The sequence below is a fragment of the Thermobia domestica genome, chromosome 12, assembly GCF_964235325.1.
Source record: "Thermobia domestica chromosome 12, izTheDome1.hap1.1, whole genome shotgun sequence".
In the NCBI taxonomy this organism is placed as follows: Eukaryota; Metazoa; Arthropoda; class Insecta; order Zygentoma; family Lepismatidae; genus Thermobia; species Thermobia domestica.
The window spans coordinates 220,838,167-220,910,255 of record NC_137465.1 but is presented as its reverse complement, the minus strand read 5'-3'; positions in this window follow the sequence as shown (position 1 = coordinate 220,910,255).

Genomic DNA, 72,089 nt, shown 5'->3' with positions numbered 1-72,089 from the left:
TTTTCAAAAGTAATGTCTATGTTTGTCACTCTGTGTTTTTAGAAAGCAATTTTACAAAGATTATCATACGAATAATCCTTAATACAGTTGGTGATATTTCCTGGTTTGTAAATATAAAATGTTGTAGTGTTAGACATCTATGTGGAGGGCAGTAACTCAGTGGTAGACCACTGGTTTTTGTGAGATACTTTGAGGTTTTACATTGTGAGATTATTTGATAATCTTTCATACCTCTTTCACTTTCATAATCATATTTTCTTTTAATTTAGAAAAGAACCAAGAGATGCAAAGCATAATTGATTTTAAGAAATATGTTTTTTGCGATTCGTACAATATCTTAAAAATTCCAAACTATGTTATGTGTGCATATCAAAAGTCTTATAGAACGTCTCTGCCCGTCAGTCCTTTTATCTACTTTCAGGTATCAGAGCAAAATCGGTAAGAGATATCGATAAGTCTTTCTCCAAAAAATCGATTAATCGTCTTCTGAATAAGTTTAATCTCATGAGTTAACCCTGTATTCAACCTGAAAATTAACTGTTGACCGCCAAAGAACAAAAAAACAGTCATGATAGTGACCAGCGTTTGTTGTTGATTCAGCGTCTCAAGAAAAATATCTGATCTTCACTCACATTTCTCTACCAAAATTGAAAACGCCACAATTTTAGTACTACTTTCGGTTTCACTATAGATTTCATAGAGCGAGTACGATAAAACATGGTGAGAAGTAGTTTTATTCTATCAAAGAATAATGTTCCACCTCTGACATTATTTCTCTCTTGTGACCGAAAGTTGTAGAAATCTAATGCCACATCCAGTTTGAATATTAATTATCGTGTAGGAAAAGGAGAAAAATATAACAGGTAATAACTTTTTGATATGATTTCAGCATCCCAGGAATAAATTTTGTCAGTGATCTCATCCTGTTTTTCAACTGAAAATTATGGATCTACTTCGAACAGTTTAAGTATTGTACAGAAGGATGGTTGTCAACTTTAATACCTCAGATTATTCACTACACAAATGGATTGTCCGTAGAAACCGTACAATCACTCTGTTAAATTTTAGACAATACTTGCATTATGCCTAGGAATGCGTAAATGTAAAGCCTCTCTTAAAAGCATTTAAGAAACAAAGTAAATTGTTAACGGGTGAGGAATTTAGAGAGGATGAGTTTGAAAGAACAGCGAGCGCTGTACCTCTACTGTCACGTACGTCGCTTTCTGCTTTCCCTGATGTCGTAAGAAGAATGCGACTGGGCCGTGAGCAGACAGACGACACTCATAAGTAAGAGACGAACGGATTGAGGAAATCCATCCCGGTAGAACTACTTGTTCTGTCTATAGCTAGAGGCGACAATAATGGTGCATCAGTTGCATTGGAGCTTTAGAAAAACTCCGATCTTCTCTAAACCTACATCGGAGTTAACTTGGTGGCAATTAAGCTTGATAAAGACATCTCTATTACCTGCAGACAACACCTTGTCTCCCGAAGATCAGAAACGTAACACAGTACCTGTCCTGATCAGAACTACAATTCGCCACGAATCCACAGAAAAGGCTAGTTTTGTTCCATCAATTACCTAAGTATTAGGTTCACATATTTTGGAAGTCAATCGTAGTTTCTTAAGGTCAAAAAGCCACTTGTTATTACATTGGTTGTTATTTCATTTTCTTTCTCAAGACACAACGTTCATAATATTTAAATAGAATGATTTTTTCAAATGAATATAATTAAACTTGTTTTTTTCAGCGCAAGTCAAGTAGGCATCATCACTTACATGATGTTTACATTTCCCAGTTTGAGATACAAAAGAGATATCTTATTCGGAAAACTTGAAATGTTAGGTAAGACATTTTAAATAGTATATTATTGAGATAATGTTCCTTTTATATCTCTTACTAATTGTATCAATTATTTGAAATATTCCACTAATTTTTAACAATCCATTATGTTTTGCAAGCCAGGTTACAATCACAACCAATGACGTAACTACGTTTTTGGGCTCCCCGCAAGAACATACCCAGGGCTCCCCGCCTTAACATCTTTTCGTGGAATAATAGATAACATAATAAAAAAACATACTTCCCAGTATCTGTGAATAATCAGTTAAATCCATGTAACTACTAGGTCTAAATATTCATAAATGGAAACCACTTTGTCATACATATAATTTATTCAATAAGCTTTAGAATGGAAGATGGACTTAACTCTTTGCAGTCAGTGACGTCAGTCTTCATGAAGAATAGCAGGAATTAATTGAATGGTTTTCTTCTTGCTTTCCTGTCAGCAAAATTCTTTGCTAATTCCCATACACTCACTTTTTCAATTTCGTCCACATTTATTGAGAGCAGTGCTACATTACTTAATCTATTTTGGCCCATTGTGCTTCTCACAGTTTTCTATTAATTTCATTTTTGATTGATTGAGTTTAACGCCCCTTTCAGCAGTGAGAATTTCAATTCTGAGAAGAACCTCTCTGCAAAAGTGACAAATCCAGGGAGAGTCAAAAACAACAAATACGCGGTAATAAGTTCTGAAAAGCTAGATATCAATGACTTATATTCACAATTAAAACCCTTGTTAGGTCAAACACAGAATTCTGAACACTTATATCAGATTTCTGCTATTACCCAAAGCAAATTACTTTCATTGGAAACTAAGAATCAGTATTACAACTGTAAGTTTTTTGAAGTATTTGTGCTCTTCTTAGAATTTCATCATCACTGAGATTAATTATATTGTCAGGAAAGAAAAAGGAAAATTTTGAATACTATATCACGCAAAGATGTAAAACGACAATGTAACTGTGAATTTAGTATGTGAAATAGTTTAATATAGATATTAGTTGTAAAGTTTGATTCAGTATCACTGAGACTATTATCTTCACACAATTCATCAAAATAACGTTTGACCTTTTCGAATCGTTTGCATCTAAATGATGTCTGAACATTCTACTTTTCACACAGTTTAATTGCTTCTTCATTCAGATTACTCTAGTCATTCCTTTTCTCTTGTAAGTTACTTACACACTTTTCAAGAGCAAACACTCCTATTTCAAGATCACAAAGTTTTCCCTGAAGTAATTTAGATACTATGTTTACTTCCGATAATACCGCCGACATTATCACTATAAGAAATACAAATTCAAAATCATCCCAAGCAGTTAGTTTCACTTCTTTCACTTGCAATCTTACTGGTTAGAGGCTAGGGTGAAGGCACCCCTTGGAAGTGTCAACCCACCGCACTGCAGGGTTAGGCGCCATAGTAGTTACGCCCCTGATCGCAACACGTTCATTTCTCAAGTAGTAAGCATGCTTTCGTTTCTGTATATGATCTACGATAAGAATCTTGATGGGAGAATGTCAGAATTTATTGAAGTGATAACATATTTTGTAATGGATTATTTGAAATATTATTATTAGTTAATCTTGAGTTAGTTCTTTCTGAGAAAGAATAAAGATCTATGTTGTATAAATAGAGACATCACTATTTAATAAAATAATGAAACACCAGCATAAATATATATTATTACGTGCAACATTTAGAAGCAAGTAGGGTTACGCAAGAGACGAAGCTGATCATTTGTGACGATATAGAACTTTTTCACTTCCGAGGCGAAAGACCACTTACACGACCCATTTACGAAACGATAATAGCCTCAAATCTTGTCTTGTAGGTAAACTTATGATTTAGTACAAATGAGACGAAATATCACTTTCACGGTACCGTTCCGAAATGAAAAAGCCTCAGCCCTTGTCTCGTACGTAACCTTATGAGTTAATATGGCTGAGACGAAAGCTCACTTTCGCGGCACCGTTCCGGAATGATATAACCTCAACTCTTGTCCCGTAGGTAATATTATGACTTTGTAACACTGAGATGTAAGATCACTTTCACGGCACCGTTCGAAACGAGATAGTTTCATCTTCTGTCTTGTAAGTAACCTTATGATTTAGTAAAGATGAAACGAAAGCTCATTTCCATGGCACCGATCCGAAACGAGATAGCCTCACCTCTTGTTTCGTAGGTAACCTTATGAGTTAATATGGCTGAGACGAAAGCTCACTTTCATGGTACCGTTCCGGAACGATATAGCCTCATCTATTGTCTCGTAGGTAACATTATGACTTTGTAACGCTGACAGTGAGACGTAAGATCACTTTCACGGCACCGTTCCGAAACGGGATAGTTTCAACTTTTGTCTTGTAAGTAACCTTATGATTTAGTAAAGATAAGACGAAAGCTTACTTCCATGGCATTGTTCCGAGATGAGATAGCCTCATCTCTTGTTTCATAGGTAACCTAAATAATTACGTCACTATGAATTATATAATTGAAACTAAGCGTCTGATTTAATTAACATTTGTGTCTGATATAGTTACGTAAGTGGAACTTATAATGTTATAATATTAATACGTCCGTCACTCCACAGAATTACTCTTGAAGTGATGAATTCTTTTGAATTCTTGTGTCATAAATATGTAGGTGCAGTTTTTAGTAGAGACAATCCGTTAAGATCTTTATAAATAGCGGTAATTTTAACGGTGTCCGTTACTCCACATGTTAACTTTAAAGCAAAGGAAATTTTTGAATTTTTTTTTTCTCGGAATGGATAGTTATGATAATTACCTCGATGAGTTCGTAATTGGAGTCAAATGAGTAATTGAAAAGATTTTCATGAGTAAAAATGACTTCAATGGTTGCTCAGTTTTCAGTTTTCTACTTTTGAAACGGAAGTAAATATTCGTATAATGGTAGAAGTTAAACATTCTGCAAACAATTTCCTGCAGTCAACATCTACCGGTCGAAATTGAAACTTCTACACGTCGTCATTTTTACCGTGTGTAGCATTGTTTATTAGACATGGTATTTATTAGCGTGAGAAGTTTTATTGAAAAATTAAGTCGTTAGTAGTGTTTTTAGGAAGGATATGAGAGTCTAAAGCCATGTGAGATAGCGACAGATGGCCTTCTGTTGTGGATTCATAGTCCTAAGTGATTATTAGACATGCTAAGTATTAGCGTGAGAAGTCTTATTGAGCAACTAAGTCATTAGTAGTGTCTTTGGGAAGGGTATGAGAGCCCAAAGCCTATAAGATAGCGACAAATGATTTTCTGTTGTGGATTCATAGTCCTAAAAATAGGTTCGACTTCCGTTCTTATCATCCCCCTACAGCGCCGTATTTACATAATTGGGCCCCCAAGGATGATTAATACCACGAAACTCATCTCTTCTTTTGTAATATAAATAAATGAAAAGAATCACATATTAATTGCAACTAAAATAAAATAACGGTTTTTAGACATAAGCATATCTATTTAAAGTTTAACAATAATCCTTTATTAAAATTTGAAAGTAACTAAGTGGTATATATGACATCATTCGAATTCTATTGTTAATTAGTGCGAACATTAATATTTACTTATTAAAATTTCTTTATAAATCACATATACTACTGCTAGGAGTGGCATCAATGTCAGTTAATGGACTGTATCTATGAATTAGTTCCAAACAGTTCCTTCTGGATTTCTAGAACGCAAATTAATTGACTACTGTGGAAGTGAATTTTGAAGCATCCACATATTAATGTAACTAGCTGAGCCTGCGCTTTCTGTACAACACACCATTCACATATGAGCATGAATCTCATTGTCATTCCTCACAATATCTGTACATGTCCCTTTACAGACACAAGTGAAGGACGTCTTGGTAAAAATCGGCAAGAGGCACCAGAAAGGGGGGATTTTTTTCGATTATTTTTCAATACCTCACACCGTTTGCAAGATTTGAGCGTACTTCCGGTTGGAGTTTCTGATTCATATATGATTTCTGATGTTTTCTTTCTTCTTGTATGCAGTACGTAATAAGTAAATACATTATACACACAAATAATTACAATGTCAGTGATATATGGTGTTCATTGGGCAAACGCTCTAAACAATAAAAATTCATCTTAGACTGGAGAAATGGTTATACTTTGTTTTCCATTATCATTTGGCCATGAACCAAACACCGTATACAAATGTGTGATGTTGAGATTTAGAACTTGTAGGATGTGATGATTTACTTACTAAATTTTAATACTTTCAGTGTACTCCTAAAAATGTAATAAAGAAATAACGGTCGTTTTTTAAATATTAAATTAGAACGGTACCATCTACAGAAGATTTGCAATCGATCAGGGAAAAGAGCATCTTTTAGAGCTTGTGGTTTCGAGATATCATTCTCAAAAGAATTAGCCACAAACATATCAACGTCCGCAAACATATAAACTTTTCTTGACACAAACATATAAACCTAACATTTTAATATATAGAAAATACTAAACCCCTGAATCGTTCTTGGCTCATTGTGTTAAGAAGATAGCTTTTAGTTACCGAACACTTCAAAAATGATTCTTTGTCTTTGAGCATAGTCACTAGACTGTACCATTTGACTGATTTTGACCGTCAAATGGTACATGAAACATGTCATACACACATCTGGTTAACATGGAGACAAGTGAGTATGATCTATCATTAAGAATTCAGCGAGTTGCTTAACGTTTGTCATCTGCTTAATGTCTATAAAGGCAGCACTAACTGAAAGCAGCTGCGACGGAAATAATTTGGAGATAATATCGGATAATTTTTACGGAAACTTCTGTGTGTTATCTCAGATATCTGCTTCTGTAGATTCCGTAAGAAACTTTAGTTGTATCACTTTATACGTATTTACAACTTTTATACCGTGGAATCGATTATCCCGTTACCAGCACGGAGTATCTAACATTTTGATAAACGCAGTTACCTTGAACCGACTATTAGAATGAATTGGTCTTTCACCTTCACAAATCTTGTCAAAGTGCGATTTTGCTCTTCCTACCCTCGTGCTGTGGAGCCTATCCTCAATACCTCATTTTGCACTTATTCAAAGACTTCTGATATCAACTCTTCAAATCTTGTCATCACATCAGCAATTTCTCACATTGCATTCTGGATAAGTTCATATGCTGTGAATAAGTCAGTTGTCTCCTGCTGTGATGACTTGAAAGTAATATTAGGTACTTGGTAGTAATGCAGTAACTTTCAGGCCCGGCACTTCTTAATCAATTTCTGTGTCTGAAATTTCAACTCGATCCACTGAGTATTTTTTGGTTCAGGAAACTGTAATTGAAGAGTTGGATGCAAGAACCTGGTAAGTCTAATTTTAGAAATTTTTCCTGAGCTGCCTGCTGCTTGCTGTAACTTCATGATGAACACTGTATGTAAGTATCTCCTTTGCATTATAAAACTGAATATAATCATCAGATCCACATACTTCTTGCGAACAATTCAGAGTGATTTTTTCCTACTGGAATATATGAAAATCTCAAATTCGCCTAAAATGAAAATACCTGGTTCTTGCATCCAACCCTTCAATTGATAAATTCATCATTCCCGAAAGATTCTCCTTGCAATCGAATCAATAAGAAAAGCGAATAAGATTTTTCCCGAAAGGAAATAATTAGTACTTAGGACTATTTAATTGAGTAGCAATAATATTTTTTAAAAACTTTTGCGGGTCCCCAAAGCCAAATTCTTCGCCATCAAGGGCCATTTTGCATCTGGCGTAAAAATAGAGAGGATTGTAGTGTCCATAACAATTAATTAAGATTACAGAATAAATTCTTCAATTTCTTGGGTATATTCTGTGATTCAGTTCTCAAAGCAGAGATTATTGTAAGACCTTGGCTGGCCCTATCTAGTTACAACAATGTCCCTATATTTAAACTGGAAACAATAGAAATGCATTACTTCCGATTTCAATCATGGATCATCATTTAATGACATATGGTTTTATATGAAGTGAGCGTATTCAAATTTCACATCCTTTCCTTATTCCTCTGTTGAAAGCAGAAGTAATTTGTGTAACAATTTTCGGTTTCGACATTAAAGACTTATAGAGTAAAACCGATAAGGATTAGCGAAATAGGTGAACACCTGTTTTTCGGAGCGAATTCAGGATTTCAAGGATATTTATCCTTATTCTCTTATTTGTCTATAAATTTGAAGTGTTAAATGTATCACTACATTTTAATACTATATTTCCATAATATTCAAATACAATGTAATTTAATATGGTAAATGAAAGTACCATTTTCCGTATAAGCTGGTAGACAATATAAACAAATTCTCTCCTTTCTACCTCTTGGAAAAGGGTAAAGCAATGCACTAATCTTGACAGGAATGGGAATGTGTTAAAGATAAATTAAATTTCATGTAAATTTAAGTTTTTCCATCGTTCGCGTGCATCTGATATTTAAAAAGCACTGCTGTTTCTATTAGCCACTATCAAACCCCAATTACCATTTGGAATTTTTTGTCTTTAAAGAGGTATTGATCATTACTTACATACTAAAGGTTTGACTTCAGGCATATTTTTAAATTAAATTTCTAGACATGAGAACATATTTATTATAAAGTCAATTTTCATGTGTCTTTTATTTAAAGAGTTGGACGGTATTGTGAATCAAAACAAGTATTTTCAATTCTAAATCTCTTTACTTTTCTTTCTTTCTTTCTTTTTTACTATAAGGACATCCGAACAAGACTTGCGTTTTTTTCTGATCATTTTTAAGTTCCTCCGTTATCATGATAGTGTTCTGATGATTTTTTCATACAAAATCTGTTTGTTTTTTTGGATTGCATATTAATGTAAAATTATTGTATGAATAAAATAACAATGCATTAAATTTTCTACCCTATCTATTGTGGCAATTCCATTATTTCACAACTCCGACTACCAAGAAGACCACAATTGTTCATTTATATTTACTATTATATTAAAAAAATTACTTACCTCACTAAATGTAGATAACTGTATTAAAGTTTCAAAACATGTAGAGGCATTATGGCAGGGATGCAAATAAGCAACAAAATTTTACTAGTCTAAGAAAAAAAGTTACTAGCCCACATCCCACAATGGAAGTCATTTACTTACCTACGGTATGATATTTACTTTCCGGGCGAGTGGTTATTTGCAACCCTGTATTATGGCAATAACAGTAAATTCTTTAGATATATTTACATACATTATATACTACCGCGTGCTGGTGCAAGGCGAATGCCAAATTTCATATTTATCAGAGTATATGCATGAGTATGGTGGTCAGATATAATTTGATTTCCTACCAGCGTTTCTGAAATGAACATTAATTTCTCAGTTTTTTGAAACTTATTTTGCAGTTTCTTTCGGGAGCATTGGCAATCTGTTCTTCGGAGGGAGTCTTATATCAATTGTAGAGTTTTTATACTTCTTCAGTTTGCACATTGCATGCCGGCTAATGAAATCCTTTTGGAAAAAGTGTAAACTGAGAAGGCAGTTAGAAGAGAATCTGATCCGCAGAAACATGGTCGACATCTTTTCTTCAAGGCTTCAGCAATGGAAAGATGACTTCAGCAGATTTAGAAGAGCTGCTGGTGGAAGTTCTTGGACAGCGTGGATTCAGTATCGGAATTTTATTCCCTCGAGTAATAGACATTTTGTCATTATTCATTCTCGAAATTGTAATGAAGAGAGGCTGTAAGTACTGTTTCAATAAATTTTGATATTATAATTTTTATCTATTTTTTTGTTGAGAAAGCTAATTAATAAAATGTGTGTTTGTGAATTCAGTGTGTTTTCAAGGTGAAGAAAACACAAAGAATAATATCAGTAGATAGCAATGGTGAACTTGTGTGATAACACATATTTCATATTGTATTCCTACAACGAAAGAATCACGCATATAACCAATTTATTTGTGTATAGGTAACAGACGTTATAGCACTAACTCGGTTATATGAACCGCTGAACAGAATCAACAGATTATACAAGTTACCGCTAATAGATGCGAAAGGCAAATCCATAAGAAAAATCAAGTACACAAGCTACATAATAATTTGGTTAAAACCGCCAAATGATACATTAAGATCTTGATTGCTTGCTCAAACTGTTAGTCATAGCAGTCTCTGATCAGCGATACCACAGATCCATGTATATACATCTACGGAAAACTGTATGGGGCATAAGGTATCCTTGTACTACATACGAACTGCCTATTTCTCGCTAAGGTGTTACACCATGCCTCAGAGGGATGTCTGACATCTAACAATCTTCCGTTTTTTACACATGTATTCGTATGTTACTTACGGCAGCTACATCTTATTTAAGTCCATCTGTATGTGAGATCCTGGCCTTCTACATACATTTCTTTGTTTGATACGTAAAGTATGTATAGATGGAATATTGTACGGAAAGTACCGTAAGACGGGGATACTTTGCACATCAGGGGTTACTTTGCACAAAATATGAAAAGAGTGTGACAGCTCTCTGTCGGTAAAATCGTGAACAGCAAAGGGGAAGTTTCAACTGCCACCGTAAGATAGAGCATTTAACTATACTTTGGCTATAATTTTGGTGGTTAGCGTCAGTTCTGATTACTGTGAGGGTTTATTGTTGTGGAGGTATGGAAAACAGTCACTATAAGGCCGACAAAATTTGAAAAATATCACCTACAAGAATTTCCGTCAAAGTTAAGTCAGTTTCGTAGAATACTACTGTGTATAACGGAACTTTGAAACAATAGTTGAAATTGAAATGTGAAACGTTTTGAAGTCATAAAAAAACTGGAAGAAAACATTTTCAGCCTGTAATCGGGGTTTCTTTGCACAGGTCCAGAATACCTCTTAAGTAGAAATTATTAGTACTGGTACCTCCTGCATTCTAAATTTAGGTAAATTTCCTATTTAGGTATGGAACCTCCTGCATTCTAAATTTAGGTAAATTTCCTATTTAGGTATGGAACCTCCTGCATTCTAAATTTAGGTAAATTTCCTATTTAGGTATGGAACCTCCTGCATTCTAAATTTAGGTAAATTTCCTATTTAGGTGTGGAACCTCCTGCATTCTAAATTTAGGTAAATCATATTTAGATAAATGCAGGAATGAATTTCTTGTTGCAAAATAAATTATGAACTGTAGCGGATCCAGAAGAGTAGTTTGAGAGGGGCTTCACTCACAAAGGCTTCGATTTTTTTATAGAAATAACTAGACCTTCTTTCGGGGGGAGGGAGGTTACACGTTATACTCATAGGAATGACTAGCATTAGATTTTTTTGGAAAAGAAATCATGCAATTTGGGTGGACTTCAGCCTGAAAGTCCGAAATCCCGTAAATCTTCCACTAATTACGGTTGGGTTTATATTCTTGAACATAAGGAATAACCAAGGCAAATCAGTTCACGAGGATTTTCTTTTCTGTTCCCGAGTTGGCATTTGTGTGGGACATATTGTAAACTATTAGAATGTGGTTCCTGTGCTGGTACCAGAGAACACATAATTTTCTTCACAAATATTGGTAATTCATACTAAGTATCGATACCAGTACCACTATTCTAATATCAATATTTGTAAACTGTATGCAGATTTGGGGTAGAAAGTAAAACGTATAAATACTGAAAGAAAAACATTGCACAGAAACTTTATATTCGTGTGTTAACATACTTTTTTTTGTATGTTGTGCAAAGTAACCCCAACGATGCGGTTACTTTCAAACCCCCAAAGTTTATATTTCAATAACTATGGTCATACTGAATGTCTACTAATGAACTTGCAAGAATGATTTCCACCGTATCTAGCTATTAAATGTTTAAAATTCAGTGATCTAAGTCATTATGTTTGTAAGTTATATGCGATTTTCTTTAAAATTCCTTAAATCGCGTGCAAGGTAACCCCGGTTTTCAGTTATACGTTTGCTGCAGGATATTTCCTAGAGTCAGGGCCGGCGAGAGGAGAGGGAAAGAGGGGCCAGAGTCCTGGGGCCCAGGGCCCCAAAGGGTGCCCGGCGGCCGAGAATAAAAATTACTAAATGTTGGTCGAGTTCGCTTCCAATCAATTCGCTCTTTGTGTAACAATTTTTGTGTACTGTGGTCTTGTAAAGAAATGACAGATGACCAGATCTAAGAACAAGCAGCTGCACTAGTCCAGCGATACCCAAAAGATTTAGGATGAACGGCATAGCCTAAAATTGATATATTCGGCCAATTTTGGTGAGGAAACGCCTTCACCATGGGATCTCCTAAATAACATCAAAACTTTGAATCTAGAAACTTTATTTCCAAATCTGACAGTGGCCCTTCGTATATTCGCCACAATTTCTGCTACCGTTGCTAGTGCAGAGCGCTCTTTTTCTCTGTTAAATAGAGTAAAAAATGTTTTACGCTCTACAATGTGTCAAGACAGATTATCAAGCTTAGGCTTATTGGCAGTGGAGACAGAATTTGTCAAGTGTACCAAACTGGATGCTATCATTGGTGAATTCGCTCTGAAACAGGCCAGAAAGGGAATTTTGTTGTAACTATACGTAGAAAAGGATACATCGTAACTGTAACAGTTGTCTAGTAGTAATACATATAATAAATTTCTCCTACAGACAATTACTATTAATACCACATTATTATTCACACTATAGTTAATTTGAGCAATATTTCATTGAAATAACTAAATTAGACCTAATGCCTCATGTCTCTAGTTAAGGAAAACTAACTGCATAGCTTACTTCTATATAATTATTTATAGCAACAATTTGTGCAAAGATTTCATAGTACAGGGTAGGTTGGCTAGTTGAGAACATTTACTTTCTCAACTTTTATTAACTATTTAATACTTTCTTTTTGTATTTCCTTCACAAATTAGTTTGTTTAGAGCATTTGATTGAGCATTAGGGGAGAACTTTTGCTATTACAAATAGATAAGTTACTTTTTTCTATATTTTGATACCATTGTATTTAAATATATAATTTTTTAATTCATTTTAGGTTTGAAGCCTTCAAAAATTTTAGAACCAACAAGTGTAGGGTCTAAACAAAATCATAAATAGTGAATTAATGAGTTTCTTTTTTTAAGCGAACAGTGAACATAGGTTAGGTTCAGAGTTCTTATTATTCACTTATTTGGAGATATAGCAATACTGTTTAACATGTAAATTAAACGCATTAATGGTCTAAGAAAGAGTTTAAAATGTCTTAATGTTCATTTTAGTTTATTTCCATCCAAAGTGGTAAGTACGTAAAAAGTCATAAGGAAACATGTAAGAGGCCCCGGATTGCTCAGCCCTGGGGCCCGCGACCACTCTCGCCGGCTCTGCCTAGAGTCGTAAGTTAAGTCCAAAAGGTACAAGATTTAAGCATGTAACCTACGGTTTTACATAGTCACATACGTTTTTTTCCTCTCGTACACTGACAGTTGGTGTCTACAGTCAGTTGATTATATATGTAATCAGTGGCGTGTTATGACAGCTTTTGATGTAGTATGTAATCCGTATTACCTGTGACCAAGTCATATTTGTTTTGAAATATTTAATGCGATACTTTGTGCAGTACATTATTACTGTGTCTTTTTGTGGTAATTTTCAACTTTATTTGTGCTTTTTGATCAATGCACAATAACTTACTGAAATAAAATTGAGTTAAAACAGGGGGTTATAAGAACAACGTACAAAGATGGCTAAACATAATTTAAAAATTGCTTGTTTGCTGAAACCTCAAGTCATAGTTATTTCTTATTATTTTGCTTTGGTGATATAATTATCTACTAAGATAACTGACCAGAAAATGTGTATTGCGCTACAATACAAAGTGTTACGCTTGGTTCAAGCTAGTGAAGAATTTTTTTTTTTTCATTGTTGCTTTCCTAGATGCTTCATTTATATTTTTGAGGGATGATGGACGAGAAAAAATAAGACGCTCATTAAAAGAATAAAAAAAAATATAGTAATAGAACTCGAGGCCGTAATGGATTTACACGTATAAGAACCTCTACAACTTAAAATAATTTATGGACTCTGTGATCCTTCCCGATGCACGCACACTCACTTTCACGCCATATCGTTCAACGTAACAGAACTAAAATTTTCATGTTTTCTTTTAGAATTCTATATATAGGGATGCGCACGAGACAAGATTTGAGACTGTCTCGTCGAAAATGTGCTGTCGACTCGGAAAATATATATTTTTCTATTAGAAGAGCTGTGTCTCGACTTGAATTTTGTCAGGAAAATTCTGTCTCGACTCGACTCGAGCGCATCGTTATCTATATATCTGAAAATAAGGGTAGTTTACTGGAGTTGGAGATTATGAATTTGTCGAAAATGTCAAACGATTTTGTAAGACTTGAATTTTTGCTGGTGACGCGATTTTAATAATTCTTCTCGGGCTATGAGCCAGGTAAAAATATTGATATTTAACGTTTCGAATGCAGGCATCGCATTCATTTTCAGCGATTGTAATGAACAGATTGCAGACGTGAGCATGTATAGCTATACAGCAACTGCTTTGGGGCAGAGCTTCCAATGGGTGCTTGTGATTTGCTAATGCTGGCTTCTGGTTGGCAGAAAGATGCTGGATTTTGATTGGCTTTTGTTATGGCTATGAAAAATGGCGTTGTTGAATGTCTATGTTCCTGAAAAGGACCGACCAGATAGGACTGAGTTGAAACCCATTGTCTCTATTGAGACTGTTCCCTTCCCGTGAAATAGCTATGGCTTCTTTTACTCTTCTGTCCCAAAAATTGCTGCACTTGGCTACTATGGTGATATTTGTAAAATCAATTTTATGTCCAAGCTCTAGGTTATGCTCTGCTAGTCCTGACTTTTCGGGTTGCTGAAGTCTTATGTAACTATGTGTTCTTTTCATCGTTGTTGTATTGTAGTCCAAATTTGTAATTGTTTTATAAATCAATATTTTATTAACTAACGGAATAATATAAGGGTAACATGTTCTTTTAAAACATTAAAAAAAGAGATTGTGGATAAAGTTTGTAAGTCAGTTTCTTCAAGAAACCTACAATAAGCCATAAGTTATTATTTTTTTTTTTTTTGAAGAAAATGTGCAAGGGCTGACTTTGCATTTACTTTCTAATTTTCCCAAACGGGTTGAGGAGATTTTATTATATTTCATAAATAAATGATTCAGTACTGATTATGGCATTACAAGATTTAATTAAACAAATGACAGCTATAAGGCTTAGTGCTGGCGTCTGTGCCTTTAAATAATTTTAAATGACTGACAATACTAAAGGAAACATTCTCTCTGAAAATGTTCAGTGGGAAACAGCTGGAGTAGTAAGAATACCATTCATTGCGTCTGATTTTTTTCTTCTATCAAGCGGCTAAAATTTATTCTTAGGTTTTCGTTTAGAATTGCATACACAAGACACAAGAATACATATGAAGAGTTTGCAAACTAAGCTTATTATTTACAAGTCTTAAATTATATTTTTTTCCTTCAAAGCAATGATCACATCTAATTGTCCTTGTTAAATACTAATTTAAGATAAATATTTTTACAACTTTAACTTCGTAGTATTTATTATTCAATATTCTTTTTGTAACAGACTACACAGTTCTAGAGCACACACTCACCACCGACATCAACGAATGCCGTTATTTCTAGAAGCTATGTTTAAGTCTTTGAAAGAGTATTTGGAGAATTGCTCCATGGATGGTGTGAAATATATTGGAACGTCTTCAAGCTACTTGATCAAGTTAGTTTATACATTTTCTTTTCTTTTCTTTCTATAAGCAAACTTATTAAACAGATAACAATGTACGATTTAAACATTATTATTTATTTGGCCCACGTCATCTTTGAAATATACAAACAAATCCCAAGAAATCCTACGGAACCACGCGTCAGAGATTCGCCCTCGATCATGAAGCCACCATAACTTATAATGAGTCACGTTGACGGCCAGGATATAATCCATTTTCATAACATTTGTCACAACTATATACAGCAAATAGACATTAAAAAATACGTACACAGCAATTAGTGACCTCTGTCAAACGGAATTTCACAATCAGCTGGGAGAAGGCTATTCTGTGTACTGGTAACACTGGCGGATCAAAGGAGAGCGGAGGGAGCGACCGCCCCCCAAAGGTCTGTTTTTTACTTCCAGCATTGGGAAATACAAATATGGTCTTTTCCCGACCGATTAATTCTGTGTGACAAACAACTGTAGAAACGAGGGTAAAACTGAACTAGAAAGCAATATTTTGAAATTGTGTCCTAGAAAAAGGATATGGAAATGGAATTTGGGCCAAGAAACTTCAAGTTCCTTTACCTTGAATAAAGAGAATCTTCCGCGTTCCTCACCGGAAAGCTCTCTGAATCTGAGACTTTTCGTTTGGTTGATTGATTGCGTTTGGGGTTCGAACACGGAAATATTAGGAAGGGACTAGCTAATCATTCTGACTTTTAATGACATTTCATGTTTTCTTGGGCAATAACAGAAGCTGTTATATAAAAGGCGAAGTCCTCAGTGAATAACTGATCTTCTCAAAGACCAAACTGCTCAAGCTAGAAACTTGGAATTCGGACAGTAGATAAGGTTTGTGACATAGGAATCACTAGGGAAGGATTTCGTGGGAATTCGAAGAAAGGAAGGGGGTGGTCATCTCTCCGAATCCCCTAAGGATGGAGACTTGAAATTTGGTATTTGGATTTCTCATTTTAAATAATTTGACACGCGTTCCAAAGTTTTTTTTGTACTTTAGTAAAATGGAAAAAAAAGATGGAAAGAAAAGGAGACGAGGATTGAAATTATTATAATATGTTATCAATATCTAAGAATGTTTGAAGGTTAGAAACATGAAATTTGCTGTATGTACTTCTCACTCTAAATAATTCAATACGTATTTCAGCGTTTTTGACATTTTACCTAAAACAAAAAAAGGGATGGAAATAATAATAATAATAATAATAATAATAATAATAATAATAATAATAATAATATTAATAATAATAATAATAATAATAATAATAATAATAATAATAATAATAATAATTATTATTATTATTATCATTATCATTATTATTATTATATGCCCATGTCTCGGGATCCCTTACGGCTAGAGACATGAAAGTTGGTGGTTTAATGTTTCATTTAAAATAATTAAACATGTATTTCAGCGTTATTTGCCACTTAAAGTAGAAGAGACAGAAAAGAAGTAGGGGTGGTTCAGTAAAATGCCTTTCGAAGTGTATGAACTTCATGACAGAGTTTTAGCTCAATCTAATTCTATATTAAAGAGACAGAAGGAAGAACGTGAAATATTGTGTCTTCAGCACGTAGGAGCATTAGCTATATTGTGCGAGGCCATATGACGAGCAAATTGGGGGTCTCTTGGCCACAAAGGCGAAGGCTAGTATAATATAATTTTATTGTTGTTGTCAGCATAGCTATAATTGTACTCTGTTTCTAACAACTGCATTTAAGAAATTACCTAATAGAGCCTATCTCCAACCCCCTATTCCTAGTCTCGTCTAATGCATTTTTAACTTTACATATTCAATAATTATACAGCTAAAGGGGTGTATTCGGACAAAATACCCTATATAGAGCATCAGCCGAAGGAACATTTCCAACACTAAAAAGGTGTAAGACATGGGTACAGTCCCGAGTGGGTGCAGATCGACTTAGCGACCTGGCACTACCATACGCACTGAGACAAACGTAGATCACGATCGTGTCATCGACAGATTTACCAGGAACAAGAAAGGACGTAGATTTGAGTTTGTCTTGTAACTTTCACAGAGATGGACTGCAAGGTGGCTAAGGTCGTTGTGTTGTTTCTACCCGTCGTGGCTTTTGACTGTAATAATTTTCAACTCCTGAGTATTCCTCAAACGTAACGAGTCTGAGTCTAAAATTGAACTCCTTGGACGTATCTGAATCGCAAAGAAAATCAAGAAAGATGAACGAACTCGAAAAAGTTTTTGAAATTGTTTATTAAAAATCTTTAACTTAAACAAAAAGGCACAACTACAATCGAAAAAATGTGTAACGGTATGTAGGCTATATTATATTTTAATAAATAGTTATAAATATGATATTTGTTTGTGTAATGTCCCATGCTTGTGACAGAACGGCTAAAGAAGACGTGGACCTACTGATTATAATGGAATCCGAACCACTTTTTTCGTTCAACTATACTCCCACCGTGAATTGAACCCGGGATCACGCAGAGCATTCACTTCTGGTGCAGGGGGTCCCGGGTTGAAACCCTGCTCCCGCCAAGTTAACTTTGTGGTGGACAAACACCGTGTGCGTGGGTTTCTCGGGGTTCTCCCGTTTTCTCCCACATTCTTCATTCCACCATTTCATTCATTTCTCATCATCACCGTCTCCTTTAGCGTAGACGGCATAATAGTGGAACGTAAAACTTAAATATTTCATTTTCATTTCCGTGATCACGCGCACCAAAAGCAAGCGTGTTAGCCATTAGACCAAACGGGTTCCATATTATATCTGAAATGAAAAAAAAACAAGTTATAGAATACGTACTTTATTTTCCATTGGTAATTTCGTTTAAAGGTGAGATTTGTTTAAAATGAAATTTTAATTTTTTCATTTTTTTAAATACCTGATATTGTCAAATATCTCCAGTCGATACGTGAAAGGAAATATAGTTTCTATGAAAATATAGAATGAACAGAAACATCACTTTGGTTTTACATTTCTGATCTTCTTTCGTTCATTTGTTGTAGGCATTGCTAAACTTTCATTTTTTTTACTAGTTATACATTATAATGGATTATATTGTGATTTTATATAATTTTAATTCATATTTTAATTCATGTAAAATTTATAAACATTTCGTGGTAGATCCGACAAAATTTCTGTTGAGTTTTGGGTAAGAGAAAGTTTAGTATTGATAGTTTTTTTTATTACATTATTTGCAATATTTTACTGAATAAATTGTGCATTCTACCTTCGTAGTGATTTATATGGTTAAGGAGAACTGCAAAATATTATATTTATATTGGATTTATATTCACAATTTAGTTATTTATGCTACTGCTTTAGTTTAACTTCAAACCGTCGCTCTGGGTTACTATTAGTAGTACAGTACAAGGTTTAAATGCAGTATTATGTATTAGAAAGTGTACCCATTTCACCCTCCTGTACTTAATCTGTGCCATTGAATGTGCAGTCCAGTTCGTTTAAGGCAAAACCATAACATTATTTCGGGGGAAAGATACGAAATTCATGTTCGGGCAATCACTACCACGGGGAACAATCACGGATCCATTAAACATCCTTGGGGTTCAGTTTGAATATTATATTTTTTCTTTTCAATTTTAATTTACTGAATTATATCTGATACAAACAGAAATGAAAGCAATATGTAAAAATTGCTCCCCTATATTTTGACTTTCTCGAACATTCTGTGCCATATACTTTTAAACATCACTTTATAATTAATTTTTGTCTTATTTTTTAAGCTACCAAGAAATGTACATAGAAATATCATAATGCCTTTTGTTATTTGTTGACATATTGTATTATTTTTCATGCATGTATACTTTGGTTATCTATTTTTGCGTAGACCGAGTCTGTCGTTTTTTTTTTTCAACTGCTGCCTCGCAATTGTTATTCAAAATATAAATGATTAGGGCAAATTGTACACTCTTTCGTTAAAATGAGTGTTATCGTCAATACAGTATTTTCTTTTGTGCAAGTACTGTGGAAGACAGCATATCTGATATATTGCGGTGACTAGTGAATCATAACACCGCCACACCTCCAAAACGGAGGTGCGTATTTAATTTAGATCTAGACAAATAATATACTTTCATTTTTTAAAAAAAGCTTACAAATTCGGGTCCCGAAATGGAATCTGGAAATCAGGTTTACCCCTTCCCCACCTCCAGTCCTGTATTCACATGCGTCCGATTCTTGCAAAGTAAAATTCTGGTCCCCTTGAGGCTACGCTCATCTTCCAGGAAGCGAACCGACTTCCCCCCCCCCAAACGATCCTTCTGGATCCGCTAGTGGCTGTTAACAGCGGAGAAGAGTGGGGCAGACGTAACTGTATGGGTTACTAACGCCAAGGACATTCTACCGACTACAAGAGCTGGGTTAAATGAAATACGGTTGTTGCTTTCGTTTTTCCTTTGCAATTAAACTATCGCTTACAATGTCAATCTTTGTGTATGGTTTATATTTTGTGTATGTGGTACGAATGCATTTTCTGTCCTAATGCCATCTTTATAGGTCTCTTGTCCGCACCAACTTCACTGTAATACAACTCACGTATAATGCTACTGTATGATGTGAGGTCCACCCCAATAATTATTGTTGGATGCAGACAACGAATATTACTCCCCGGTTTCAGCAGAAATCCTACGGTTTGTATGTAATTGTTGTCTACAGCCAGTCAGGACTAAACTTTTCCTTAGTGTGATTTGCAACACTGGAGTATTTGACTTAATGACACACAACCTTTCCTACTAGCCACAATTCCTATTATAATCTTTCATTATTACTTATTGAACACCTATTGCTCAACTTAACATGTCCAAGTGTGCCTTCGAGATGAGCAAAATTAGATAACCTGCTGGTATTAGCTTAAGTTTTATTTCTCTCGGGACATTATAGAGACCTCACCGACAACCACCTGAGGATGAATTGAATAATCAAAATACCCTCAACAGGGCGAAGACTCTTTCTCTTTTACCAAGTAGCCAAAAGCTGGGGTCTAGTATCGTTGCTTACAGAAAATTCGTCCAGTATCTAGGGTAGTAGCTAACATTTTTTCGAACAGGGTAATAGGATATGTGCATTTCAGGATCGGCCGAAGTAGATATTCCAAATGTTTCTACTGGTAGCGGAAATTTGTCCACGGACATATCCAGTTTCGCCGCAGCAGCATTAAAAGAATGCCACTTTCCTAAGCAGCGTTAAGATGGGTTACAACACCACTATATACCACATTCCACAATTTGACCACAATCAGGGAAATTCCAACCCAATTCTTGACCTTCCCTTAATCAGGAATAGGTGCGAGTCCTAACCCTTCTTACCTCACTACAGAATCACCACGTACATTACTGGACCCAATAACAAATGGAACTCACCGATTTGATGTGCGTAACGATCTTTTAAAAATAATGATAAAAAAGTTTATATTTCTATCTGTGAGTTTCATTTCTAGTAATAGCGCCAATGACAGTTGTCTCGAACTAAAATGCTTTGTTCTTGATATTGTCATAAGCTAACACCGCTTAGGCGTTGCATACAAAAATGGGAACATACAAAAAAGTGAGTAAAGAAATAGAGAATACTTATATTGGGAATGAAACGTCAGTATATTTGGATTTATTGAATTTATTTATTTAATAGTTTATTTATTTATTTATTAGTATGTTGCAATCCAATTTGAGTTGATTTTGAGTTTAACGTCCCTTTCAGCAGTAAGGCTGTATGAGACGGGGCCTACTGATTAACGTGGAATCCAAACTACATGTGCTTACGCTAAAATTGAACCCGGGTCTCTCACGCCAAAGGCGCGTACGCTAACCGCTTAGACACGAGGGAGCTCTTGCAATCCAATTTGTATGTCCGTTAGACTAAAGGAGATCATGAGAAATGAATGACAATGAAACGAATGGAGAAAGTAGAGCGCATAACACCATATTCCGAATTGGATTTGAACCTGCGATAAACAGATCTTCCTATGGCTTAGAACTTAGGCCGTTTGACCCCAAACGGTCATTCCAAACACAGAAATCCATCAGAACAATATTGAAACTTTACTGGTTTCACATGGGTTATATTCAACTAACATTTAAGACTATGCATGTGATTAATAGAAGGAATCTAAAAATCTTTGAGATGAGCATATGTATGATTTTAAATCGAGATATTTCTCTCGGGGCATTTTCTAATTTATGCTTCACATCTTGTATGCGAAGTTTTGATTCATGTAAGAACGTAACTATGCGGGTGAAAAATTGCTTCAACACTCATTCAGTGACTAAAACTGCTATTAAACGATGGCAAGTCCATGCGTAGTTTAAACACCTAACTGTTTTTATTTAACTTTAGTGTTTCAAGCATAACTTGGAATAATCATTTGTTATTACCTGTAAGTAATTTACCCATTAGGAAGCTACAATTTTTTGACGTTCGTACAAGATATATTCCTTGTAACAAATAGTACTAATTTTAAAGTGACACAAAAGGCTACTGCTCATAATATTTCAAACGGCACAACACGTAGTCATTAAGTGACTTATGCATCTGTAGATAAAAAATAACTAAATGTTGCCGTTCTAAGTGTTTATACAGTATAAATTCAAGGGTTAAGAAAAAAAAATAAAGTGTGACATTATTATTATTAACGCACAACAGAAACAAAACACATAAATACCTTCAAGATTTCCATTATTGTTATATTTCTCCAACTAAGAAGTAAATTATTATTTTTTAATTTTTGTTTTACACTTCCACAAACATACGATATAAAGAAGAAACTACATTTTGCGATTGGCTAATTTGACTATATCAGCTACATTCGGTTTTATAAGTTTGCTTGATTACAAACTCATCGAATAAGACTCATGCTCAAAGGCAAAGCTTACTTATGTTTTTCAAGGAAAATTTGGACCTCGATGAATGAAAAGAGAAACATAGATACAGTGTTATTTTCCTCTCAAAATAGTACATTTCCAGTTTCGTACACTCGAAGAATGCACAGGATTGATTGTGTTTGCTTGTGTGTACATTAATTGACTTGTTACGGTTGTGATTCATATAAGCAGGGAAGACCCTGTCACACTCTGAAACATTTCAGCAAATTGTGTGTTAGGTGTTTTGTTGAGAAGGGAATTTGACTAGCAGCGTGAAATCACGCGAAGCTGAATCGTGGAAGAATGAAGTGCTACGTTTAGCAGCGTCAGATAATATGGAAACCATAGCATAAAAATACACAAATATGAACGTGTTTCAAAGCAACACCGACAACGTCCGGGAGGTAATTCCTGACACCCAGATACGACAAAAAGTATAAACCAACTTGGGTGCACAAATGCTTGCTTTCCAAGTTATAGACTGCCGAAAACATGAAAAAATGGACTTTAAAAGTCATAGCTTTCGTACTATGGGACCTACCATAGTCGGGTTAAGACTTCACTTCGAAACTAGCATGTGCTCTACCGAAATATATAAGTTTCACAATTCTGTGGTATTGCCGCAACAATTTTTATATAGGTAGTTGGTGAGTACTTCAAATTATATGCCCATAGCAAACTCACCCTATAAGAATTGTTACGTGAGTATCTGAGCATTCTGAAAAATGTATTTTTGGATAGCGTACATATTAGTTCCTAAGTGAAGTCTTGACCTCACTATAGTAGGTCCATAGTTTTGGAGCTATGGACCTTTAAAGCTAATTTTTTTCATGTCTTCGGCAGCCTATAACTCCGAAAGGAAGAATTTTTGCACGCAGGTTGGTCTATATATATATATATGTTTTATCTTGGTGTTAAGAATCATCTGTCAAACGTTGTCCATGTTGTTTTGAAGCACCCTGTACGTATATGTAACATAAAACGGTATCAATCTACTTACATCTACCTAGCTTTCACATTAGAAACAAGTTTCATTCAAGTTTGAGAAAACAGTTTTGAAAGCCGTTAGATTGTAAAATCTGACACAGAAATGACAACACACAATTCGAATTTGCGATCAAGATGAGAGAAAGTGAAAATTAATCTATTTGAAGTCAAACATTCAATCATAATAATTTTAATCCTGAAATAATTAAGGCAAAAAATTTTATTTGAAAATTCAAAGTTATGAAGAAATTATTGTAAATTATTAATTACGTTCTCATATAAGCTTTAAGTAATTATTTACTTTCAGAATACAACGGTGAACTTTTTTGGTAACTTTTCAGAATGTTTTGGAATGCTGTCTGGATTCTTTTTGCCTCTCTGGGTGTGGTCGCTACATTATTTCTTTTTGATGTTTATTACTACGGAGCTGTATCGTACACAATAGAAGAGAACGATCCATCGTGGAACACAACTTTACCTGCTATTTACATCTGTGGACTAGAGAAGAAATTTCGGAGTTTGTAAGTATTTCAAGATATCTTCATAATTTGGTTGTCTTAAGAAATGTGATGTCCTTAAGAACTCAGCGCGTACTTAGATAATTCAAATGGTAGAATAGTATTTAGTTGGGGCAATATCCTCTTAAACGCAACCTTGGATAAACGAAAGTTGCTCATACGTAGTCACAAGCTCCGTACAAGTTTATGAAGCAAGCTGAGGTGCCCATTCACTTAGGGTGTTGCTGAATAGAGTCATGTTAAAATGAAAAATGATGGAAACACAACTGCGAACTCATTCCGGACATATAGCTGAAAAAGCCATCAAATAGGAGTTAATTTCATCTAGTAGTAATGAATGAATGTACTATACGCCGTTAGTTTGTGAAATTTTTACCTGTGAAATAACATTGAAAAATGAGAACATTAAAAATATGAGGAAAGCGTTCCCTTGGAAAAGTATCCATGAATTTAAAGACAAGTTAGGTATAGCCATACTTGAGTGACTCAGACAGATAGGTAAGAATATAAAAACGGACCCATGGATGAAACATGAGTTTACACTGGCCAACAAGCATGGTCGTTTGATTGTAGTTTCTGATTGTATGGAATAACTAGAAATGTTTTCTGCATCGGATTGTCACATCTGATGAAAAATGGATCTGTTAGATCAATCATGAACACTCAGGATCTAGAACGATTTCCAAATAAACTGTCTACTCACAGAAATCATTGTTGAGATCGCGTTCTATACGGAGATGGTCCATTATCTCTTCCTTCTTTCAGTCGAATCCATTACTACACACCATACAGTGCTCTACTCCATTAACGTATCGCAAACATCCAGTAATGGACAAAATACTGAACGATGCTATGAAAAAAATCTTTAATTTAAGGACTCACGGCCATGCCCTTTAGGATAAAGGAGGCAAATAATGAAAATGAATGAATGTGATTTTCTTTTATGCTGCCCTACTAAGAAGCAAACCTGGAACTACGTGCATCATAAGAACACGTGGTACCACTGAATTAACGGGAGGGCTGAGTGTCCTTATTTTGCAAGAAAATACACATCTACATAGGTGCAGACTTTTCGTGAGTAGCAGTATAAAACCTTTCCTCACTAATCTTATTCCCTTCATTCCTTCCCCAGTGACTACCAGTTGTTCTAATATCTCAAGTACTTCTTAAGAGAGAACAAATTCCTGAATGACTGGGCAGTGCAACGCGCAGTTGAAGACTTTTACGCAGTATGAAATTTTGCCTATCTACATATCAAAAAATAAAAAAAAATGCCACCCGGAAACACTTGATCATGTGTCACTGTGGCGACGTAAAATAGCGATTGTGTCTAGAGATATATGATCGTTTAAATAATCATATTTCAATTACCAATCATGATATTGTGATGTTTCAATACATCATTTGAAAGATCTTTAATTGGGCTACAAAAAAAGCTCGGTAAGATTTTAACACGAAAGTTTAAGAAGTTATAGCATCGACAAGTTGAAAGTGAGTGATTTACGAATGAACATTTCAGATAAATCTAGACGATTTTAAAGACATTCTTTCAGTATTTGGGCAACTTGAATTTATACGGATAATGAAACCATGCTGAACATGAAATCGAATGTTTCCAAGTCGAAGTTTACTCACGAAATCCAAGATGGCTGCTATAATGGAAACAGCATAAATTTGTTCTTGAAAATAGCTACAAGTACTGCCGTGCGATATATCATTTCGTGGATTCGCGAGGTAAAGTAATTAATTGTTTACCTCTAAGTTGCAATTCCACTACAAAATGTTACTCAAACTATCATAAAAGCAAAGATGATAGCCAAATTCGATGAGAAGTGAAAAGTGATTGTGAGATATTGTTCCTCATATTTTCCTTATCAAGAGTCTTATTGTAGTTGCTTAAATTCAGATTCTGATACCAGAAAGTTCTAAGACGCTCAAACTACCTCCGAAAAAGTGACAATTTATAAAAAATGCAATCAAAAGCATTAATAGCATAGCATTCTTCCTCGAATAAGCCGAATTCATCATATATATTATACAGGGTGTTTAATAAGTAATGGTCATAAATTAAACCGTAGATAGCACACGCCAAAACTAACAAAAAAGTCTTAGTAAACATGTGTCCGCAAACGCTTCATAACGGAGATAGGGGCTGTCGAAAGTGTGGGAAAATTAAGTTTAGAGACGAATATCTCAAAAAGTATGAATCGGACAGAGGGCGGTCCAATGAATGACTATCGAAGTCAGACCTGCGCTATGCAGAAATGCATGGTTGATAACTCTGCAATGCGCGCGCAAGGGATTCCCCAAAGAAACAGAGGGATTCCCGGAAAATTGTTCAAGGAAAGGCGGCTTGAGATGAACATCGAGGGCGAGTCTATCCACCAGTAATTCATAAGTCGTGGTACCAGGTTGAAAGCTCGAAAAGATACAAAATGGCGGACAATGTTTACGTGCCGTGTGTGGTTGCATAACCAGTAGGAAATGAGAGAGGCAATCGAACTACTTCAGAGCACATTCGTAAGACGAATGCGCATGTCCGCCATTTTGTATCTTTTCAAGCTTTCAACCTGGTACCACAACTTATGAATTACTGGTGGATAGAGTCGCCCTCGATGTTCATCTCGAGCCCCTTTTCCTTGGACAATTTTCCGGGAATCCCTCCGTTTCTTTGGGGATTCCCTTGCGCGCGCATTGCAGGGTTATCAACTGTGCATTTCTGCATAAGGCAGGTCTGACTTCAATAGTCATTCATTGGATCGCCCTCTGTCGGATTCATACATTTTGAGATATTCGCCTCTAAACTTCACTTTCCCACACTTTCGACAGCCCCTATATCCGTTACGAAGCGTTTGCAGACACATGTTTACTAAGACTTTTTTGTTAGTTTTGGCGTGTACTATCTTCGGTTTAATTTATGACCATTACTTATTAAACACCCTGTATATAATTCTCTTCTGACTCCGTTTCTTTTCACAGGAACTGACTTATCCGAGTTCAAGTCACCAACATCTTTCTCTAAATTGCAGAGAAAATATTGTAATATGTTGAAATGCTTTTGAAAGGCAAATTAAGCTTCAAAAATTGTAATGGAATTTCGTTTTGTCAGAGAAACGGTTTAGGAGTTATTGTCTCAGGAACTTGACAGTGAGTGAAAAATAACAAACTTACGTACCTTCTATGATTGTGTTCTAACTTCTATATTGAGTCACCATGCTACCATGAAGTACAATTCAAGTAGGATTTTAGGCATTGGCAAAGATTGCCCCTCTCTTTGCATTTGCATCTTATTCTTTCTTCTACCTTTCCATAGTGGTCTCGGTGTTAACTAGATAGGTTGAAAAATTAACTGGAAGATGGAGACGAATTAATGGATCAGATATTAGTGAGGAATGTTCTTATGTCAGATGTAAGGGGTTATACCAGAACCATTTTGCTTGATAGGTACTATCTTGCTACCAGCGACGAAAAGTGACCTTCAAATTTTAATTCAAAGACGGAAATTAAGCTGTTCTCTAAACAGCTGTACGAAAAACAGAACGAGTCTTCTTAAGGAGAAGAAACATGAACGAAATCCAGGACTATTGTTAGTATTTTACGGAAAATATAATAAATATGACGTGATCAGTGCACATGGGAAACAAATCCAATTTTTATACATTTTGGACATTTTTCGTCTTTAATATCTCAATCTAAATCTCATTAAAGGATTCATGTCCTGATATTGTAAGTAATTCTTATAATGTAATCTAACAGATTTTTCCGTTTTAAGGTTTATTAATCAAATTCTCATAGATAGGAAACGAAATGACACAGGTGGTTGCCAAAAGATCGGGGATTAATCTGACCATCGACTTTCAGTGATACAAGCACGTCGCGCACATATTACAGTTGCAGTCATAGCTCTCCCAGTGTGGAAGAGAAATGAAGGTATTCAAACAGCTTGTTCGCGTGTGCTTATTATATGTCTTTATGGTGAGTCTGTCAGCTGCCACATCCAGTCGCCGCATTTGGGAAGAATGGCATTAAAGTCATTGGCTCAAGAAATTCCGTTCGGGAGATGTTAGCGTTTTGGATGAACCTTGCAGTCGACGAACAAGTTGGATGACTAGGTCTGAAAGCAGTCGTCCAAAATGTCAGTGATCTAACGTGTGATGCAGAAATTTTCCATGTTTCAGCTGAAACTGTTAGACTGTACCTGCATGGAATATGGAAGCACCAGGTGGGTACCAGACACATTGTGTAGAGCCAACAACGAACAAATAATGACAGTCTGTTTGTCCTTGCTCACTCGGCACCTGAACAGACTCTAAATCTTTGATGGATTGCTTATTAAGGAAAAAATGTGAGTCATCTATGTCCTCCCAAGCGTAGAGACATTGGCTGTCGCACGAGACATTGTTTCTTACACTTCGAGACCATCTCTGCGCGCACGAAAGGCTATTCTGTCCCTATCACAGGTGTCTAAACTCGTGAGCTCGGCACTCACGCTCAACCGGGCTCGGGCTCAATAATTGAGCGCGAGCCCGAGTGAACCCTAGCCCCAATGAAATAAGTGAGCGCGAGTCCGAGTGAGCGCGAACCCTCTTGAGATTAGTGAGCGCGAGCCCGTGAGCGCGAACCCAATCGAGAGAAGTGAGTGCGAGCCCGAGTGAGCGCGAGCCCAGTTGGGAGAAGTGATCGCGAACTCAAGTGAGCGCGAGCTCAGATAAGATTAGTGAGTGTGAGCGCGAGCCCAGTTGGGAGAAGTGATGGCGAGCGTTAGTGATCGCATGTCCAGTTGATAGAGGTGAGATTGAGCCCGAGTGGGTGCGAGCCCAGTCGAGAGAGATGAGCGCGAGCGCGAGTGAGCGCGAGCCCAGTTGAGACAAGTGAGCGGGAGCCTGAGCGAGGCCATTTGAAAATGGCCATCTCTGGTCCGTATAGGGGAATTGTCAGCGATTTATGCATTACGATCACCTTCTCCATGGTCACACTATCACTACTGACCTCTACTCTCAACAGTTGCATAGGGTGCACCGTGTATTGTGACAGAAGGTGCCGGCATTAGTGAATCGCGAGGATGTGCTGTTTTTGAACAACATTGGTAAGCCACATGTGGCAAATAAGTCCCGGGAGACCCTTCAGCCAACTTGACTAAGAGATAGTGTGCCATGCATTACGTTCATCGTACCTTGTGCCAAAATATTAACAGATGTTTCACCTCCATGGGAGATCCTTCGCAAATGAGACATGCGGATCTTACTCACAGACTCCTTTGAATCCACGACCGGCGAATTTATAAGCAGGATGTTTTCCAGCTGATGGAACGTTGACAAAAACGCTGGATTCTGATTCAGATTAGTGCGAAATCTAAAGGTATGTACCGTGCACTGTATTGCTCTTTTTCTATCACTGCTCTAGAACGGCAAGGACTTTTGTTTGGTTGCCTTGTAATATAAAATAACAATGTTCACGTTTTGATGTACTGAAAAGTATTATACAAATTTTGATTAATTCTTACACATTAATATTTGTCTAATTATAATATTCTACAACAAGTAAACATATTGCGTTACAATGGATGCATCAGATCAAACTGACAAAAAGTTATATACTAGAAATTAAATTTCATCCATAGCTTTTTAGAAAATCGGAAAAGAGGAACTTCGATGTCGCTGAAAACATAGAGGGTTTTTAAAACAACATCGACAGTGTTTAGGAGGCGATTCCTGACGCCAAGATAAGTCAAACACTGGACCAACCTGGGTGCACAAATGCTTCCTTTCGGAGTTATAGGCTGCCGAAAACATGAAAAAAATGAAAAAGATCCATTGCTCCAAAATATGAGACATGCCGTAGTTGAGTCAAAACTTCAGTTAGGAGCTAATGTGTGCGCTATTTAAATATCCATGTTTCAGAATCCTGCGGTATTTCAGCAACAATTTTTATAGAGGTAGTTGGTGAATATTTCAAATTATATGCCTGTAGCCAAACTCACTCTATAAAAACTGTCGCTTGAGTACCACAGAATTCTGAATCTTGTATTTTCTATAGCGCACATAGTAGTTCCTAAGTGAAGTCTTGACCCGACTACGATAGGACCCATAATATTGGAGCTATGAACCTGTTTCGTGTTTTCGGCAGCCTGTAACTCCGAAATGACGGATTTCTGCACCCGGGTTGGTGTATACTTTTTGTTTTATTTTGGTTTCAGGAATCACCTCCCAAACGTTGTCGGTGTTGTTTTGAAACACCCTATATGTTTGTTTGCAGTAATACTCTCTGTAAAGAAAAAATTGCGACACTTGCTCGGATATAGTTTTCACAACATACATTATCCAATATGAGTTTTTACATGAAGTGCTGGTAATATTACAATGCATATTCTTAATGAGCAGTTCATTCTTATTAATTGCACCGCAGTTTCAAGTTTTTTATATGTATATATTAGTATCTATGTGTGTTTTCAACAAAAACGGCTGTGGGAAGAATTTTACATAAAAGTATGAAAGATCAACAATAATAGCACAAAACAAAAAATATAATTTCTTAAGAGTAAGATATATTGTGTATGAACATTCAGAGGTACAATACATCAAACTAGATTTCATATGTAAACCATGGGATTTAGGAAGTACAGGGAAACGTCGAGACCTTTTGATGACAAGGCTATTGCAAAATGCAACTTTGATTTCATGGAATCACTCCTGGATTATCTCTTCCGTCAGTTCCATTCTATGCGATATAGTTGTGTATTGAGTCTTCTGGTCATATTGACCCAAACTTGACAACTGGATTTATGTCAGGTGAGTTTGGAGGCCACATAAGTCTTTGAATAGTCATATTCTTGCATCACGTATTAACGATTTTCGCTCGGTGGCATGAAGCATTAACGTCCTTGAAAAAGAAGTAGTCCACATTTTCTTCAGGAAAGTTATCTTTAGCTGTTGTAAGAACTTTACATACGAGAATTTGAAGACTTTTTTGTGCATCAAATGACTCTTCACATATATCCATTTTTCCGACGTCTTTGGCGGTGAAATAGGCCATAATATCACTCAGTAACTGAATATTTGCATCTCTTAAACAAAATGCGTGTCAAGTTCCTCGCTCATTCGTACCCACAACTTCACACCATTATGGTTTTTCCCTACTCTAAACTTTTTTCAACGGAGGAAACAACATGCTTCCAGTTGTCATAAGTCCAAGTAGCATATCGGCTCACAAACCTATGTGTTGAAGTCTTCTGTGTTTTTAACAGTTTCGACTTTCCAGGCGGTTTTTTCTTCGTAATATCCTTTTCATAGAGTTAGGACAATAGAGTCGTACGAGTAACTGCAGTTCCAAGATCACCTCAAATTATAGAAACGATTTTCGAGGAAGTCATTCATTAATTCTGCAGTGTTATTTATTTTATTTGGCGATCTGCTCTAGGTGATGCTTTCTTTTTTCTATCACACTTTTGACGAAGGGATGATTTCTTATACTATTTTTGCTTGTGAATTATTCTTTCTGCCGTCGAATGGTCAATTTTGAGTATTCCAGCCATCTCCTTTAGAGAGGTAACTTAGCTGTGCAAAGCAAGAATTATCTCTTGTTCACGTGACGGCAAGTCACATTGCTTACCCATCATACATGTTTACAGTCCACAGGTAGCGACAATTTCATACAAAAACAACGCTGCACAACAATATTGCAATTTGACACAATTCAAATAATGACAAAGCAGAGAACAATCACAAAATGCTAATTACCTGGGCCTACACATCACAAATTCAATGAAGAATTCTCACTCCAATAACTTACGAGACGCTCTTAGGTGCCATCTGGAGAGAATATTACTGATACATAATAATTTGTAAGCGCCGTTGTGCACATAGGTGTCACAGATAATGCAAATGAACTATCACACTCATAATTTCCTTCTATTCCTCTTCTAGCCGGCTGCAACTATGGTTTTCTGTGTAAGTTACCTTGGGAATTGAAGTGTCGCTATTTTTTCTTTACAGAGTATATTTGATAGTTTTACTTTGATGAAACACATTTTATTTACTTACGTACTGTGCGTATTAGAATATACATTGTTATTTTACTGACAAGCTTGTAAAGTTAATTTTAGCAAGAAAAGTTCTCAATATTCTATAATTATTAAGAGCAACATTTGAAATTGAAGTAAATATTGCCAAATAGAGCGAGTAATGACGATATATTTTAATCTGTTTCAGACCTTGTGAAGATATTATGTTGGAATGTTCTCTAAACAACGTACCATTTAACTGCTGTTATTATATGGGATACGTCAACATGGATGTGGATAATTGCTACGCTTTTAATTCCAAACTCTCACGGTAAAAATGTGTTGTTTAATGTTTGGTTCTTTTAGAGTAGTGTTACTGTGCTGTAGAAAGGCGATATATATATAGGGTCTCTGAGAAGTCTTTTGTCTCAAAAATAATTCGACTCGTCCGATTTTTTTAAAAAAAAAATCCTTCACTTTAGATTGAAAAGATCATATTTGGAAATAGTTTCCCTCTTACATTTTGTTGAACTCTAATTATAACAGAGTTACCCTATGTCAGGGGACTTTTGAGTCACTATCTATCTCTCTCTCTCTCTCTCTCTCTCTCTCTCTCTCTCTCTCTCTCTCTATATATATATATATATATATATATATATATATATATATATGTATATATATTGGGTTGGCAACTAAGTTCCCGCCGTTTTTAGTGTGAAGCACCCATGCTCCACACTTCTGAACTTTGCCCATCGAGTGAAGATGCTTCTGTACAGTAGTGTATGAGCAATCCATTGTCTCTGCCAGTTCCCTTGTTGTTTGACGCAGATTTTTATGCAAAACGTGCTTTAATCGCTCTTCATCGAACTCAATTGGACGGCCGGAACGAGGTGCGTCTTTGAGGTCAAATTTCCTTTTTCGAACTTTACATACCAATCGCGGGCGGTTCTTTCAGCTATAGCACCCACTCCATACACAGCATAAATGTTGCGAGCAGCTTCTGCGGCCTTAGAACCTTAATTAAAGGCAAAAAGAAGGAGGTGTCGAAAATGATCGTTCTTCTCAATTTGATATTCCATGTTAATGATCTGTAAATAACAAGAAAATGTATCTTCGTAACAAAACATATATTTAGGTAGAACAATATATTCTCTTTCGAATGATGTACAACTTCGTGCCAAAAGTATATAATGTCATACAGATATTTCCAAATTAAAAAACGGCGGGAACTTAGTTGCCAACCCAATATATATATATATATATATATATATATATATATATATATATATATATGTGTGTGTGTGTGTGTGTGTGTGTGCGCGCGCGTGTGTGACTGTGAGTATGTACAATGGTATGTAGAATGTAAGCGCCGTTTGCAATTCTTTGAAGAAACTGCGTCGCTGTTGCAACAACGCGCATGTCTATTTAGTGTTTGGACGAATTTGCAAGGCAGAGACTTCAGTATGACAAGAGTGCCAACGCTTCCTGGGTTGCAAAAACACCAGATGATTGACGCCAAATGTTAGTTATTCATAAGAATTTTTATACACTAAATGTATCACCAACTAACATTCCTTGTCGACCTTTTAAAGTATATGGTAAGCAGATCATTTGTATGTCATGGAGATAGGGTGAGGAAGTTTGTAGCAATGATTGTAATAAATAATGTCTACAAACTTTGCCTAGGAAACACTTCCTCTTCACCCAAACAGGGCAGACTTCGACGTGTATGGTTTTAATTTATTTTTCTACTTTAAAGGTTTCTTTGCTGGACAGAACTTTGGGGTTGCCGGTTGTATCAAATAAGCTATTAACTATTACACACCAAGACTATTATTATCGGATACAGCATCATTCTTCAATATGGGGGTTACAAAATATGGGGTATCGCTTTGAGAAGCATATGTACAAGGATGGAACACAGTGTACAATAATATAATTAGTTTCTGGATTATCCCTGTAGTTACGGGATTCTACAACCCATTATTAAGTAGCAAGTTTAACTTGAAATATTTCTATTTATAGGAACAGAATATGTCAGTCCGTGATTAACTGTAATTCCTAATAGTAAACCAGTCAAGCTGATAAATGTCTTTACCTGAAGTGCCTGTCTGATGCCAAGAGATGTAGCAGGAATTCAAGTATATATCTTTCAGTTTAACGTTCCATAATTATGCCTTTTAGGTTAAGGGAGATAGATGATTAAAGCAAGTGGATGTTTGTGGAATATGAATGTGTAGGAAACAGGAGTACCACGAGAAAACTTACGAACACGATGTCACCCATCACAATCTTACTTGGTCGGGAATCGAGCCAGAGACACCACTCATCAAAGGTAAGCGCTTTACCATTGAGCCACCGTGCCCGCTGAGGGATGCAAGCAATTTTCAGGTATATAACTGTAAAACTATTGTGACGTTTCAATTGTAACTTAAAAACTATATTGTAAAACTCTGTCTCATATAGGTTTAGGTAGAGCGTTAATAAAAAGAGCGTCCGGAATCGATTCCCTATCGACTTTTATTATAAAAAATTCACTATAAACAATATTTTACAAAATACTAAAAAGATGATTTTCTCTAATTTTGTAAGGTTAGATATGGGTAGTTTTTGACCGTGTAGTCGCAGACAGGATCGCCACAAAGCCCCGTAGTAGGCTAAGCAGTGTGATGTCAGGGATCTCAATGCTCCATGGCAAGCCGAGGGTTAGTTAGGTGACCACAGAGCTCCGCAGGAGTCTAAGCGGCTGAGGTAGGATTCCCAATCAGAGTCCCGAAGCAGGCTAAGCTGGGAGAAAGGATAGGCCAAGAGTCCCGTACCAGAGTAGATGCCTGGGGTTTGGTTACTTCTAATGTTCCGTTACAAACAGTAGGAGGGATACCAGAAAACTGGTACAGGTACGCTGTCAGCCATCAAATTTATAGGGGTCGTTGGAATGCTATGGCGCTACTGCTCCGTTGTCGTCGTCTTCTTCGTGGGAGGAGCCATAAGTCCATCGTCTGCAGGTGATAGTGGATCCATCTGGTTTGTAGAATCCTCTTGCAAAACCATGTGGTGGTGTTTGTAAACATAAGCGTGAAGTTGTTTGTATACAACGCCACGTGGGACATTACAATATATTTTCAATGTTATTATTTAATAATAAAATAAAGCGTACAGCGAGTTAAAAACCTGAATGAAAGAACTGTAGTATTCATAACACGTAAGCTGTGAACAACCTTTCATAATATGGAAACCATATCACGTCTTATGAAACCTTAGAATTTGTAGAATACATACTGATAAACATATAGGTGGAGACACACACGATGTGCGTTTAACGTTTTATTCTGACTAATCTGAACCCCAATCAATTGGAGCGATTTCTTTTTAATAAAAAGAGACACACACGCTATGCTTCAGCAAAATCGGAACATCTTTATGAAACTTATCGTTGAATATTCACTCTAGTCATTCTTGATCAACTCGGATGATAATTACAAACAGTTAAATTTTTATTCTTGAATCCACATTGAGCACTGTAGATGATATTGATTCGGGGAGAAATTTTCCCTTGGCTACCCTTCAATTCATAACTGCTTAGTATTGTAAGGTAAACATATTGATGTTAATGTACTGTTTTCTTTTTCCTTACGAAACGAAATGGTGTTAATGTACTATTTTTATGTGAAAACATGGGAATAAAATAACTAAGTTACCAAAGGAGTAAGTTAGTATCAGTTTTGTAACCCTATCTTATTTCTTATAGGAAACCAATGCCAGCAGTACACTTTAATATAAACAATGAAATAGTGTTTGAAATAAGAACAATCAAATTTGGAGATAATATACAGGTAAACACAAGTTTTACGCACATCTTTTAACTCAATTGATATCTTTTTTAAGATAATTCTTACATATCACAGAATGCTGTATAACGATGAAGTTGGTACGAATTTGTTTGTAGGTTTGTTACCAAACTAATTTATAGTGGAGAATTCTGTAAGATTTAGAACGAAATTAAGCACCTAAAGTTTTTTTAATTCACTAGACGTATGCAACAAGGACTCATAGTATATGAAAAATAACATGATTTGAAAAGAGATTTTTTAAAAAAAAAAAAATTGGACAAAAAGTATATTGGATAATTTAACATGCACAGATTTTGCAGCCATAGAAAACCATGTAATCATCTCTAGAAAATTAGATTGTTCGGCTTACATCGGAGAAAATGACCAATATCGCTGCCTTGAGATGAATGATTGCTAGAATGATGCATCTACTGCATTTGAAGTTTAAGTGTGTAGATATCACGCATGAGAGTCATGAAATATCTCTTATTACTGGGAAGGGTATGTAATATGTAGCATGGTTATACATTCTACGTGTGCATAGCAGAAAATATCAGGAGAATGGGTTTATAGTCGAGGGATTAGTGGGAAAGCTACTGTGGCCTGTTAAACAAATCACAAGGCTATGGTGATACAATCTCTCAAGAAATGAATCAGGAAGTGAAACGTAAGGCCAGTTACACCAACAATACTTTAAGATACCCATTAGTTGATGTATTAGTAAAATCCACAGAACCATCGTGGCAAGGGCCACCGATTCAATTCAATACTTTCAAGTGTTAATACAGCAAACTCAGAAGTGTCCATAAAACTGCTCTCGTGCCAAAGTGCAGAGCTAAAAAGTAGCAGCAGGAAGCAATAGAAGTACTTGGTAGGGACTAATTGGCAGACGGTTGTCACATTGGATACTTTCGTACATTCGTCTCAATGCTGAGGGTCATAGTCGGGCAGCGACATACTGTGACACGATGATAATGGCTGCTTCAAGTTTGTTTGCCAATTCCAGAAAAGTTCCCTTCGTTCGTTTATGGTTATTCCGATTCGCTTATAAGGGGAAGTTGATGATTGCAAGAATATCTATGTGTCTTTATGATGAATTGAAACGGACATTAGTAATTCGTAGTTATTACTTTTCTAATTGACCGACGTATACTTCAAACCTTAATATCAGCATGTATCCTCGTCAGTGACTTCTGAAACACGGTGGGTTGATTTTCTTAAGGCGGCCAAAATTCACATATACCTTCTTCATGATAGTCAGTTCCTCCATCAGATTTTATTATACATCTTGAAATAACGAGCCTTGCCATGACAATTTGTACTTAGCAGTGCGCCACTATAGTATGTGATATTGCTTGCAAATCACATTGCTTGACAGCCTTTGCACTAGTTCATTTGAATGTTGTGAGGTCCTCATGTCTGATCTTACTTTAGCAAGCTAAATGTACATAAGTCCGTTATACGGTAGTCTGGAAACATGCAAACACCCAACGGATAGTTGGCACAGAGATGACAGACAGATTTGTTTGAATATTCATTTGTAGATATCATTGTAGGCTACGGAACTTTAATGGGTGAGACTAGATAGTTTGTCCACGTGTATCCACATCTTTTGGGTACCACACAGTTGGATGGTAAGGGTGTCATGACTTCCTGTTCAAAATAGTCTACATTTATTTGGGGCTTGGATCGGACACGGTAAAATAACAGTTGCCCACGGACAAAGAACGTATCACTTCCGTGATATTCTTTCAAGAGATCTATAGTTATTCCTAGATGAACTAGGAGTGGCTGCCATTTATCAGTTCGGTACCGGAAAGAGTCCTTCGGGTTACGGGTGTCAACGAAGTATACAGAAGCTTTATCAAGTGCAACAAGTCATTGCCAATTGCTACCTGTGGCGTGGGATACTTTTCTTGCAACTATTGTGCATTCGTTAATTTTTTTTCTGACCATGTCTAGATATATCTTGTAATGCTTATTGAGTCCAAGTCTTGCTTAAAGGAACAATGAACTGTGCTCTATGATACACTAAGCATTATGGCAAGTGACGTTGACAGGGATTTCATAGCGGACAGTTGAACGAATATTTCAATCATCAAGACCTCTTCTAGAGAAACGTGCTAGTTGTCGTGTAGATTTCTTACCTTCATCTTCATAACTAGGGTCAATGACTTTACAGCAATGGGTGACTCTTGCCACTGTACATGTGCAGATATTGACATTTCTGCATCTCTTTCAACATAAGGTAATTTGCATTGTAAAATGCATGTGTACCTTCATTTGAAATAATGTTCCTTTAATCCAAATCTCAAGTTCTTACCAACTTTTTCCACATGCTATACTCTTATCTTACTACGATTGTAGACAACAGCGAACTACACTGTTTTCTCAGATGTTGTGTCTGTGAGCCACTGATAGATCTTGGCCGTTTAAAGTGAATTAACTGAGTGTAGTATATGGCACATATTGTCCCATTAATGAATATTTTTGAAAGTTGTATTGATGAATAATACATATTCGCTTTGTTTGATAAACACATAACTACGGAAGATACAAATTCATTTAGTGTGTAATGCTTAATTTGTAATTGAACTGAATTGAATTAGATTTCTTAATTTCCTTTAATTATAATAAGTTGACCTATATTCACTTCTAGAACTAGTTATTTCTTTAGTTTTTTTTTATTTGTTTAAGTAATACCGTTTTCTTTCTCAGACTCTTATTACTTCTGCCTGGGAGATACCATTACAAACAGACGATGTAAGTGATGTGCGCTACCATTTCGACGAAATGAATATTCTGTACCTTGTACAGGCAGAAAGTGTAACTAAGGAAGTGAGGACTATTCCCATTGACTCAAGAAGATGCAGATTCCCTGAAGAAAATGAAGGCATCTGGGCATTCGATTATTATAGTTACGGAGCTTGTGCAGCACAGTGCAAACTTGAGAAAAAACTCAAGATATGCAACTGTACGGACAAACAAATAGGATTTGCAAAAGGTAGGTGTTTAAATATTCATTCAAGAGATCAATTTTAATTTATATTGCGAGACAGTGAGAAGGAAATAAATTACTCAATCTTCGAAACAATGGCTTGGATACAAATCAGCAAACTGTTCTTATGAACAGGTAAAAAGTCAGTAATTGTTTCGTGCAAATCTCTGAAATAACTGCGTGAATCGATGTTTGCGCAAAAATGAAAATAGCTAACTAAATAGAGATCTATGTTGCTTAAGCATATTAACCGAACAGACGTAATCCTAGCGAAACATTTTAAAACGTTTTCACTACTTTACGTTAACTCAAAAGTTTGTCAGACGAAATTGTGACTTTATATAGATATAGTATTAGTGTTACGAAGTCGAAATCGTGTAACTGGAAAGCGTAAAACTTTGAAACAAAACTTGTTCATCATAAGCTGATTTTATATCTTTCCAGTAATCATTTTGCGAAGAACATAAACTTCCAGACAAAAAAATAGTCACCCCCCTTGGTACTTACGTTAATACCGTGTAGCGCCGCCCCCGGCCTGGATAACCGCCTGGATGCGGTCGGGAAGGGAGTCCACAAGGATATGAAAGGCCATCACATGCAGTTGAACCCACTCAGGGATGATAAGATCGCGCAATTCCACCAAACGTCGGGGATGCTGATGTCGACGTTTTACCCACTGTTCCAACTGGTCCAACAGATGCCTAATTGAGTTGAGGTCAGGGGATTTTGCGGGCCATTCGAGGTGTGGTAGGGTATCTGAGTGTTCCTCAAACCAGTCACATATGGGTCCAGCTCTGTGAACCCTGCTGTTGTCGTCTTGAAAAATGTGGGTGTCTATAGCAAAGTCATCGTGAAGAAAGTGACTGAAGGGTAACAGCTGCTCGTCCAGGATGTTAAAATAAACGTACTGGTTCATGTTCGTGGACACCTCAATGAGTGGGCCAAGCCCATAGTACGAGAAACACCCCCAGAACATGACAGACCCACCCCGGCCTGCACCTCACCTTCCACAAACTGCAAGTGAAATGCTTCATGTGGCTGTCGGTGGACACGACGTGGGCGTCATTCGAATACAGGCAAAATCGTGATTCATCAGACCATATGACATGGTGCCATTCTGCTGCTGTCCATGTTTGATTATTATTGGCCCACTGCAGACGAGCAACTTTATGTGCGTGTGTGAGTAGTGGCCTTTTGTGAGGTACCCGACTCCATATGTTCATTGCATGCATTTCCCGTCGCAATGTTCTCTCGCTGAAAGGTTGCACTGGGCCTGCATTTACGGACTGTAGTAATTCCTGGCGGCTTTGGAAGCGATTTCGATTCACAAGCCTGGAAAGCAGTCTTCGGGCCCGATCTGTGAGGATTTTTTTCCGGACACAGTTCTGGCGTTGTGTTTCATGGCCACGTGTGTTACACCACTGCTTGTAGACACGTTGAACAGTCCGCCGCGAAACACCAACAAATCGGGCAACTTCCATCACTGTTTGGCCATGGGCACGGCCAAACACAATTGCTCCTTTTTGCACTCCGTCACGTCCGCGCTCTTCCCCATCTTGCCGCACACACACCGCTTTGATCGGTTTTGTGTCACTCCACAGTAATGCCCTCTGATCGCCTTGAGGCAGTGTATGCACGTTTAGCCATGTGATTCGACAAATACTCCATTTGTACCTGTCTGCCGACGCAGCCTTGCTCTCGCGCGGGGGTGACTATTTTTTTCCGAAGTGCTTACCACTGTCTTACACAGGAATGCATGATTTCTAACAATTAACACAGGAATCGGAAAGTGATGTCTACAATAGGAATAATCAAACGTGCGACAGCAGGTTGTACCGTTGATTAGCATGACATAATTCTCCTGCTACATTTATTCGTCAATATGGAACAGCTTACTTTCTGCGTGACATTTTAACTGTCATGACGCTAACCTGTGAAGAGAAGACAAACCAAATTCAGTTATCGAATATCTTTGAAATCAACATTAACGACCGGGATAGTATATTAGGTGGCAATTTTATTGCTCTCTTCTTTTTCATTGTGTCTGATTAACTATCCCTATTCTGTTTTAGCAGTAATCTTTATTAGCTTTACTACATTATTTACTTTAGATTTTAACGCGCAAAGACATATATGGTCGATGAATGGAATCTGAACAACCACATGTGAGATACAAACCAATAGTAGATCTCAATTCTTATACTTGTTTTGGTGGAATTACTTCCATTGTCCTTTTATTTTCAAGCTTAGATAATCTGAAAAAATGATCTACATTGACTCAGTTTTGCAACTAGGTTGGAACTTTCAAAAGAGTGCGGAAGTTTTTGCTGTGATCGGAATACTTATATGAAGCTTACATATATTTAACTTATTTACTACGTCAGGACCGGAGGTATTTCATAGCGCTTTCCAAAGAAATCTTTCCTATGCTTGTGGGGTACATCTGGTTTATACAAATAGAGAAATTTTCCTTATCTCCAACTTTCGTATAAATTGTTTGGCATATCATAGAACAATTGAGCAAACTTCGAAGAATGTTTGGCAAGTAATATGAACTAAATTGTCTTTACTCTAATCTATATTCAGAGCTTCAGTGCTATAGTGGAATTTAAGATCAATCGGACTTCGTAACATTTATATCATATTTATGGACTGGAATCGTCAAACACTGATTAGGTACGTAATCTATTTGATACATTTTCCCTCAGAAGTTTATTCAATTTTTTTATTTAAAAAAATCCTCAATTTCGTTGAAGAATCCCTTACGCAGCATCTAATCATACAGTGCTTGTCCAACACTTTCTATGTCAATTTATCATTTTCTGTTTTTGCTCTTGGACAGAATTCAATTCATGCACCATTTTATTTCGTAATTTTGATCCATCTCATTCTTTTTGAGAATCTGTTTATTTTCTTATAAAGGTATCATATGCTCGTGTTAAACAATATACCATCAATTTAAGATACAACATGGATCAATAAGTATTCACAGACCTTTATATAATTTATATTACTCAAGGGATTGTATGACATACAGAACTTAAATTCTGCAGCAAATGTCCCTTCGATTCCATTTCAACTGTAAAGGACATTGATGAGCTTATTTATGTTAGCTTTTCGCTATATGTATTGTGCCAATATATGTCGTTTATTTTCGAAAATGAACATATTACGTTTAAAACATTTCCTTTTTTTTCCTTTTTAAAATACAGCTTTTATAAAAATTGAGAAAGAATACCATGTAACGAAACAATTTCAAGGAACATTTATATACACATATTATCCTGATAGAAATAACTCAAATTCTGAAGCAAATACAAATTTTGCTTAAGTCACTATCTTGCAAAATGATTACACAATATCATTTTCTGACTATTTTGTACTTATAAAAAAGGAAGGAATCTTTGAGTTTTACGTCCCACGATTATGCCGGTTACGCTAAAACCCCGAGGAAACCCACGCACACGGTGTTGTCCACCACAAAGTTCACTTGGCGGGGCTGGGATCGAACCCGGGACCCCAAGCACCAGAGGTGAATGCTCTACCACTGAGCCACCGCGGCCCCTATCTTGAGAAGAGTTAGGTACCATATTTAGAATGTCTAAATTAAGGTTCGGCTTGGTAGTCACTCAAGTTAGATTCGATAGGTATGAGGATATTCATATGAATTCTGTATATTTGATTGACACCACAAAAATTAACATATATTCTCATGACTATAGAATTTACACCTTTCACATACTAGAAAATGTTCTCTTTGGTATTCAAAGTTATAACACGATACTTAATTCACACATGCATATGCACTTACACACATACACACACACATGTGCACTTGCACACACACACACACACACACAAACTTTATTTTAACACACTGCTTATGGAAAACTTGCATTTACTTGACCATATTGATATTATGTCTTCTAGATGCTTCTCATTCACAAGTATTTGGTCTAGGAATTAATTCGTGCGGGTGGACAAGAGATGGCGCAACGAACGGAGCGTCCCACAGTTCCGTGTATCCACACATGTGTTGCAAACCCCTGTCATCGCGTATCGTTCGTAGTATAGGGCAGTGGATTAAAGCGTCAACAACACCAGTTTGTAGTTAAGTGAACATGGCGCAATTTGTGCCTGATAAAGTGTTTTTGCGGGGTGTCCTGCTGCATTACTTTAACATGCAGAAAAATGCGACTGAAAGTCATCATATTTTGGTGGAAGTGTATGGTGACCATGCTGTAGCTGAGCGAACGTGTCAGAAGTGGTTTGCACGGTTTAGAAGTGGTGATTTCGGCTTGGCAGACCAAGAGCGAGCTGGACAGCCAAAAAAATTTCAAGACGAAGAATTGACAGCTTTGCTCGAGCAGGATTCGTGTCAAACGCAGGAACAACTTGCAGCAGCATTAGGCGTTGATCAAACAACAGTCTCCAAACGCTTGAAAGCCATGGGAATGATTCAAAAGATGTCACATTGGGTTCCACATGAATTGAAAGACAGAGACGTTGAAAGACGAAAAACCATTTGCGAATTGCTGCTTCAACGACAGAGCAGAAAGGGGTTTCTGCATCGAATTATTACGGGTGATGAGAAGTGGATCCATTACGAGAACCCTAAACGAAAAAAGGCCTGGGTGAAACCAGGTGAACCAGGTCCATCACAACCAAATCGAGATATTCACTGTGCAAAGGTTATGCTGTGCATATGGTGGGATATCAAAGGTGTGGTGTACTATGAGCTGCTGCAACCGGGTGAAACTATGAATGGAGAACGTTATCGACGACAATTAATGCGTTTGAAGCAAGCTCTGGCCAGAACACGACCAGAATGGGAGAACAGACATGATAAACTTATTGTTCAACATGATAACGCTCGCCTACATGTCGCAAAACCGGTCAAAACCTATTTAGAAAATGTCGGATGGGAAGTTTTACCCCACTCGCCGTATTCACCAGACGTTGCTCCTTCGGACTACTACTTGTTCGATTGCATGAACAACGATTTGATTGGACAGCGGTTTACTTCTTCAGAAGATATCGAAACATGGGTCTCTGACTGGATCGCTTCCAAGGATGAGGACTTCTTTCGCCACGGAATCCGTACATTGCCTGACAGATGGGCGAAAGTGGTGGCTAGCGATGGACAATATTTTTCTTAAGGTATTTATGTATTTTGTGTTTGTACTACAGCTTCAATGTGTGCGTACCAACCGCACGAATTAATTCCTAGACCAAATACCTTTTTCAATTAAGTACTTAATGCATACTTTGAGTAAAATTTATACATCTTGCCTTGTTGTATTATAACTTTGGATTTAGAAAATTATCCAAAGTGAATTGTTCTGCTATTCTCCAACGCACAAACTTAAGAATTTGTATTATTTGTTGAAGGATATATAATTTGAATCACAGGGCTATATATTTCTTTTAATTTTTATTACACATCATATCTTTTTAGTTACTCATATATAAACTACCCACGGAGGATCTAGTATACTTAAGTGTGATTTATTTTTTAGTTATTTTTGGTTACATTTAGTTTTTTATTCATATAATGGAATTAGTATGGTCATTTATAGGCTGCAGTCCTCCAAATATATCGTACGGGCTGTACTATAGTTGAGAGTACAAATTTACCCTAAGTGTTAGTGTTCTAAATATAGAGAATAGGAAATTATATAATTAAGCTTCATGGAATTCAATTTCCTGATCTGTCTTAAGATCTATTGTCTTCAAGTGTTCTGTTCTTTTATTTATAATCCCAGATTTTCGAAATTACTTAACACTCTTATTGTAAATTACTGAGGTTATTTTGTAATGGCATTAAGTTGAATCAATTCTTTTCAACTTCACCTAATATGAATATGATTATTTCATTTTAATGTTTCCTTCACATGTTCGGATACCAAGATCAGTAAGCTCATTAGCATTAAATTTACTATAAGAGCACTATAATACACTAATCAATTTATCTGATATCATAGAGAAATGTCTATTTAACATTATATAATATGATTGCCGATGATTATTATGAAAACTAATATGGTCGGTAACTCACATCCGTAATAACACTAGAATTGATATTAAAGTGATGTAAGACACTATGAAATGATAAGTTGGATAAAGTACCATGCTTTTGGTTTTCTCACCGTACATCATATATTCATGTTATACAATTGATGAAAGTCAGGGGGTATGAAGTTCGGATCTCATTAGAAGTACAGATATTTCCTGGAATATCATAAGCCAAAGATTATAATTCTGATCCAGGAAACACAGTATTCTAGTTCTTAACCTTAAGTTTTCTGGATTCATCAATGCTATTAAAATCACAATCACTATTTATGCTACATTTACCATCAACGTTTTACCATCCAAGTGCTAGGTTTGGTTGCCGAAATACTTGTTGTTTCTGCTAAGTAACCCTTGAAAAGAAATACAATAGGATACGCGTACGTTTTAGGACACTAGACCTAAACTCATCTACCAGTTGTACTTGCTGGTAGAGAGAATTCACTTAAGAAACAGAGCTATACCAACATTTCCAGTGTCAGTACCGGAGGATTTGAAAGGAAGCTCCCTTGTATAACTTAATTACAAATTTCGTTAATTTAGGAAAATGTTCATATAATAACTTAGTAACAACGTACCGAATCAGATACAATCAAACGAACATCAAAGTGGACCTAAAAATTATGACTTCTCCCAATAAAAAATCCTAGAATTTTTGTTTTCGAAGAATATACACATGCAGTACGCAGAATCGGTACAAATAAAATGAGAACAATCAAAATTACGTTTCGGCCCTAAGGATATAGTTTTTCCTAATACATCGTAACAGTTAAAAGGTTATCACCGAAAAGATTACCACCGAAAAGCAATTTTAATCTTGTAAATTATGAGTATTTGCCATAAGATATGGAATATGCTGGTTTAAGATTCTACTGCTGACCTATATATATATATATATATATATATATATATATATATATATATATATATGACGTAATCCCAAAAATATTAAGTCCTTTTATTCGTGTAATGGTGTTAGTGCCTCAGATCTCGAACTATATCAGTCCTAGCGGGACAGTCTCAACGTCATTTGGCAGCTTACATTAACGAAAAATAAAACGTGTTTTCATTGTCGGAATCTGCCTTAAAATATTGAGCCTCAAAGACGTCTGAAATGTTCTCAAAACTGCGATACATTTTGCAATTTTATTTCGATAAAAGCGCAAATGCTGGACAAGTAAGTGAAGAAATGTCTACTGTTTATGAACAAGATGCGTTATCAAAATCAATAGCCAAAGGTATGGTTGAGTTGCTTTCGTTCTGAAAATATCGATATCCAATTCGCGTCTCGCAGAGGACAACCAATTGTGGGAAAAGTTGATGATATTCTTGCAAATGTCGAGAAAGCTCTTCATATGACCAGTCATAACATCGCGAATAACCTGAATATGCGTTATGAAACAATGTGAAGAAACCTGGATATAAAAACAAGCTCGACGTTCGGGTGCCATATCACCTAAATCAAAACCACTTACTTGATCTAATTCCTGTACTCAAATCTTTACTCAAACGTAACGGCTGATAGCAGTTGGTAAGGAGTGATGAACAATAAATAACCTATGATGATAATGTGCAAAGAAGATCGTGGTCGAAGCACTATTTTGCTGGTGGTGAAGGCAAGTAAGATTATGTATGCTATGCATTTGAAAGGGATTGGATGGGCATCGAGCACCAAAAGTTGCTGTTGCTGATCAGAAAGATAGACTCGGACCTGCACTGTTAACCGTTAGCAAAGGTGAACCCAGCAATTTAAAAGAAAGACCGAAACCGGTCAATGAACTGGGTGTTGTGTACCACACTAACAAAGCTAGATCGCATCCATATTTAACGACCCATGACAAATTGAGAACAGATGCCTGAGGGGTTTTAATTCATTCATCGTATAACTCGAATCTCGTAGATCAGACTATCATTTGTTTCGGTCTCTGTAGAACTTACTGGATTATTTTCAGTTTGTTTCAAAAGAGGCCTGTAAAAAACATGTGACCCCATGTTTTGAACAGAAACGACAGATGTTCTGCAGCCGGTATTATGATGTCGGAAAAGTGGCAGAAAACCATCAAGCGGAATGATACATGTAAGATTATATAAGATTATATAACATTATTTTAAAATCCCTATACATAATTTCTCAATTGTGACCTCCAAATGCTCAAAAATGTTTAGACAGCCTGATGTAAGATACGTAAAATCTATGGAAGCAGATGCTTTGTATAAGCAGTGAATAGTCAATTTGCCATTTTCTCTCTACATGTAGTTTTACTGCATGCCATTATTAATTTTGACTCCTCGTTTTAATAATAGTTTTGTAAATCTAATACGATTGCCTTGATAGAGTGTATTTTTATTAGTAGTAACAATAATATTTATTTTACTTACAGAGAATCAAAAGTTGTGCGACAAAGAAGGAGAGAAGTGTCTGAGAAGAATTGAAGGTATGTAACATATCACTATTGCTAGACTTGCTTACCGTTTCCGAACATAGGGAAGCTATTTCTATTGCATGTTATTGCTTTATGTTGGTCTGCTTTTCATCTCTTTTTGATAACTCAATACATAAATGTTATTTGATTGTCTATCATTCTTTATGATGTTCGATTTTTACTAATATCTTTATGTTATGCTTGTTTGGAGGTACGGACGTTATTACTGTTGTCTGTCATTTCTGTATTGTTCTGTTTACGTTCTTTGTTCGTTTGGAATTTGTTTTCGTACCTTTCTTTTCTAAGGTTTAAAAATACAAAATACTATATTATCTGTCATTTCTTTATATTACACTAGCTGAAATATCCATTCTTCACATGAGTCAGTGAAAATATCTATGTAAACAAACTAATCAACGAAAGAAAAATATATCCTGTCATTTTCTACTACTCTTACATATCCCGGCAAACGCGCCTTGAGGCCCCTTGGTTCAAATTTTGAGAAGAAACGCCTCTGGCCCCAAGTCGATGGGGGCTGTATTTGGAAGTCAATGCCTATTGGAGTATCACCATTCGTCTCACTGGTCGCGGAAAGTATGGATTTGATACTTATATAGGTCATTTTGGATTATTTTAAACATGTCTCTTTATGCATCACCCCCGGTGACCCCGGCTAGCAGCCAAATGGGGTGAATTTGGAAGTTAATGCGATCGGAGTTTCATCATTGATCTCAGCGACCATGAAAACTTCGAATTCGACACTAATATCGGTCATTTCTTACTACTTTTACATGTCGCGGTAAATGCATCCCATGATACGCCTCCTGGTTCGAATTTAAAACAAAAATTTCGTTTTGGTTTGGGGCCTGGACCAAGGTACCCGTAACCAAAATTTGGCAACTCCATGTTCACTCGTCTGGTCCCGAGGCCGCACACAAACACACTCAGACAGACACACAAACAAACTCTTTATTTTATTTATATTAGATTTTCCTACTTTTCTTTACGTTATTCCGTTTCAAGCTGTGGCTGTTATTACTATCGCTAGTTTTCTTTTATGTTATTATGTTTTCTTCCTTTATGTTATTCTTGTTGAAGAGAAGTGGAATACTGTTTTGTTACCTCCATTTCTTTATCTTACCTCTATTCCAGAGTGTGCAACTTGGAAGAGTGGGTGGGCCAATCACAGAGCACTAATTGGCGTCGCGGACCACACTGTTGGTATATAATTTTTACTACAATTTAACAGTATCGCATTCAATGATGGAACATGTTCATTGTAATTTACATGGCAATAACGCGAAATAACTGTTACAATGGCAACCAACATATTTACTCACTAAAGGGAAACAGAATAGTGTGTTTATTTATAACAATTTTAGTGGGAAACTTGTTCACTCATGTTCTGAATCAGTCTCTGTGTTCAGGGGTACACTAGATGTTCCAACATGAAGGTGGTTTTCAAGATGGACATCTGTTATCATTGACTTCTTGAACTTGACCCGTTTCATGTGCGAGAAGAGTTGCTAGCATTGGTATGTGCTGCCAAATAATATCATGGTCCTCATGTTGAAAAGAGCTAAGTTTGGGTACTTGTTGGATAGAAAGTATTTCTTATAAGAATCTTGCAAACAGATGTCCTGAAATACGTCTTTCAAAGCAACATGCTCCTGAAATTCAATTATATCCATTTGCAAATTGTCAGGAGTACTACTAACGTTAATGCTTAATAGTGATGAGAGAGTATGGAATTTCAGTTCCTTCTTACTAGAGGCTCTAAATCGGACATTAAATTCTTCAAACAAATCTGCCAATGAGTTTGCGTAGAAAGGAAAGTTACACAATGATTTATCACAGTACAACAGATTTGGAAACTGGGAAGCACATTCATTCCTCATTTGATTTTCCAACAGTTTTAGCTTCCTTTGAAAGGATTTGACATGGCCTGTCACGAGACAAGTGACAGGTAATATCCATAAGGAATGCAAGGTTACACAACAACTTTCCATTGCTTAACTGGGACATAGGTTTTCTTTTCATGTCAAGAAAAGTGCTACCTCTTTTATCAGGTTATAGAAATGGTGCAGCATCTTTCTCTTGTTCAGCCAACGTACTTCAGGATAGTAGATCAGATCTTTATTCTCCGTTTCCAGTTAAATTGGTAGTGATTGAGGTCTTTCGACTTTTAGTTCACACAAGAAACCACTGTATTCATAACATGGGCAAATTTCAACGTTTTGACACACAGATTCTCCTGGTGTAAAATACAATGGAAAAAACGCAAGTTACTGATATCAATTTTTCTTTCAACTAATTCTTCCTGTGGTTTTGTTACAGCTCCTATAGTGATCTAACACTGTCCCACACAAAAGTAGGTCGTTAAGAGTGTGCAAACATACATATGCAGGCGAGAACAAAAGAATCTAACTGCCGTGGCCATGAACCATTATCTTTCTAGTGAGCCGAGCTCGAGGATGGTACTCAGGACTTTGTCTCTACATCTAGCAATCCTTATACCGAGGGATTTTTTTCGAACTCACACGGTTGTCAAGTGCTTGTTTTCAGGGCGTTGCCATGTTTTCACTGTGTGATTGATGAAACATTTGTAGTGATATATTTTGTTAAAAAAAATTGTAGTAATGATCATTTTCAATAATTGACCAGAGGGCCACAAGACAGGATTAGGCGGGCCAAGTATGGCCCGCGGGCCGGCCGTTGCACATGCCTGCTCTATTCTAAGAATTGAGGATTTGTAAGCATTGTGTTGCCTTCATAGAAATTTGGTTTATTAACTTATGAATTGAGTTCAAATCCTAGTATTATTCGTTAAGAGGGCCCATCACGGCAAAATTAAAGTACTACTAATTTTGCAGTAATTGTGTGATATCTTCAAAAAGATAAAAAAGATAATCGAAAAGTGGAACTAGAGCGCGCTAGACAATATTATTTTACATAAGATACGTTATCACGACTCATTTATCTGTTTTCGGATTCCGCCATTTAGAAAATCGGCATTTATTTTCGCGTTTCTAAATGGCTGCAAACTGAGAGCTACTTGGTAGCTCGTGATAACGGTACCCCATGAAAATAATATTGTGTAGCATGCTGTTATTCCACATTTGAATTATCTTTTATCTATGTGAATATATCACATAATTGCTGTACAATTAGGGGTATTCTAATTTCGCAGTGATTAGGCCTTTTAAAAGTAAGGAGATTGAGATGAAGATAACGAATTAAGTGGTGGAATGAAGCGTGAGAACACTGAGAAAACCCACTGACACGGTGTTTGTCGACCACAAAGTGCACTTGACACTGTCTGGGATCGAACCAGTTACTCAAAGAACCATAAATGTGATCTCTATCACTGGACCCCGCATACCCTTATAAAGTTCGTTTCTTATGTATTATGCAAAGTGGAAAGAAAAGAGAAAAACTTCATACTAAGAAGGCATTCGTTATGAAGTTTCCCACCTTTCCAATTCCCGTCTCTATTTAGTCCGAAAATTAACTTCGGAATTCCATTTTCATATATTTTTAATCTGCGTTTCTCCCTCAATGTAAGTGATCATGTTCTTCAAATATACAGCACAAAAAACATAATTACTCGTATCTTTCTATACTGGACATTTTGAGTTTTAAATTCATTGACCGAATTCGCGAATACAAAAGAGTTTGAATTCAATAATAATACGAATTTTCTGCTTTCAGTCGGCCTTTAATTTTTTCATGGATATTCGTTTGGTTTGTTAGTGTTCATCCTAGTTACTTGAAAGTAACTACTTTGGCTAAGATGTTATTTGGTATTTTAACGTATCCATAATTTGCAGTACCACAATATTCTGATTTTGTTTATTTCATTTTCTCTGCATTTACTTCTAAGTACATGTCCCTGCAGGCGTTTAATAAACATCTCTATTTCTTTCAATTATCCTCATATCATTCTCTATCACAGCCTTTCCCAAACTTTTTCACACTGCGACCCTCTTTGTAAACTACAATACATGTGAAGGACCTCTTATAATATATATTTCTTACCCATGTTAGTATATATATATATGGGTGTGAGTGTTTATTTTTTGCAGTGGTATAATCGTATTGGAGTGGTATGATGCCTACTTACAATCGGGTGGTCCTGAGTTTCAAATCTGCGGCAGGACACCTTGCCTAACATGTCGTAAGTATATAAATAAACCCAGTACGTAAACAAAAATAAACCACAATAACCCATCCATCAGGTATCAAACGAAGAAACTTTTAAGCACAGATTCACCTCAGCCTCCGCTTAAAATGTTGGATTTCTCAGCAATTTGTACACCTTTGTCAGATTGACTTGGGTACCCCCTGAGAACGTCTTTCGAACCCCAGGTTGGGAAAGGCTACTCTATCAGATTTTCAGCATAAGCCATACCTGGTAAACGCTGCCCAGCTCTAAGTCTTGGTTGCTATCTTTGATTTTCCTTATAACGTATTTTAGAACAAAATTGAATAATACAGCTCGTTCGTGGCTAAGCAATTAAAGTACGCGCCTTTGGCGTGGGGTCGATTCGCGGCGGGAGCTCATCAGGTTCGAGTTCTACGTTAATTAGTAGGTTCCGTCTCATATATCCGTGCTGCTGAAAGGGACGCTAATCTAAAAAAAAAGGAATAATAATAGCGATAACGAATCTCCTTGTTTTAGACCATTCCCGAAGTGAGGGCTCATCGGCATTCGAGCTTTACTTTCGAATTCATTTTGAACAGATCATAATTAATCTGACCAGTTTCTTGTTATACTAAATTGTACAGTGTTTATCTCCTAAGCAAGGAAAACATGTTCGACGTTTCTGTAAGCAATAAATCATTTATATTCCGGGTTATATTTGCATTTCTTTTCGAATATTTGATCAACTGTCAATGTTTGGTCGATAGTTGATCGATTTCTCTTTAATCTGCACTACTACTACTACTACCACCACCACCCCCACTAATAATAATAATAATAATAATTTTGCTCTGTTTGTAGAAAAGCTAAAAAGGATCAACCCAAAAGATGGAGAAGGAATCACATGTGACTGCTTTCGTACATGTTCAGAAGAAACTATTTCATCCATCGCCACATATCTGCACAGGTTAGTAATTAAAATAAAAACTGAAAATTGAAGCGCTGATATAAATACTTAGACGAGATTAAGGCTAACCTTTGTAGCCTTTCGTTGGTTGATGTTCATCACCACTTTCATCTTCAGCCCAATTTCCGTAGTTTTATATATAGTAGAAATATTGATTAATTAGGCATTATTTTGTTTTGTGTTCTTTCCTATTGATAAATAAAGAATGAAAGTAGTCTTAGTTTTGAAGAATAGCAAATTTCGTTCACTATTCAACTAACCTATTTGAAGCTCGACTAAAGAACTTGTCCGAGAAATACATAATGTTTGGCCTCAACTTGATCATAAAAACGTCCCACTTTGGGTACAAAACCTCGCGGCCAGAACCTCGCGGCGACAACCTCGCGGACCAAAACCTCGCCTGGCCAAAACCTCGCCTCCCAAAACCTCGCGGCCCAAAATCTCGCCAGGCCGAAACCTCGCCTGGCCAAAACCTCGCCGCCCAAAACCTCGCGGGACAAAATCTCGCCGGGCCAAAACCCCGCCTGGCCAAAACCTCGCCTCCCAAAACGTCGCGGGCCAAAATCTCGCGGGGCCAAAACCTCGCCTGGCCAAAACCTCGCCACCCAAAATCTCGCCGGGCCAAAACCTCGCGCCCCAAAATATCGCCATACCCAAAATCTCGCCTGACCAAAATGTAAATGTTTCAACAGATCATAAGGATGACGGTATAAAAGACGCTGTTTCAGAAGAAGTATCACGAGTATTTGACCAAGTCCCGCGATACCATATGAAAATTCTATTTCTGTATTAGAGGATTTCAATGTGAAGGTAGGGCGACAGGATGTTTTTAAACTGGTTATAGGGAAAGAAAGTCTGCATAAGGAAAGTAATGACAACTAACGAGGTTAGTTTCGTGAACTTTGGAACATCCAAAAACTTAAAATTTTAACAAAAATCTAATAATATTTATGAAAATATGAAACAATATATGAGTTTTTACGACGTCCCTTGATTATGTCCTATAGGTTAAAGGAGACGTAGATGACCAGGATGAAGGAAATGATCGAATAAAGAAAGTGGGAGGAAACGGGAATAACCCGAGAAAGCCCACGCACACGATGTTTTGTATATTATTATTATTATTATTATTATTATTATTATTATTATTATTATTATTATTATTATTATTATTATTATTATTTGTAATGTGGAATTGCATATTAGGAAACACATTGGGTAAATTTTAAAGAAAAGTTTCATTCGCGGCGAGGTTTTGGCACGGCGAGATTTTGGGCGGCGAGGTTTTGGCCCGGCGAGATTTTGTCCCGCGAGGTTTTGGGCGGCGAGGTTTTGGCCACGCGAGGTTTTGGGCGGCGAGGTTTTGGCCACGCGAGGTTTTGGCCCGGCGAGATTTTGTCCCGCGAGGTTTTGGGCGGCGAGGTTTTGGCCACGCGAGGTTTTGGCTCGGCGAGATTTTGTCCCGCGAGGTTTTGGGCGGCGAGGTTTTGGCCCGGCGAGATTTTGTCCCGCGAGGTTTTGGCCGGCGAGATTTTGGGCGGCGATGTTTCGGCCGCGAGATTTTGTCCGTATACCCTTTGAATGATGCAAAGGATCACGAACTTCGTGACCCATGGCTTGAAAGATCAATCTTAAAATTTAGCACCGCCAACGGAGAGTCTTAAGAGTCTTCATCCCGGCGAAATTAAAATACCGCTAATTTTACAGTAATTATGTGATATCTTCAAATAGATAAAAGATAATCGAAATGTGGAACAAGAGCACCCTAGACAATATTATTTTACATGAGAAACCGTTATCACGTTTCACTTATCTGCTTTCGATTTCGAGTCATTTTGAAAATCGGCATTTACTTTCGCATTTCTAAACAGCTGAAAACGTAAAGCCATTAGGTGACTTGTGATAACGGTACCTCACGCAAAATAATATTGTCTAGGGCGCTCTTGTTCCATATTTTAATTATCTTTTATCTATTTGAAGATATCACATAATTACTGTAAAATTAGCGGTATTTTAATTTCGCCGGGATGAAGACTCTTAAGGAAAGACACAACAGTAAAATTTAGAGTCCATGGTTACATACTAAGGGGAAAAGCTTACATAATATACTAATTGTTGGATACAGCTTTCTGACAATGTTGGCAAATTGGGATACAAGTAGCGGATTGGGTGATTTTAAAAATGCCTTGCTCCTAAAATATTCAATTGCGCGATACGCTATTTTTTATGCTACTTTTAATTATCTGCAGGATATAACTATTAAGAATAAGCGACCTTTTAAATTTTCGTAATTCACAAACCAATACGACTTTATATATAATGTAACAAAGGTCTTGCTTGTTGAATATTCTAGTCACAATGATCAAAGATTTTACTCAAACTAACATATTCGATGCTTGTTCAGTTGTTGTGTTAGTGTCTTTAATCTTAAAATCTGATAGTGGTAGAGTTTTTTCTTGCGCTTATGTGTTGTTGCAGTATCGCGGATCGGAAAAGAGCTTCCATATTTAATTGTTTGCTATATCATCCAGATTAATACAAAGAGTAGGTGGGGCAAATATAATAAAAAAACCTCCAAAAGTCATGGCTCGCAGATAAAAGAATTTAGCAAATAAATTGAAGTAATGAGGGATATCAGTGAAACAGTGTACTGTAAATTTTGTAAAGTGTATGCCAGAGACTACAAGACTAACTTAATGAAGGATATATTGTCTTGGTAATCAGAATAGTCGTTCCTTTTACACTATTACAGTCTGCTCAGTTCACTGTACACTGAGGTTCTACTCTTCTCATGTAGTACGGAATTCGCTCTAACAGAACACCGCCTATAGCTCGAAGCTGCGGTCGCCACCTGACTGCTTCCGACCCAAATATCTGACGTATCTTTTCACTCAATTTATAGGGACTTATATGTGTATTATATATATATAATTAGTAAAAGTATGTAAGTTGGAAAACAATTAAGTATTATGTGTGAGTTACACATAGTTCAAATCCGGTAATTTTGGAACACATCCTCGTTACTTTTTAATCCTCAAATCTGGCAACACTAGTTACCGAATTATCTGTAGAAAATTGTCTTTCCTTAGCTTGTATATATATAGAACTATGTAACTTCCCTCAAATGTCACTTCTGAGTCCACGTTCTGAAAATGGCATAAAATATACAACAAACACAAACTAGAGTGTGACGGAATAGTGTTCAGTAGTTGAGCGCATACAACTTCCGAAGGTTCCTGATTCATTTCCAGGTAACGTGAGTATTTAGCATAGAAAACGTTCCGATGCGCTTTTATCAGGTTTATTTCGTCTCCAATTCCACCAATTCCTTTCATTGATCATCCGTGTCCCTTATCCTACAAGACAAAAATGTGAAAAGTAAAAGTGGAAGATGTTATATTACTTTTCCAAACGGAGGTGCTCTACTGTTAAATTTAAGTATTTTACGCTTTTCCTGGATTCGATTTCCTGTGGGGGTACTTATGTCAGATACAAACCAAAGAAGAGTTTTAAATCTCACTTTAGTTGTACGTCGAGTCTGATTTAGGCATTGTGTCAAAGGAAACATTGAACGCAAATCGTAGTTATCTCACGAGGCCAGATCTATACTCTGAATCGACTTTCACGGATGAAAGTCAACGAACAATAATCTTCCGGCTACCGTTGCATACACTTGTAGTTCTAGCAATTTTATTAGTAGAGCAACCCACATTATGCTTTATTTTTTGTTTAATTATTCTTTATTTTTTTTCCAAATTATGCTTTATTATTAATTTCAATTACTGTTTTACATTAATCGTATATAATGTGTAATAATTACTATACATTCAATATTCTAAATATTTTGATCTCTTTATTAATATTTTATGCAACCAGTTTCTTTCATGTTTAATGAACATTCTACTTAAGGCACTGTAAAGAGATATGCTTTACTCGAGTCAGTTTTTTTTTATCACTAGTGTGTGCGCCTTAGAGGTGCATACATTCAGAAAGGGAAAGTAAAAGATGCTACCAAAAAGTACACAAGATGCTCAAGTTCAAGAGGTACCCAAAACAATATAGTGTGGAGTTCTAGTGTATTATTCATTGTTGGCGGAAGTTTTCTTCTCCTTTTTTCTTTTCTCCACATCAAAGGATTTCACCGAAAAGTTTACAGAAACAAAAATAAGCTTTTCATTGTTGCATTTTTGTTCTCAATGCTTTTGTATTGTAAATATTGGTTTTAAAAGTATTAATACAGTATGTTAAACTTGTAGTTAAAGAGATTTTTTAAGGAATTGTGCTATATATTTTAAATTATGCTCTATGCTTTATTTTCTAAAATTATGATTTATTTTCTAAAATTATGCTTTATTATGCTTTTAAAATTAGTTTGTTCTGGACCCTTAAACAACCACAATCATGTTCAAGGTACCAAACATGAACCCTGTGTAAATTGCTGTTATGCTTTCTGTGCTTTTGGGTTGCTCTAGTTATTAGTATTTACCGAAAGATAATGTCTAAACTTAAGACACAAATTAATTGGTACATCTTAAGCTGAATAAGACTATATGAATAAATATAAAAAAATATTTATGGTTTCCGAGAAAATGCAGGAAAATGAAATTATTGTAAATATAAAAATTGATTCTATACAATCTGTGCTGCCCATGAAGTAAAACTGATATTGGAAAACATAAAAAAATGAGTTTATTATGTAGATTATTATATTCACTTATTTGTTGATTTTTAGACAAATCTTATTTTCTAATTGTATACTATAAACTTTGACAGTGCTGTTATACTGTTCTGTTTGATTTCAGAGCTGAAAAGTTTGATTATTTCAAGGAGAAGCTTTCATTTCGACTGAGTAAACACAGAACACAATTGACAGTGATTCGAGGAATTTTAGACATTGCTGGTAAGTAAGCAATATGAAGAAGTCTTTCATATCGACTCTTATAATGTAGTGATTTTACCCATTCTCATTATCTAATGGTCCTACAGTTTGCTTGCCATAGAAAAGGCGAAATCTTCGAATATCAGTATAACGTCCTGTAATGAAATTTCTTTAAAAGCTTTCTTTGGTTCACCGTACTTATTTGCACCGCTTACTGCACAAAGCAAACATGTCCACAATTCATAATTTTACAGGGTAGACAAAAAATTGAATAAAACTATCTTTATGATGTTTCCACCTTAACATGCACTCTTCCTTTAATGATAGACGTACACATGATTAAAATACACATGAAAAATTTGTGTATCACGTAAGGGAATAAAGAATGACACTTGTGTTTTTGACATGTTTCCTTTCTGCAGTGAACGCATTGTCCAAACGAATTGTGGATTGAATTGATTAAAGAAAACGATCACAAAATTGATAAATATTCTTTATTGGAATAAAACATAGCTGTTAAACATTTCGGAATAATATGTTAGTTGTGAAAATACAAATTAATCAGCTATCTTTGTCATCAGAAAGTGTTTCGGTTGTGATAGGCCTGGATGCTATTGAACTCCAAAATAGCATCCTTTCTTGAGGTATGTAGACCAACGTTGTTTTATGTCTTTCATTTCCTTGTTCTTTGTGTGCAGGACAGATTGTTTAAAAGAGTTCCTCACCTTAAAAGTATCCACTATCAAGCCACCAATATTCATGTTACACTGAACACTATATGGAGTTAGAGACGAGAAGTACATCTCACGGTATTTTGAAATGCTGAAAGTTGTTTCTAAGTGTTTAGCGACCTTTTGTCATAAACGTCATCAATCAAACACGTTATTTAGTAAAATTCAGGCCTCTAGGAATTCTAGTCAATGAAATCGGTCGATTTCATTTGAACACTGGAAAACTTGTTGGAGATTGTCGAGGAAGTTTTTATGAGCTCAACAACGTCATCCACTGCGTAGTTTTCCTCCTTCCTCAGATTCTTCCGTGTTATCCTGAAATTCCCATCATTAGGCATGATGGAGTGAAATCTAACGGGAAAAGTACAAAGTCTCATTTACTGACAACTGGTCATGGACAAGTTTCATTGCTGCAGTAAACGAAAAATTGAAGGTGTCGCGGTGCCCATTGTTATTGAGCGGATATGTGTCATTTCGATGCTAAACGATGTATTGATCTATTACAAACCATTATCGTCACAAAAAAGGAAACGTGTAAATGTTGGACTTTGGATGTGTCTGCTTTCTGCAGTAGAGGTTCATTTAACGGTCCTGCCACTTATATTAATACTTGAGTTGCCTGACTTCTGAAATAAAAACTAATAGCACTTTCCCCATTTGCTACTAAAATATTCCTGGATTGTCTATATTTATTTCCAATAACCTCATTGCAATATATAAAAGCATATAAGAGATGTGTTATAAACAGAAATTGTATACGTATAATATAACTTAGAAAAATAAAGTAGGTTTAGTGACAATTTTTGTCATTTGATGTTGCTTCCATTAGAGCAATTTTACTTAAAAAAATGTTGTTAGTTCTACACATTGAAGTATATAAACATACTTCATAGACACTGCGATCATATCATTACAATTATGCCCATAATTTATATAAATTTAAAGCTGTATTTTACTTTAATATCACTGAAACTAATCTTAGTATCTATCAACATAAATTGCATCGTTTCTAAATATGTCTTCGCATTTAGCATTGAAATTGAATATCAAGAAATGTAAGAGGGTATTATTTTGTATTTTTTGAAGTTTATAAAGAAAGAATATTTCTTAAAACTTGGTGAATACCTTTCCTTGTGTAATGTAATTTACTCTAGCTTCCCGAACTACGATTTTTCTCGCATAATATGCTGTTGCGATGTTCTTTACAAATTTAATTATTTCTCTAATAAAAATTGCTAAACATGATATCCAACTTTTTGCCAACCTTTCTTGATTTTTCGCTCAGACAGTTAGTCATACTGATACCTATATGTTGACAAAATTTTAATAATGGCTTAATTCAAAATTTCCTATTTAGCAGCATGTATTCCGTTTTGTCCAGATGACGGAGAGTGTTTTAATTTAATTAATAGTTCTTAATTATTTAACCTGTAAAATGTACATATCATAAACCAGCAAAGGGCGATAAGATGCGCCAATTTAATTGCATAGGTGAACATCTATTTTCTATTTTCAGACTATTTGTATTCAGAATAAAAGCCAGATATGTGCCAACCCTACTTAATACAAATGCATCGCTACCAAACAAAAAGTCAAAAATATCGTAATTCCGCTCATTTTTCGGGAATAAAGATTCTTTAAAATGAAGTTTGAGTTCACTCGCCCCTTGAATGGTGCTACAACGTATAATAATCCACTATATTCCTAGCTATGCAGAACGCATAACATTGTAAGAGCTATCAATTTTTTAAATGAAAATACCGTTTATCGTTTTTATATGTAGGAGATTGTAGAAACAAGTTTGCCATTGACTATATATAAAATTGAGCACCATAAAGAATTGTGAGTAAAATTTGATTGCCTTTACTTGCGAATAAAATTGTGATAAATTTTTCTTGCTGTTGTTTTCTGGTATATATGTTAACACTTCATACATATTACACCGAAAGATTTTAAGGGTATAGGGAAGAACACAGAGTCCAAACAATGTATATGTTCCAGTGATGCGAATATATATAATCTCAATACTGTCAATATTATATATATATATCTCAATATATATAATCTCAATAATATAATCTCAAACATGATCTATTAAATATATATGAGGAATTTCTCGTAAAAATCACTTATTAAATCTATTGCACTATCCAAATCTTATCGAACGAACAAGTGTGTATTTTACTTAATTTATTTCTGTTATTGCTGTCAAGTAACTAATTGAGTAATATATTGAACTACTGTTTTCCTGTAAGATGCTAGTTTTCATTAACGTTCTATTTTGTTCTGGATTCTGTTTAACGATATTGCTACATTTGAGAAGCCTGCATAGAAATAATCTTGTATTGGCACTAAATCTGTGCAACATATACAAGTACAAATTTAAAAAATATACATGATAGAACTTATGACCTTGAGTAAGGCAATAGTTATTACTTTTTTCTAATTTTTGACAAAACTTAAGCCTTTATGTATCAGACCGTATTTCAACGTCGCATTTACTTGTCGTAGCAGACACTTCGTACTAGAAGTAGATCTGTTTCTGCATATGTGATTTGCTAATTTATGTTGCTCTAAGAATACAATATTATAGAACAAAACAAAGACTTTCCGTAAATGCCAATGGTTCTGTTCTTCGTTTTCTCTTTGAAATATTCGCTTACTTTTAAGATAAAAGGGCAATTTTAAGGAATTTTACTTTCTTACTCAAGTAGTTTTACACTAAAGGTTTATTAATCTTGGCATAAATGCCCGCAAGGAATTGACTAAGTACATTTTTGTTAGTTGGCTTATGCGTGATTAGCATATTAGACAATAACTGTGTCTATTATTCAAAATAGAGTTTGTTACATTTCAATTAAAATAAATTTCAAATGTTAACAACAATTCTTGTTTTGCCACAACCAAATCAAACCTAAAATTAGATGCAACACACATCAATCATTCAGATATAACATATTCTTTAAAAATACCCTTTGGGTATTGGAAAAAAATATGGGATGCCTAAGAAAGTATTTTAGCATTGTTGCTCGAGTAACTCATTGATACTCTTGAACATAATAGCGTCTTAATAAGTACGTGATCTACCAAAGTGGGAAGTAATAATAGACGAAAAAAGAGTTTATTATAATTATGTTCAGTATTTGTTTGATTTTTAGACAAATCCTATTTTGTAGTTGTATACGGTCGAAGTTGAATAAATAGCCATGTTTGTAGAAGATTTTGATGGGAAGTGTAATGAAATTAAAGTACATATTCTATAAGAAGGATTGGATAAAGTATTGGAAAATTAGTATTATTTATTACATATATTACATTATTAATTTGCTTACATAGTATATAAGGTAGAGGCTTAGGAGTGTATATATATACTCCTAAGCATCTACCTTGTCTCTCAATTGCAAAGGAATTACATATTGATAATACGTAAATAAACATATTATGATGATGGTCTTAAATCTATTCAAGCAGTGCACTTGGTAAGCCTTACATAAACAAATTATCAATGTGCTTGGTAAGGGGTATTCATAGAAAGAAAGTTGAAAATATATTGGCCCAGCGTAATAAACTTTGTAAAATTAAAATCTCGTTGGCTGACCAATAGTTTCCCGTAATTTATCCAACAGTTTTGACTTGTACACCCAATCGCAATTTCAATGTTTTGTGAGACTTTTTGACAATTGAGCTGATCGACAAAATCTCAACAAAGCATCGACCTACGACGTTGGTCCAATGTTGGCAATTAGCTATTAATGTAAGTGTCAACTTATATCAGTATTATTTATGAGATATACTCTATTTTATTAAAATCATGAGAATTTTTAGCATATTACAATATAATATGTATTGTATTTACAGTTTCTGTTGGAGGTGTGTGTGGTTTGTTCCTGGGAGCTAGTTTAATGAGCATCGTAGAGGTAGTATATTATTTACTATTCAGACCCATCTTTATATATGTGAAGAAGAAAAACATTCACTGAAGTGAATAGTATACCAGAAGCTAACACATTTGGGATGTTTTCTCGAGTGTCTAAACTAAACTTGCCGTGTTGTTTGATTGAAATCTGAAGAATGAATCAAGCGATTATTTGAGACAATAAATAAATATCTTTCTGTGCTAGTTTCTTTTGGTGGTACGATTGGAGACTAATGCACTTTCATCAAGAATAATTGTGTACAATCGTGAAACTGAAGCAGTCTTGGAATTCAATGTCGAGATGGGAATTCTCATTCAGTTTGTAATCGTGAGGATGATCCTTATCATTTCAGTATGATGATAAGGGCGAGTAAGAGTGAGATATTCACTATTATTTCAAGGTTAGAATGCACAATGGCGATACAGTGAACGTTGTTTGAGGATAAAGTTTGATAACAGTAAGATATCTTTTGTAAGTGCTATCCTTAATTCTAATTGTTAGTTTGTCTTTATTCTCAGCTTTTCGTTTCTTGACTTTTGGATGATGGTAGAAGGAAACTAACTGTGTTACCATTAAACTAATGACATAGTAACCTTATCTAGTTTTATATAAAATAACACTAAAAACACTACTCAGGGCTGGGATCGGAAATCTATTTTCAAACAAAATCCGTTCTAAGTTCGGAACTGAAAGCAATTTTATCAACAAATTGGTTTTGGTTTTATTCGAAAAGAAATTTCGAAAAAGTTCATCAGTTCCGTTATTTGAATACATATTGAAGTGAACGCCAAACTTCAGCGAAACCAAGAATATGTGTTTTATAAAAAAAAAACAGTCTTTTGTTTCTATAGATAATTATGGCAGGTTTATCATTTTATACTTTCTTCTCATCGTTTGTAGTTTCTAACAATCTTGAGCTAACGATGTTTGCAAACCTTGATGAGACAACCGTAAACCAAAATGGAACCTATACTACTTAAAATCGGGGTTATAGTAAGAAGCCCACTAAAGGTTTGGGATAACTTTGACAATGTGATTGAAATGAAATACATAATTCTGATAATAATGAATAGTAGCAATTAGGATGTAAAACGGAAGGATATTAAGGAATTTGAAGCAATTAATTTCGAACAGTTTTATCCATATTGATGAATTTCGCTATTGCTTTCTCTTTCTCATAGGCGATGTTGAGCGTTGTCCTATAAGCTCAGTAGACTCGCAGATCGGGATCTTTCTTAGATTCCCATTGGTGGAGACAATCGCCAATCGACCATGGCATCGAAAGACGGAAACGTTGCAGTATGATTGAGAAGTGTCCAACGAAGTGGCTAAGATGGATCAACGAAGAATAACCATCCAATGACTGACCACGATTGGGCTTTCTCAATTGTTTTTCATTCGATTGCCCCTCTGACGTCATGAGTGAGCACATGGTGGTGACACACACAAGATCACATGAATGTGGTCAATTACCCAAAGTGACACTGACAAAGTCCGTATTTCCTCATGCAGTTGATTCAACACAAAGCAGCCAAGCTTCCTACTGAGCTGCCAACGATGGCAGTATGACATATTCCGAAAAGCAGGAAATGAGACTCACAAGAGTCAAAGTACTCACTTTCCAAAGCCAATACTTCCTCATTATGTTGATGGCCAACAAATAAATGAAGGTTGCGGACAATGTCTTGAAGTAGCATGAATTTGAGGGGTCAATAAGATCAAATTCATTGAGAAAGCAAGTAGTATAATGAAAAGCAAACTTAAAGCGTCGCATGTGAGACCGTGATGAAGCTAGAAGTAAAGGTACTAGACGTTGCTGTCACTGTTTGTTACAAAAGCTCTTGCACATCCAAGGATTTTCTTGTTGAAAGCAAACAATAAGTTATTATTTTCTTGAAGTAAAATGTCGATATCAGCTGGCGGCGTCAAGCGAATGGTTGGTGTTAATAAACATCAGGCGATGAACTCTTAACTTCGAAGGCTATTTGGCTCTGAATAGATAGATGAGTGATTTTCAACATGAATATAGATTATTGGTCGTTGCTCACATCCCATAACAAAACGATAATTTATTTGTAACTTTAGTTTGTGAAAAAGGATATATTCAGATGTATTTTGTATTTCTTGAAATACTCTGAATTAAAATGTTTATCTAGATTACGGGATAGTAATCGAAAACAATCCTGATAGAATCTGCTTATAGCCAGAGCTACTAATTAATGACAGACAATAGTTGTGTTAAGTATTAGTAGAAAGTAATTCTGTGGCAGATCACTTTACAATTCTGAATTTTTTTGTAAATATTTGTATATATGCTTGAGTGTTATAATGGTTAAAGTTCCTAAATACTAATACTACTACTATCGATAATATTTGGTCTAGGAATTAATTCGTGCGGGTGGACAAGAGATGGCGCAACGAACGGAGCGTCCCACAGTTCCGTGTATCCACACATGTGTTGCAAACCCCTGTCATCGCGTATCGTTCGTAGTATAGGGCAGTGGATTAAAGCGTCAACAACACCAGTTTGTAGTTAAGTGAACATGTCGCAATTTGTGCCTGATAAAGTGTTTTTGCGGGGTGTCCTGCTGCATTACTTTAACATGCAGAAAAGTGCGACTGAAAGTCATCGTATTTTGGTGGAAGTGTATGGTGACCATGCTCTAGCTGAGCGAACGTGTCAGAAGTGGTTTGCACGGTTTAGAAGTGGTGATTTCGGCTTGGCAGACCAAGAGCGAGCTGGACAGCCAAAAAAATTTCAAGACGAAGAATTGACAGCTTTGCTCGAGCAGGATTCGTGTCAAACGCAGGGACAACTTGCAGCAGCATTAGGCGTTGATCAAACAACAGTCTCCAAACGCTTGAAAGCCATGGGAATGATTCAAAAGATGTCACATTGGGTTCCACATGAATTGAAAGACAGAGACGTTGAAAGACGAAAAACCATTTGCGAATTGCTGCTTCAACGACAGAGCAGAAAGGGGTTTCTGCATCGAATTATTACGAGTGATGAGAAGTGGATCCATTACGAGAACCCTAAACGAAAAAAGGCCTGGGTGAAACCAGGTGAACCAGGTCCATCACAACCAAAACGAGATATTCACTGTGCAAAGGTTATGCTGTGCATATGGTGGGATATGAAAGGTGCGGTGTACTATGAGCTGCTGCAACCGGGTGAAACTATGAATGGAGAACGTTATCGACGACAATTAATGCGTTTGAAGCAAGCTCTGGCCAGAACACGACCAGAATGGGAGAACAGACATGATAAACTTATTGTTCAACATGATAACGCTCGCCCACATGTCGCAAAACCGGTCAAAACCTATTTAGAAAATGTCGGATGGGAAGTTTTACCCCACCCGCCGTATTCACCGGACGTTGCTCCTTCGGACTACTACTTGTTCGATTGCATGAACAACGATTTGATTGGACATTGGTTTACTTCTTCAGAAGATATCGAAACATGGGTCTCTGACTGGATCGCTTCCAAGGATGAGGACTTCTTTCGCCACGGAATCCGTACATTGCCTGACAGATGGGCGAAAGTGGTGGCTAGCGATGGACAATATTTTTCTTAAGGTATTTATGTATTTTGTGTTTGTACTACAGCTTCAATGTGTGCGTACCAACCGCACGAATTAATTCCTAGACCAAATAATAATAATAATAATAATAATAATAATAATAATAATAATAATAATAATAATATGTAATTCTATAATGAATCGACGATTCTAGGAAAGACCTGAGTCACACATTCCTAAAATTTTATTTGTGAACTTTTCTGTTCTCTTAGTATTATACACAACTTTGCGTGTACATAGATAGAATAGGAAGTAGCAGCAGCATTATTTACTCTCCTCTCAGTCGTCTACGTCTCAGAACTAAAAGAGTGCCATTGCTCATAAGTATGTGTGATATTCAATCAAAATCAAGAGTGGCGTACGGTAGAAGAGGAAAAGGAAAACGCCATAACATTGTGTTTAGGAAAGGAGAACAACGTGCGTATATCAAAATTGAAGTGACAGATACGCGCAATTAACAACGTTTTCAGAGAGTTCGTGGCGACCTTTTTGCTACAATGAAGAAACCACTTCATGTGGGTTTCTACGACAGAAGAGAATTCATCATTCGTGTCATATGGCGGTCCCTGCTGGACATCGATAAAGATTGACACGCTGACGGTGTAGGACAAGAGGTGGGAATAGTTATTACTTTCTATCCAGTATTATATAAAGGCGGCTATAGAAAGTATTATAACCTTATGAGATTCTGGTCCGGGACTAAGTAAGACGACGATGGTGATTATACCTGAACGATGCCATCAAGAATGTGCGTGTAAACAAGAGAAACTCGAGAATATCCAGCTACATGGTGTTTCTCCATCGCAAAGTTCACTCGGCACAAGGCGAGGTCAAATCAGGATCGGATCTTCGTGTACCAGAAGTAAGCACTCTACCACTGAACTACAGCGACCCCGCGTTACAGTAGTGTAAACACAATATTGAAGTATTTTATCACACATTAAAGTCTTGGTTGAAAGTAGTTTTGTTTTAATACCCCAAAGTAACACAAATTGGACTCAGGTCATTTCCGACTCGTCGATTGAAATATAATTTATTTTGAAGAATTATAATACAAAGAAAAATATCTTGATTGTTCTTTAATGTTCTTAATGTTCTTTAATGATTGTTCTTAATTTTAGCAAATATATTGTATGACATAAGAAGAGTGAAGGGTTTGATTTTTAAATAAAATTATATTTTAAATACTGATTGCTCAATTTTAATATCACTGTATACAAAGTTTGCATTTTTGTGTCCATGTGCAGCTATTGTAAAGGACAAATCCGACTATTAAAGTAGGGTTGAACCCTATCGGAGGATTTAATCCAGTGTTCCAATGTTGTTACTGATTGCACACCACCAAACGAGATCAACTATTACACTACAGGTTGTCTCTACCAATCTACCTGGCGTGCAAGATAGCCAGTTGCCTCTGCAACACCTGATTGGTTATTTGTGTTAGAACATGGCATTCCGTTCATGAGCAAGACTATATGAGACATTGGCCTACATACAGCTTAATGTCAGTACGGAACCACATAAGCGTCCGCTGGAAATCGATGCCAGGCCTCTTGGCCTACACGATTTAATGCTGAAGTAAAATCATGCTCTCTTTTTGGAACATTATATATATATATATATATATATATATATATATATATATATATATATATATATATATATATATATAGATATAGATATATATATATATCTGCTCTTTAAATAGTGCAGGAATTTTGCGAAAGAAATCATACAAACAAGGAACTGTGTTCAGTTATAGTACTTGACCTGGTTATCAACATACTAAAAGTCCCCCAAGATTGACCTTGAGCTTCGTCTGCCATATTGGAAAATGGCCACCGATTTTCAGTTTTCGGCCGATAACTCCTGAATGAGCAGAGATAGCGTAAACTATAAACAGTGACGATATGTGGAGAATGTAAAAACACACATACTAATATATAATATATCTCTATATCTTTATTCGTTCAGGAGATACGAAGTTCTAAGTTATAAGAACTTTGTTATTTTGTGCATGGTTTCTCTGGCAGAATTCGATCATTATATATTGCATACTTACTCAAATTGTGCATTGAAATGATGTCAGTACTCTTAAACTGAAACGGAAGAACAAAGTAACCCCCTTGGCATCAATGAATGAAGGAATAAAAATCAAAGACAATAATGTAGTTATTAATAGCCATAGAATTATTTATGTCATAAAAGAAACTGGTCATTTGAAAGATTATTTGCAATATGACTTTTTCCTAAAACCACCTTCATTATTTAATGATATCTCAATGAGAAAGATTATCAAGTAATCTGTAGATTCAGCTTTTAAATGTGAAGAAAGCAACTTTAAAGTATCAGCCAATACTGTTTATATTTTAGATGGAGGCCACATTCTGCATTCTATTGTGTAGTCAAAACTAGCGATATACGGTAATGTTCTTGACTTCTATATGTCGTACATAGTATCCCATTATAGTGAAAATTGCATCGTTGTCTTTTAATGATATCCTGAAGAGCTAACGACTAAAGGAATCGAGGAACAGAGAACAGTCCGTAAACGTCTTCAACAATTCACTTTCAAGAAAAATCAGTTACGACCTACACTCAAGCTGAATTTTTGTGTAATCGCAAGTTACCTTAACCCTTTATCGACTGTCGGGACTTGTAAGTCCCGGTGTTTCAAGGTTACGTTTCGTATTACGTAATAGCCCTTGTGTTGCCAGCAACCTGTCGGGACTAACAAGTCTTTCTTCAAACACTTCAAGGAACGCTCACAAGATGGTACAAGCTGTTTATGAGCGTTGCTGTGTATGTGTGACAAATACAATTTCGCGCGTTTGAAGCATGCTGTTTATTTGTGAGTCGTAGTCGAGTGTGTTCTGATTTAGTCTAGTTTTTGTGTAGTATTTGGAGCTTCAGACGTTCGTGGATTTTTTTGTTACTTCATCAGGTATAGTATAAATAATACAAATATAAATTTTAACAGTTTTTGTATTATTGCGCCCATTATGGGGTAAAATTACAGGTGGATCCAGAAGTCCCGTCAGGCTTGTAGGCAGAGGCGGCATCAGGATTTACCTTTTCGGGCTATAAGTGGTGTGCTCTATTTACAGTGAAATTTGTTTTCGGTAATATCTAAATAAGAAAAATGTTTTGTAAATATGTAATATTCCTCATTTCGTTGCCTCGGATACTCCAGGACGGGTATCCAAGCGTTTGTATCACGTGGTGTCGTGTTGCCTTTAGTGTTTTTTTCAATGTTGGAAAATATTACAATGTGCGGAAATTGCGTAACTATGTTTTTCGGTTCCTTTGTAGCAATAATGTCTAGAATACTCGACGATAAGGAAATAGAAGATATTCTTCTAGAGGATATTCCATCAGATCTTGAAATAGACACTCCATTTGAAGACAGTAGCAGTGATGAGATAGAGGACGAAAGTATCAATTCCTTGGAAACTGTATCAGACAATCCAGGTTCTTCAGCGTTGCCTCCGACAGTTCCATCTACAGAAGGTGAAAATAGTGATGATGATGTGGCAAGTGTAAAGACAGTAAGAAACTTTCAAAAACAGGATAGTGTAACGACTGTTCCAATATTTTCGTTATCTCGGGGTGTAGTTCGTAACTACTTTTTGCCGGATTCTTCTCCGACAGACGTTTTTCTGAACATTTTTTCAAGCGAAATTGTTAATAATGTTCTTTTTCAAAGCAACTTGTACATTCAACAACGCAACAGGAAAGTGAAACCAATCACAGAAGAAGAAATGTATGGTTTTATTGGTCTGCAGTTTTTGTTTGGCTATCACAGGTTACCGCAAACGTGTCATTATTGGAGTACGGACCAAGATCTAACAGTGCCGATTGTGTCTCAGACAATGACAAGAGAAAGATACAAACAAATACTGTCCAATGTGCACGTGAACGACAATTTGGTTATTCCACCTGATAACAAAGATAAATTATACAAACTTAGACCACTAATTACATAATTGAATGTAAATTTCCTAAAACTAAGGTTGCCAGATCAGTACCAATGTATTGATGAGAGTATGAAGAAGAAAAATCAGAATTCTATGTAAAGGTACAAACAATAAATCATGATCATAGTATTAACAATTGCTTCTAATTATATCCCTAAGACAGTAAAATTTATGATTATAAAGACATCCGAACTAAAAATATATTACAGTTATTATGTTAACTCGTTTCTGCCTGACGGGACTTTAAAGTCCCTTAAGTGTAAACACGTGGCCCATGATGATAATCATCAAATCGATCGATTTAATGGTTACTTGTACGCATTTAGAACCGAAATACGAAAAAATATATTAAAATTCAAATTGATATTTAATTCGGGTCATAAAGGGTTAAACAATACCTTGTTAGCTCGTTGTTTGAAGTAAAATGTGAAAGTTTGACAAGAGGTTAATGCTGATATTTCAGTAGTTAGTGTAGGTTTGGAAAATGGAAAATGCCAAGTGCCTGTTGTTGTTATCGGTCAGAACACTGATCTTTTAATTCTGTTAACAGCACTAAGGAAGGAAAAGTGTATTTGTGGTTTCTAAGGCCTGACTCGGGAACTAAGAAACAGAAAACTATTTCATATTTATCAGCAACTGTTATTATTTGGGGAAGAAATATGCAATGTACTGTTATTTTTGCAGGCACCAACAGATTATGATACAATCTTGGCTATATATTGTAAGGGAGGCCACGGTGGCTCAGTGGAGCGTTCACGTCTGGAGCATGGGATATCTGCTCTCGACAAGTGAGCTTTGTGGTGGACAAACACCTTATGCGTGGGTTTTCTCGGGGCTTCCCCGTTACCTTCACTTCCTTCATACCACCATTTCATTCATTTCTCATCACCGTTTTGTTTAGCCTAGCTGGCATATTCGTGGGACGTGAAACTTAAAGATTCCATTCATTTTCATTTTTATATTGAAAGGGTAAACTTCATGCGTCTTCTTCAGAAAGATAAAGATTTGAGATTATCTGTTTTAGTGTTCAATGATCCATTGTCTACCAAAGAATCAATAGCCGAGACTGGTGAGAGATTTCTGCTTTAACTCTATGGTGCCAGGAAAAGCTAGGGTCTTGATGAGCATTATTATTATGAGTACAATTTTCTCATCGGTAAGCAAACACTAAGTTTGATATTTTAATTTGCAGTGCTACTCCCAACAAGTGCAGCCACAAAGCAACATTTTTTTCATGTATATCATAAGTGCACGAATAGAAATGGAATTCGTTACAGCCTACATATTGGGGATGGACACAATCTAACAACAAATGATGCTGGTTTGCTCAGATCTGGAACCTGCTAATTATGAGTTATTGCTCATAATATCTCGTGAGTGTAAAGATAATTGTAAGAAGAACTGTGTTTCTCTCAACGCTGGGCTGCCTTGTTAGCCCCTGAACGGTTATTGCTAAGGTGTTTCGTGTAATAAGTAAACAGATGTTCCTACTTCGCAACAAAATGAGGATGAATTATATGCATTTAATATTTAAACTTTAGAACGTATTTTTAATCATAATTTTCAATTAAGTTCTTGTATTCTAATGTATTTTAGCATCCTTAGATATGAAAAGATAGTTCCACCTTTCAAAACGATAGAAAGACTAAGTCAAAGTTAGAGATTTGTTAAGAAATATAAACTATGCTCAATAAAGGTTTATGTGTACTGCAAAATAATTACATTTATTTTAAACGTTACTGATCGCCACTTAATTTTCAAGCCACTTGATGTATATACATACTGAAATTTGTATTTTATTCTGTTCATTTTAATGTACAATATGAATAAGTATGCAATCTGTAGTGATTCAATTATGCCAAAGAGACCGTACTATCTGCACAAAATAATAAAGTTCCCATAACTCAAACCTTCATGTCTCTTAAAAGATAAAGATAGAAGGATGTATTCTATACCAAAATGTGTGTTTCTCCATTCTCTACGTATCATTATTGTTTATAGTTTACGCTGTCTCTGCTCATCGTGCAGCCATCGGCGAAAAACTGAAAATCGGCGGCCAGTTTTCAATATGGCGACCGAAGCTCAAGGTCAATCTTAGAGGACTTTTAGTATATTGATAAAGAGGTCAAGTACTACAACTGTGTAAAGTTTCTTGCTTGTGTGAATTTTTTTCCATAAATCCCTAATTTTGACCTAAAAGTTCTGCACTAAAATCGCAATTTACCTGTCAAGATAGTGTGTCTTCTTATGATAACACATTGGTAGAACTCTAACCTTGATCCGATATGTCTCCAGCTTGATGTTGAATCTTGATTGGTTTACAGTGGACAATTCTTTTCCAACAAATTTCCTTCGGGCTTATCAGTTCCCCTCCACTATATTAATCTCACCAATTCATTTATCCTTGTTAAATGTATCTTATCATTTCATTTAGCAGAAAACAACACGATCCTACCACATTATGTTTAGCATTGAGCTAATTCTTAATTTTATGACTCTGCTGATAAGAAAGTACACTTCTTTCTTATAAGAAAGTTTTATTTTATTTGGTATCACTGTAGGTCAAATGAAAATATACTACTAGCGTCAATAATCTCATTATCCATTTCAAATGAAACCGTATTTTTTTTTTTTGTTATTGAC